The sequence below is a fragment of the Carassius carassius genome, chromosome 46 (genome assembly GCF_963082965.1).
Source record: "Carassius carassius chromosome 46, fCarCar2.1, whole genome shotgun sequence".
Taxonomy (NCBI): Eukaryota; Metazoa; Chordata; class Actinopteri; order Cypriniformes; family Cyprinidae; genus Carassius; species Carassius carassius.
In genome coordinates, this window is record NC_081800.1 from 17,729,976 (window position 1) to 17,781,154 (window position 51,179).

Below are 51,179 nucleotides of genomic sequence, written 5' to 3' on the forward strand. Positions count from 1 at the left end.
GCACGATTTAATGTATTGGTTAAATCGTACTATATCGTACGATTTGTTTTTCACGTTCAATTAGCGTGTCCCAGTCTCACGGCAGTTCGTGATTTGGTCACGTAATTTAATCTATTGATTCGTGGCAGGGACACGTTTATTTCGTCGTTATTTTCGTGATTGCGGCACGTTTTTTTTTTTTAACTAATGCATTTAAATTGGATGCATCTTTTGTGCAACAGCACGATACTTTCTGATTAATTAATTTATTAGTTTTTTTCCACAGGAAAACAGAAAAAACTTTTTTTTTAAATCGGAGCTTAAGTTACTGTAACTTACTTACGGAGCTTAATTTACGGAGCAACATACTGTATTGCTGGTGACAAAATCATATATTCAAACTTTTTTTTAACTTTTTTATTGATTTATATATATATATATATATATATATATATATATATATATATATATATATATATATATATATATATATAAAATTACAGAATTCAATATCAAGTCCTTGACACATTAGCCTACTTTAACGCATTTTCACATTTAGTAACAATAGTTTAAAAAGAACCAAAAAATAAATAAATAAATACAAAAATAAACTATCAGAGATAGGCCTACTGATCTTTTATTTTTATTTTTTTTACTTTAGACTCTAAAGTTAAAAGTTTTTATTAAGGTTATTTTAAAGGCTGATTAAAAATACGATAGCCTATATTGTCGTTGATGAGCCGCTGATCGCTGTCAGATTCTGTGATATGAATGTCCGCGTTGGACTGTGGCTAATGGGCTTAGAATGAGCCCCGCTCGGCACGTGTTCTGGCTTACTGTAATATTTCACCTGTAATAAGACCGAAATAATATAATTAAAATAAAGAAATGAATGAATACAATGATAACATCTAAATAAATGTTGATAGATGTAGCGTTATAGTTTTAAAAATATCAATAAACAGCAAAGCAACCCAGCTTCGAAATAATAACCGAAAAAAACCTAAATAATAATAATACATAATTAATATACAGCGCAGCCACTCCCACCACGCGCATCACATGCTGTGGGCCTTTCAGTGACAGGACGCGGTATGCGTTTTGTTGCTGCGTCGACCAAAGCGCAAGCGCAGCGGTGCGCATCATTTGCGTGCTTGCGCGCACGCCGCGGTCAAAGTTCAAAATAGTTCAACTTTTTCCGCTGCAGCTCTGTGACGATTACCAGCGCGACCAATAGAATCGGGGGATCCAAACAAGCACGGAAATCAAAATGGATGAATGGCTAGTACTGTGTGTGTCAGAATTTCCTGAGCTGTACGATACAAGTTTGAGGTCGTATAGGGACATCGTCAGGAAAGCTGTGTCTTGCTTCTCTCTTAATTCTCATCAGCAGGACTAGCGCTATCGCTCGCTTCTTACAACGGGACAGATACATGTTTGCTGCTGACCGAAAGGAGGAACAACAGACTATGAAAGAGCTCCCGCTAAAAGTTTTTAAAACTCCGCCTACGCCATAGCGCAGCGCAAATCGCGTTGTATTTGAAGGGCAACGCTGAACCCAGCGGCAAGCGGCCAGCGCCGCGCATACCGCGTCCTGTGTGAAAGGCCCACAACTCCCAAAGCGTCAAAAACTGAAGCACGATCAAGCGCCTCTAGCGTCACTGACATGAGATGTTTTTCGCTATGAAATCACGTTCAAGAAGTCTCATTCAGCACACATCGCAATACTTGCCATCAGTTTACAAGAGCCACAGGTTGGGTGAGTAGTAATAAATCATCTCGGTTACGTGTGTAACCACGGTTCCCTGAATAGGGAACGAGATGCTGCGGTGACGTCACCGTATGGGAACACCTCTCGGTGTGACGAATGTCTGAAGGTCGTATAGGGACTGACCGAAAGGAGGAACAAAAGACTATGAAAGAGCTCCCGCTAAAAGTTTTTAAAACTCCGCCTACGCCATAGCGCAGCGCAAATCGCGTTGTATTTGAAGGGCAACGCTGAACCCAGCGGCAAGCGGCCATCGCCGCGCATACCGCGTCCTGTGTGAAAGGCCCACAACTCCCAAAGCGTCAAAAGCTGAAGCACGATCAAGCGCCTCTAGCGTCACTGACATGAGATGTTTATCGCTATATTCAAGAAGTCTCATTCAGCACACATCGCAATACTTGCCATCAGTTTACAAGAGCCACAGGTTGGGTGAGTAGTAATAAATCATCTCGGTTACGTGTGTAACCACGGTTCCCTGAATAGGGAACGAGATGCTGCGGTGACGTCACCGTATGGGAACACCTCTCGGTGTGACGAATGTCTGAAGCCCTATACCATCCCGCTAATCCTATTGGCCAAATAGCGCTTGGCACCGCCCGACGCATGCATACGCATCGTATACCTGGGTGCCGCGCGATATTTCGCTTAGATTTCATGAACTGTAGAAGAATACTATCAAAGTATAGAAATGCCGGGACCGCAACATCTCGTTCCTTATTCAGGGAACCGTGGTTACATACGTAACCGAGATGTTCCCTTTCATAGGTCACTTCGATGCTGCGGTGACGTCACCGTATGGGAACCCCATACAATAACGCCTGACGTACCTGATAGCTGGGATCCATGGAAGCATCTGCTCAAGCGGAGAGACTCAGATCTCCTGACCCCGCCTCTGCAGGGAGTAAAGCCTCCAAGACCACTTGTTGAAAGCGAAAAGGGTTAGAAGCAACCTTAGAGACATAATTAGGCCTCGGTCGCAGCAATACTTTCACAGAGCCTGGTGCAAATTCCATGCACGAGGGTGAAACAGAAAGAGCCTGTAAATCCCCAACTCTCTTGAGGGAGGATAAAGCCACAAGAAGAACTGTCTTTAGAGTCAGGATTTTATCCGGTATAGTTTCCAAGGGCTCAAACGGACGCCCTGATAAACCCTGTAACACAATGGATAAATCCCATGAAGGAACTCGCACAGGGCGGAAAGGCCTCAGCCGTCGCGCACCCTGTATAAAACGAGAAACCAGCGGATGACGGCCCATTGAAGCACCATCTATATATACGTGGTTAGCTGAAATGGCTACCACGTAAACTTTCAGAGTGGCTGGCATTACTCCATCAGAGAAACGGTCCTGAAGGAACTCCAGTACTGAAGCCACTGGGCAGTAAACTGGATCCATATTATGAATTCCACACCAGGCCGTAAACAGTTTCCATTTGAAAGCATATAAGCGTCTCGTAGAAGCTGCTCTAGAATTCATAATAGTCTCGGTGGTTTCAACAGAAAGACCAGGACATATTAATTCACTCAATTAATTCAATTAATTTATATGTATCACGTGACGTGCCACAGACCTGGGATCCGTTTTATATCCATTTCAGGTTCAAAGATGGAAGTTGTATTTGTAGTAAAATCAAGGTAACCATGACACGTACAATAATAGGTAAAACCCAGTAAAGAGGACATTTACCATGTTTTTTTACCACAGTAACTGTAGTTTTACTATGGTATAGTATTTTTTAGTGTTTTAATGTGCTTTTATATGACATATTTCACAGTAATCACATTTACTGTACCATGCTTGTAATACCTTTTTAATGTAAATCCAAAAAAAACTTTTTCCCATCTTGCAGTTCATTCATATTAGTTTATATCTTAAATATTTTGCTCACAGATAACATTCTGTATATAATTCTATTTTATTTTCTCTCCCCTTATTTATTTTTAGCTGAAAAGACGTAAAGGAAGCAGTCACCCCAGTCGTGTTTGTGGAGAGGTATTCCTTCAGAAATGGAGAAGACAGAAAGCTGCAGAGGCAGGTTGGTCTGTGATAGTTTGTCCCTTTTATCAAACATTCCTGCTGTCAGGGCCAGCTCTAGGTTATTTGGTGACCAAGGCGAGAGAGCACCCCCAAACCCCCACCCCCCCCCCCTCCCCGGGAAAAAGAAACTCCACAGTTATTCGATAGTTATTCATTTTTTATTTTACATGTTCACACAACAACTCTTTAAAAGCAACAACCTGAAGGATACAGTAGAAAACAATAGAGAAGCATTAAGATCTCACCTCAAGGAAAAGCAGTTATAGTGTTTTCATTTTATTACGTGTTTTCATTTACCCCATCATTTAAAGCGCTAAAACCAGCTGTCAGATGTTTTCGCGCCACTCCCGGTTGCTGAGCAGCTGATTTTGACAGCTGCCTGTCAGAGTGACACAGTCGTTTTTTAGGATTGTAAATCTAGTAAAAGAAATGGACAAATACAAGCAGGGCCGCTGCTGGCCAAATGGGTGCCCTAAGCAGGATTGTATTTTTGTATTACATGCAACTTATACATTACTATATACTTTAACTTATACATTACATATTTTTTTTAGACCATGAAAGCATCCTCTGCAAAGATGCTCTATAATTAAATGTTAAATGCATCCATTATTAAAAGCAAGTCATTAATAGCAGGCTATATTTATATGAGTTTGTTTAAAAATGAATACATGCTAATAGGACTGTTATCAGTAGTGTAATTGATCTGGTTCTGACAAATTAATCAAAGATTTAATATATATCACGTGACACATTAAACTAGCATTTCTACTCGTGGAGATCACATATAGGGGGAACATGAACTGATGGGGCTTATTTGAAGTAATTTAATGAAAGCCAATGAACAATATGCCAAAGACAAAAGCCAATGAGCTAGCCGGACGCTACACGCTCCGGGCAGATAGAACGGCAGATGACTCCGGCAAGACAAGAGGTGGTGGATTGTGCATTTATGTCAACATAGCTTGGTGTACGAACACTGTAATTGTTGGGAGACACTGCTCAGCTAACCTAGAGTTTCTCATGGTTAAATGTAGACCTTTTTATCTGCCACGGGAGTTCACTTCCACCATAATAACCGCAGTCTATATTCCACCGGATGCTAATGTCAAGCTTCCTTTGAACGAACTTCATGCAGCCATTAGTAAACAACAGACTGCTCACCCGGAGGCTGCTTTTATTGTCGCGGGTGATTTTAATCACTGCAAATTAAAGACAGTGCTCCCCAAATTTCACCAGCATGTTTCCTGCCACACCAGTGGAGACAAAACTTTGGATCAAGGTTACACAAACATTAATGGAGCTTACATCGCGAACCCCCCCCCCCCCTCCCCCACCTCGGACAATCTAATCACCTTTCTTTGTTTCTCACCCCTAAGGCCGGTGACACACTGGCTGCGTGGCGTGAGCGTCGCGTGTCTGAAGCGTCCCAGAAGCGTGGCGGATTCTGTGTCTTTACACACCAGAAGCGTGCCTGGCGCGGTGCTGGCGCGCTGCTGCTGTAGAGGGAGACAGTTGACAGACCAGGCTCTTGTCTTCATGACAACAATATCAACTTTTTTTTACACACCTACACCTACGCCTACTGATAAAGGACACCGTCAAAAGTATTGACGGCTAAATAGATTATGTTTGACAGGTGCAATATTTGAAAATCGATAATTATTTATTTATTTTTTAAATTACATTTATATCTGAATTTATGTCAACCTATAGACTTTCAAATATCAAAATATCATGAATTCATATGTATTTGTGTACAAAATGACATAAAAACACATTTTCCTATTATATTTTGCCTGGAAACGCTTCCAACACGCGCGCGTGTCGCGGTAAAAATAGGCGTCGGTTCTATTTCTAGCATGCAGGCGTTTTCCGCGCCTGAGACGCGCGACCCACGCAGGCAGTCTGCAAGCTCTAACCTGTTAACATGGGAGCCGAATTAAAAACGGACACGCCACGCAGCTGAGACGCTTGCGCCACGCATCCAGTGTGTCGCCGGCCTAAGTATTCACCCCTCATCAACCGTGTGAAGCCATCAGTGAGGACCATCAAAGTGTGGCCAACTGGAGCAGACTCTACTTCAGGTTTCAACACACTGACTGGAGTATGTTTGCTTCTCAGGCTGCCTGTGGCTCTCACACGGACATTGATATCTACACCTCCTCTGTACTGGATCACATCAACACCACCATTGACAGTGTTACAACAGAGAAACAGATAACAACATATCCTAATTAGAAGCCATGGATGAACAAGGAGGTGCGACTTCTGCTGAAAGCCCGCAACACTGCCTTCAGGTCAGATGATGCTCAGGCCTACAATAAATCCAGGGGTAACCTGAAAAGGGGCATCAAAAAGGCCAAGTACTGCTACAAGCTGAAGGTAGAGGAACACTTTTCCAACTCTGACCCCCGACGCATGTGGCAGGGCATCCAGATCATCAGTGACTACAAGTCAAGCAACTACACTCCAACGGTCACGGACGTCTCCTTCCTTAACGAGCTAAATGACTTCTATGCTCGCTTCGACAACGACAGCAAGGAGACGGCCACCAAAATCACACACTCAGCAGACCACCAAACCCTCAAACTCACCTCCACAGATGTCCACACTGCATTGAGCCGGATCAACGCACGCAAGGCTGCTGGCCCAGATGGCATTCCTGGACGTGTGCTTAGGGCTTGTGCAGAGCAGCTTGCAAGGGTCTCTCACCCAAGCAACTGTGCCAAAATGTTTTAAGTCCACATCCATTGTGCCAGTACCGAAACACTCCTCCCCAAAGTGCCTGAATGACTGAATCCTGCCTGAATCGCCCCGTAGCACTCACACCCATCATTATGAAGTGCTTCGAGCGACTGGTCCTAGCACACCTCAAAGACTGCCTTCCACCCACACTGGACCCACACCAATTTGCCTACCATAGGAATAGGAGCACAGAGGATGCAGTATGCACAGTGCTGCACTCTGCACTCACACACCTGGACCATAACAACACGTATGTTAGGATGTTGTTTGTTGACTTCAGTTCAGCATTTAACATCGTCATTCCCTTCACAAAACTTGGAGACCTGGACATTAACACCTCCCTCTGCAACTGGATTATGGACTTTCTGACCAAGAGGCCTCAGCAGGTACAGCACCTGGCCACATGGTGCGCTGACAATAACCTGCTCCTTAACACCAATAAGACTAAGGAGCTCATTGTGGACTTAAGGAAGAAGAAAGGAAGCACGCATGACCCCATCCACATTAACGGGATGGTTGTTGAACGTGTCTCCAGCTTCAATTTCCTGGGAACCACCATCTCGGAGGAACTGTCCTGGGCCACAAACACCTCCAGCCTGGTCAAAAAAAATCACCAGCGCCTTCATCAGCTGTTTTCATCCATCCTGGTGAACTTTTACCGGTGTGCGATCGAGAGCATCCTGACCAGTTGCATCACAGTCTGGTATGGGAACTGCTCAGTGGCTGACCGCAAGGCACTGCAGAGGATGGTGAAAACTGCCCAACGCATCACAGGGACACCACTTCCTGCTCTTGAGGACATCCAGAGGAAACGCTGTCTACGACAAGCTCGCAGCATTCTCAAGGACTCCTCTCACCCTGACCATGGACTGTTTAACCTCCTGCCCTACCGGAGGCGCTTCAGGAGCCTCCGGACAAGGACCACAAGACTCAGGAACAGCTTTTTCCCTAAAGCTGTCTCCTTGCTGAACTCTGCCCTCTGACACCCCTTAACACCCCCCACACCACACACACAGACTCCTCCCCCTCTTCAACACTACATCTGACTGATTTATTTATTTATTTACAACAAGCAAAAAAACAGTAACTTGTTATTACTTGCACTACTGTCTGTTCATCCAGGAACACTGAATAATCCATTTGCACACTGAAATATTTTCTATGCACTTTACTGTCCATTGCAATAGTGTAATTATGTTCATATGTTCATAGTTCTGCCTATAGTGTACATACACTTTTACATAATCCACCTGTATAGTATGTTCATAGCACACCTATCTGTATATCATGCTAATAGTATTTAAAATCTGTAAATTATGTTCATAATACTTATCTGTATAGTTATTGTACATATTGTAGACCTTGTATATTCTGTACTTACTGCTTATTGCACTTCTGGTTAGATGGTAACTGCATTTCGTTGCCTTGTACCTTACATGTGCAGTGACAATAAAGTTGAATCTAATCTAATCTAATATAATCTAATCTAATCTAATATAAACTTTCTGACTGTGTGGGGCAACTGATTTTCCAATATTGTCCAGGGGCTTGTACAATATCATAAAAGTGTTAAATTGAATTACTGAATTATTAAGACTTCGATATGCGACTGTATTTAGGAATCATTTTAAAGACTTTTCCCCTTTCCAAATACCCACACTTGAGGTCTTAGTCACTTGAGAGCATGTGTACGTGACAGCGCATGCACAAGACTGTCCCCATTCTTAATAATGCCAAAGCACAGCATCCTTAACACACACTAAACCTCTCCAATACTGCTCCGGAGCGCTATACAACGCTTAGTGTATCCCATCATGCATCATGTTTTGGAATTAATCGTGAGACTTTTTGCAGAGATCTCACAAGAGGTCACACAAACCTTTCTAATGTATGTGAAATATTAATAATAATAATTAGATATTGAGAATAATTTGGTAGTAAAACAAAGTGTTGCACGTTTTCTTGGTGCACAGAAAAGTATATTAATTTTGTACATCATTTAAAACTGCTTTTTATCACTTAATTAGAAGCACCACAAATTAAATTGTCATCTTTAATAGGGACTATTGAAAAGACATTTAGAAGTTTATTTTAAAATGCAAAGTTGAAACTAACTTTGTCATGTTAAGATCGACACACACTTGTGATCTTCATGCTCACTTGGGCCAAATAAAGGAAATGTGCAAAGATGGCAAGTGTGGGTATTTGGACAGTACAACAGTTTAAGAAACCACAAATGCTGTGCAAATGATAACAGAAGGAATGTTTGATAAAAGGGACAAACTATCACAGACCAACCTGCCTCTGTAGCTTTCTGTCTTCTCCATACGATTTATCCACTTGGTTAATTCGGACTGGTTAAAAAAAATATATTACAGTCTATTGAGATTTTGCTGCAAATTAAACAGGTCTGGCGAGCATTTGTAATAACTAAAATGTGCATTAGCTAATGAATTAATTCAGTGTGCCGTTGGTCGCGCGGTGGGGGTCCTGTGTCACCATTGTTCTGATGATCGAGATACAAACGGTGATTTCAAGGCCCATTGAGCGCAATGAATTGTACGTAAAATCTATTAAAGGAAGGAGAACATTGATTATTCGAAGGCTTCCGTAAAATTACAAAGTGCACTAAACATATCTGGACGTATTAGACATGTAGGCCTTAAATTCAATTTAAAACATATTGTTTACATATTGTATGATGATGTGGGTTATTAGTGGGTTTAAAAAATATTCATTTTTAGTGACGTCCTGACAAAATTATTGAATGGCTCAAAACGGAGTTGCGCCATCAGACATACAGACATGATAAGAAGAACAGGTTTAACTCACTTAGTTTGAACATAAATTAGTAGGCAGCTGGTAATATTCAGTTTAATACAATAGGCCTACGAATAGAGGTGGAACCAAAATAGTCTGATTTAGCCTGTAAATAATTTTCACTACAGAATTATTTTTATGTAGCTACTCACGTGGGGCGTAATTAAGAAGGAAAATTGAAGTTTTATAATAGAGTTTAATAGCCCCATTTATTTCGTTTTGGTTTTATTTTGGGCAATACTGACATCTAGTGGTTATAGCCAAGCACTACTTTGTCTTTGTGCTCTCGCTCGACCTAAGCATGTGCTGGTTGGTTCTGTGCATAGAAAAAAAAGAAATTCCTGCCTTTTAGTGATTTCATTGTGAACACATGACCCAGACACTTCGAAACAAAAGGGTTCAGCACACAGTTCACTGGAAATTATCTGTATTATGAATAGCATAAAGATTTACCTTCACTTGAATATTTTTTCAGAAGTGGGTGTCATTATACTTTTGCCCAGCTACATTTATATAGCTACATTTACCCTTTTAATGTAAAAATCATAAATATTCACTATAAAATACATAAACACTAGACAAATTAAATTGATAGTAATACTTCACAGAATCAGCACAAAGAAGCATTGTGGAAGAATGCAAGTGTGAGGGAAATAAGTCCCAGACATTTAAAGAACTGAATAAAAATAGAAATACCAATAAATAACCGTAGGAGATCAAGCTCTTCTGCAAACACACACACACACAGAGGTTTTGATGCAAATGTAAAATTAGTTTCTTTTATACTGATACTGCTGTCTGTCAGTGACATAAACACCCTAACACCCACATATGAACACGATTCTCACCTACATATAAATACAAGCGAAGAGAGTGAAACAGACTCAGTGAGACTGCACTCCTACGCACATGCTCTTCCACTCTTACTGCATGCACATCCAATGCATGAATTCATCCTAGATTATTCCTGCAACCTGCTTGCTTCTCCTGTTTGTTCTTTTCTCTCTTTCTACTATCAGGGGACACACATGCAATTCATCTGACTGAGCTATTTCCTTGATTTTTTTTTTTTTTGCAAAACAGTGGACCGGGAGGAAGGACACCTTTCAAGGTCTAAAGATGGCACCAAAACGAGAACCGTCAATTAAAAAGTCTCCATCAGGGGGAACGTTACCAAGGCATGGACCACCTTTTCCTTGCCCTGCCACAACACCTTCACCCCCAAAACCAGCTCCTGAGTTGAAACCGCGGATGCTGCGCCCCTCTGATTCCCCCTTTGACCCCAGCATGTTAGAGGTAAGTGATGGTCCTGCAACAGAGCGTTTAAAATTTGACATTTCTCCAGCTTATTCTTCATTACTATGGCAACAGTTCTTCTGCATCACTAAAATAGCAAAGGGAAATGTAGCAGAGATAGAATGTGGATCAAAATGGACCAAAAACCCTTTTGATGTGTGAATTTGATGTGGACTTATTATAGATTAATATTTTCTGTATGGCAACACACAGCAACACAAGTATCAGATCTGAATTTGGTAGTAGTTAGCTATGAATAAAACATCGGTGTAATATTCTATCCAGCTTCTGATTACCTCAGCATAGCACACAGAAAACTGTGTCAACCCATCCCTCAAATCTTAAGAGAATACTAGAGCTATATCAGGATTGAGAAATGGGGCACCAGTGCGGGTCCAGTATAGAGTCCCAGAGCTGCATTGGTGTCACCTTGAATTTTACTTAAATGTGCTAAATAATTTATATTCTTCCTTGTTATATAGGATTCCTTCCTTATTCTCAAATCTAGACTGAAACCAATAGAGCAATGGGTTCATGCCCAATGAACAATGGGTTCATGTAGCCTATATATATATATATATATATATATATATATATATATATCTTTTATTAATTTTCTTTATACATTTTATTCGTTATCTATACGATTCAAAGATATAGCCTACATAAAGCCTACACCTCCATCTGCCTAGGAAGTCAGCATTGAAGTACACAATGGAACCTTGCAAACAAAAGCTTAATCGCAAGGCTTCACAAGTCTACAAATCATCAGCATTGAACATATACACGCTTTGCCAATTGTGTGCAGTCAATCATTATGGTATAGTGATCTGCGCTGGGAGTGTGTCTGTGCACTTATATCATCACTCTTTGTGTAACATGAGACTTCTCCACGACTCCACCCTTCATGGTAGTAAAGGGAATTCAAACTCATTCTCCAGAATCGGTTCCTTCGAACAAGTCTTTTTAAATTATCTTTTTTTATATATATATATAAAAGTGATTCAGCTATTCTTTACGTCATGACGTATCACGCGGTTCCTGACGTCCAATTTCTAGTGAAATGTTCCAGTTTTTTTATTATTAAATATTATGAATACTTTATTATTAATATAATTATTTTATAAATTAATGTTGTAATTTCATGGGTCTTGGTTAATTTGTTGCAGCTATGGTTCAGGCCTAACGTCACTTCTTAGGGGCAGTGTTTCAGTCATGGTAGTGAGCCGGTTTAGCTAATTCTTTGAAAAGATCCGACTCCAAGGAATGATTCATTCACGAATCGGATATCGCACCCCTTCATAATAACTCAGCAGCGCTAGCTCGAGTCATCATCACCACATACTCACGCCGCTACACACACAACCGGAAAACAAACCACTGCAGATATGGTAGGTATCTTGTACACATTTAATTTAAAAATAGGTTTCAGTAGAATGTTTTTCTATATAAACATTACTAAGTTTATGGTTTGGTAACTATATACACGATTAGTGCTAATAATCTGTCGTTAGCCTATTTCATGCTAGCTAACCGAGTTATACGCCTATTAGTACGCTAGAAAGTGACCAAACCTGTGTAAATTGTTCAATGAAATTATTTTACAGAAATCCTAGTGTATGATAGCTAACTTACATTAATTAAAATATTGTGTTTTAGCTTATCTGTCACTCGGTAGAAGGACTGTAAGTTAGCGCACAGTATTAACGTTAGCTGGTTAACGTTAGTTTTAGCCCAGGATAGAAAACTTATCTAACTTTTTCGTGTGGCCTGGAATACTTTCTCTGGCGGATTTTATCGACCCATAGAGGTGTTGCTGTTGTTAGAAATCCCATCTGATTCACAGCTCTGCCGTTGTACATCATTTCATATTCACTGAATGTCGCTCTGTCTCAAAACAGTCTGACTTCAGCGAGGACCAGATTCTTGGTGAGTTTGTGTCTAGTCCAGATGCATGTTACTCTTTATGTACTATTTCCCTGCATTTCTTGCTAGACAACCTGCTTTTCATCCTCCCATCCATGTTATTCTGCTCATCTGTTCCTCTGCCCCTACATTCCTCCTGCTTTCTATCCTTACCTTTGTATTGTTTTCCTCTGCCACTGTTGTATGTCACCTCCAGATTGAGTTTAACTTGGATCAAATACACGGTGAGTCCACTGAAAACTTTTCTGTTCTGATGTCATTTAGTTTGCATGGTGTTAAGGACAACAAGCTGGTGTTTGTGCATCTGATAGCACCTCACCTGCCTCCTTCATTTGAACTGCATTCTGTAATTATTATAAATGAACGGCAAGAATCATAATATTTTTTTTGAAGAGCAGAAATGCATTTTTGAAGTGTAGATCTATCAGCTAATGTGTTTCTTCTCTAGCACGGAGAGTCATATCTGTAGAGGGTGTGTCTGAGTCAGGAAGTGTTGAAACTGCTAACAAAAGAGTGCGAAGTCTTGCTGTGTTAAACCTCTAATTATCAACTCTGAAACTTGACTATTTGAGTTATAATCTGTGATACTATCAGTCGCATTAGCTTTTTTTTTGGTGAATGGCCATTTAAGTTCATATTTGCTCTCGTTTAAGCAAAGGACATTGACATAAAACTCCTCACTCTCCCGTTTTTTCTCTCATACCATATATGGTTAAAAGCTCAATTTAAGGCATGCATGGGAACAGCCACATTCCAGTGAGCAGGAAAAACATTGGAGAGATGGGAGTTTTTTTTTTTTTTTTTTTTTGAAGGGCCTGTCCTAATGGATAACATTCAGTTATTTTGCTGAACTCTGGCTTGGAGTCAAAGGAATAGTTTATTTATAACCACAAGTACTGTAACAGTTTAAACACTCAATAATTGAAGCATAGGCTTTAGGCTTATGTTTAAAGATTAATACATTAAAATTTAATTGTACTGTATTTGTTATATAATTTTTTTAATGGGGTGCTTTTAGGAAATTGTGTGGGTATGTGAATATTCACTATAGAATAATTTTGAAAATGCAGTTAAAATTGTGTATTTAAACATGATTTAATTATGATGTGCATTTAAAATAATCAACTAAATTCAGGAAAATTTAATAAATTCAGTTTTTCAGTACTCTCCTATTTTTGGTCAATTAATATATATATATATGCACTCAAAATACCATAAAAGACCATTCAGAAATCAAGTATTTGTAGATGGTGTGTACTAAATAATAATGGTGTAGTTTGGTGCCAGTAAGTTGCCTAAAGTTCTGCTTAATTAGCTTTTTGGGGATTTTGAATATTTCACTAGCTTTTTAACTTGATCGAAAGGTCTGAGTACTGAGGTATATAATGACTTAATGTGAATGGATAAGATTGGTGTGGTCATTTAGCTTGCCACCTCTAACCTGAATAAAGACAGCAGAAAATAGCCTAGAGTGCCATTAATATTGATGGCTGGTGCAGTATTTCTCTTTGTGCTGATCCATTGAGCTCTTTATATTAAGTCACCCCCTTTAAAGGAATGGCCTGTCATTACATCTCTACAATGAAAGGCATTATATATCTTGTCCTGTTTTTCATGCTGACTAAAATCAGCCATCCTTATTTGTCATCCCTGTTCATTTCAGTTTTTTTCTTTTTTTTTCATGCATGTATTTTGTTCTTCTCTTTTCCTGTTGTCTTTTTGTTTCCCAGCATTTTGTTTCAATAATTTTTTTAATGGATCTCTGCAGAATTTAAAGAAGCCTTCCTTCTGTTTGACCGGACGGGAGATGGGAAGATCACCTATAGCCAGTGTGGGGATGTGATGCGCGCGCTGGGCCAGAATCCTGTTAATGCAGAGGTTCTCAAAGTCTTGGGCAACCCAAAGGCAGAAGGTAGGACAAGACCTGGATAATAGCTGACCTGTATAATCATTGCCTTAATATCATGTCTTATCTTGTCTTTTTCTGTATTTTATAGAATAAGATATTTCAGTTCTCAACCGTATGAATTATCTGCTCAGCTGGTTGTTCAAATTTGTGCTTGCCCTGCCAATATTTTTCTGACCTCACAACAAAAACTTTATTTTTAGTGGCATATATTAATGTATAAAAAAATTATTATATTCATTCATTACCAATGAATCCTCTGCAGTGAATGGGTGCCATCAGAATGAGAGTTCAAAGAGCTGATTAAAAGCATCACAATAATCCATGTGACTCCAGTCTATCAGTTAAGGTTGTGTGAAGTGAAAGGCTATCGAAAAGGGTGTTAAAGGGTTAGTTCGCCCAATTGCAAAATGATGTCATTAATAACTCACCCTCATGTCGTTCCAAACCCGTGAGACCTCCGTTCATCTTCGGAACACAGTTTAAGATATTTTAGATTTAGTCCGAGAGCTCTCAGTCCCTCCATTGAAGCTGTGTGTACGGTATACTGTCCATGTCCAGAAAGGTAAGAAAAACATCATCAAAGTAGTCCATGTGACATCAGAGGGTCAGTTAGAATTTTTTGAAGCATCGAAAATACATTTTGGTTCTAAACTAGCAAAAACTACGACTTTATTCAGCGTTGTCTTCTCTTCCGTGTCTGTTGTAAGAAAGGTTCAAAACAAAGCTCAACAGTACTCAAACAGTACACTGACTGAACTGCTGTGAAGAGAGAACTGAAGATGGACGCCGAGCCAGATAACGAACGAACGATTGACTCGTTCTCGATTCGAGAACCGATGAGCTGATGATACTGCGCATGTGTGATTCAGCGTGAAGCAAACCAACACACAGAGCGTCTGAATCAAACTGATTCTTTTGGTGATTGATTCTGAACTGATTCTGTGCTAATGTAATGAGCCCAGGTAAACCGAAGGCTTGCAATCATCGCCAACGACGCCATTATGTCAAGCGCAAAAGAACCGATGAACCGTTTTCTTCAACCGGTTTATTGAATCGAACTGTCAGAAAGAACTACTGGTGATCCGAAAACCGATGCAACCGGTTCTTGACTCGTGAACGACTCAATGTTTCATTCATTATCTGGCTCGGCTCCGTGTTCATCTCTCTCTTCACAGCAGTTCAGTCAGTGTACTGTTTGAGTACATGAATTACTCCGGGAAATTGGTTTGTTTGACCAATTCAGCCACATTAAAAAAGTTAACATCTTAAGTCATTTGTGGATTAATGCGTATTAGAGATGCGAACCGTTTAAAACGATTCAGTTCGATTTGTTGAACTGGTTCAAAAAGATCCGGTTACATCGAATGATTCATTCGCGAACCGGATATCACCGAACAGACACGGAAGAGAAGACAATGCTGAATAAAGTCGTAGTTTTTGTAAGTTTTCGGCCAAAATGTATTTTCGATGCTTCAAAAAATTCTAACTGACCCTCTGATGTCACATGGACTACTTTGATGATGTTTTTCTTACCTTTCTGAACATGGACAGTATACCGTACACACAGCTTCAATGGAGGGACTAAGAGCTCTCGGACTAAATCTAAAATATCTTAAACTGTGTTCCAAAAATAAACTGAGGTCTTACGGGTTTGGAACAACATGAGGGTGAGTTATTAATGACATAATTCTGCAAATTGGGCGAACTAACCCTTTAAGTTTGTTTAAATGCATAAAAACATGAAGTGACAACATCATTAGGCTGTTATCTCAAACCAACTCTTTCTAGCCCATCATTATTGTTGAGCCCTTTATTTGTGCAAAAAGTAATACTTTGATTAACTATAATAATTACAGGAGTAGTTTTCTCTTACTGGATAATATGGAAATAAATGCTTTTTTGTCTGATTAAAGATTTCTTTGTTTCTTTAGAAATGAACCATAAATTGCTGGACTTTGAACAGTTCTTGCCCATGCTCCAGGCCATCGCCAAGAACAAAGACCAGGGCACGTTTGAGGACTTTGTGGAGGGGCTCAGAGTATTTGACAAGGAGGGCAACGGCACAGTCATGGGTGCTGAGCTCCGCCATGTTCTCACCACACTGGGTAAGCCGACCTGGTCTCCCGAGGAGAGAGAGAGAGAGAGAGAGATATCTCTCTCTAGACATGGTTGAACTGAACATTATGGTGTGTTGGTATGTAGTGCTCTATTTGTGAAACCTTTATAGATGAGTTTATTTATTTTCTTTATAGGAGAGAAGATGACCGAAGAGGAGGTAGAAACGCTTCTAGCCGGACACGAAGATGCTAATGGCTGCATCAATTATGAAGGTTAAACAATCGAATTTGATTATTCATATATGTTCATGATGAGAGCACTCGCTGTTCTACGAGCCTTGTAGTTTGTCTGTACAACTTAAAGGGATAGTTCATTTTCAAATTAAATTTTGGTATGTTTTAACTTACCTCAAGGACATCCAAGATGTAGGTTTCTCTGTTTCCTCAGTATTTCCCATTTTGATATTTTTAGGTCCAACCGTTCTTGTCTGTGACTCACATAATGGATGTCTATGGTCACCACCTCAAAGAGCATGCAAAGAGGAGTCAAAATTAAACAATTCCCCATCGTAAGTACACATTGATGACCTAAGAAACGAAACGAGCGGATTGTGTAAGAAATCAAACAGTATTTATATCGTTTTTACCTCTTGTACACAACCACGTCCAACTGATCTGAGTTCGCGAGTGCTTCCCGATGTGACGTGCACGCGCGCTCTGGCTTTAGTCTGCGCAAGCGCGGAAAGCGCCGGAAGCGATCTCTCGCGCGTGTACATCACTCATTGTTTACACTTACTGCCTATGGTTTACACAGATTTCGGAAGTATTACCTTTCACTGTGAAGATCTAAACATATTTAGACGTACAGGAAATTGCAATGGAAGACGATTTCAATATATCCATAGACGACGTTGAATTTTTTCCACAACCATATTTATTTGAAACCGAATACACAGACCAAGTACTCAGGAGCGATCCGCTGCAGCAGCACGTCTTAAAGCCTCAGAGACAGAGATCTCTTCAAAATTGGTGGTGTTTTAGTAGCAAGTGTTGTGAGATGCCAACAGAAGTAGAGAGCATATGTTGTCACGAATGGAACAACTACAAGATGACGAGAGGACATTAACAGTATCACATCACACTCCTGCCTGACTGAAGATCCTGAGTTTTCTCCGCTGTTGAGCCGCAGCGTTTTGCACGTTGTGTTTAGTTTGCCACGTATAAACTGGAGGCGACGTCCAATGCCAGAGGGACCCAATGGCACGCTGTCAATAGAGTGAGTAATGTTGTATTTTTATTATAAACGCAACGATTATAGGGTGCATTATAAACATTAATTTATTACAATTACTGCATTATATTTCAGACAGTGCAGATTGAAAGCGTAGCGTGTGGTAAACAATGAGTGATGTGCATGCGCGAGACATCACATCCGGGGCTTTCCGCGCTTGCGCAGACTAAAGCCAGAGCGCGCGTGCACGTCATATCAGGAAGCACTCGCGAACTCAGATCAGTTGGACGTGGTTGTGTACAAAAGGTAAAAAATATATAATACTGTTTGTTTTCTTACACAAACCGCTCGTTTCTTGTATTAGGTCATCAATGTGTGCTTATGATGGGGAATTGTTTAATTTTGACTCCTCTTTGCATGCTCTTTGAGGTGGTGACCATAGACATCCATTATGTGAGTCACAGACAAGAACGGTTGGACCTAAAAATATCAAAATGGGAAATACTGAGGAAACAAAGAAACCTACATCTTGGATGTTCTTGAGGTAAGCTAAAACATATCAAAATTTAATTTGAAAGTGAACTATCCCTTTAAGTAACAGTACATTTGAATACAGAATAGATAATTGTGCTGGGAATTACATGATTGTATGAATGTATTATGTTTATGCACCACAATGGAAAAGGAAATATTCTAAGCATATGTAAGTTCCTTTAGCGAGAATCCGATCTTGAAGCATGCCGTAACTGTAACTGATCTTCCACAGCCTTTGTTCGTCACATCATGTCTGGCTGAGAGATGTCTCGGGTGTACGTCTACCTCCTGCCCTCAACATTTAGAACACGTGAAGCAACAATCCATCCAGGCTTTTTCTTTAAAGCTCTCAGATGCGTGTGATTGCATAGCCTTATTATTTTGCTATGTTTACTATAATATATACATTCAGAGAGTAGCTGTGTATCATGCAACATCTAGAGCTAGAAAGCCGGGTTGGATGTAGTTTGAAGGTTTTGACATATGGTTGGACTCTTTCCTATCTCTGCAGCAGCCCTTCCTCTGGCCCCTGGCTGCAGCATGCTCTCTGCATGTGGCTGTCCCTGTGACGGCTCTCAGAGGCGAAAGGGCGACTGCACTGCTTCAGACTTGAGCGCATGTCAAGGGGTGTAGCATAACAGGGGTGTACTGCGTCCTCTTAGATTTGTCTTTTGATATCAGCTCGCTCCCTTCCTGTGCTCACCAAGAAGTGTGGTTGCTTTTATTATTAACTAACCAAACAAATTGCAGTGGTTTGGCTGTTTTTGCTGATCTTTCTCTCCCTTTTCCTGATGGAGGCTGATCCATAGCTCAACTCTACGATCTCTCATTACTGTAGCTGTGCTATAAAACCGTTTCCACTCTAGTCCTGTAGAGGAAAACCAGAAGGAGCTTCTTTAACATTTTCTTGAATCCCAGACCTGGTTAAGTCTTTAAGCTGTGGTTTAGTAGGAGCTAGCCATGATCTTGCTCTCACCCTGTTTCTCACCACTTATGAACGAGAACAACTGGGGAATGGCTTCCAACTACAGCAAAAGTCGCAGGCTAAAGGCAGTTTTTCAAGGCTCGATGAGGTTATGTGAAGGGCATTTGGATGCTATTATTATTAAACATATATATTTTGTAAATATTTGTTAAATTACGTATATTAGTTTTTTAATCATGATAGTTTTAAAGGAATTTTTTCCCAGTTTTATTTATTGACACTGTTTGCTGTAGTTGGGGTCGATCCCCTTTTTGGAACAAATTGGAAACTTAACTTTGTTTTATTTTTCTTTTTTTTCTACAGAGCTCGTCCGCATGGTCATGAGCGGTTGAAGATAAAGACCACAGCTCATTTGTTTTTCTTATTTTCTATGTAATAATTTCTTTATATGCATTTTGTTTTGTTTTTTTCCTATTCATTCCGTCACCTTCATTTGCTTAATGGCTCCAGTCCTTCGCTCGTGTTTGCACTCATTTGGGTATTATTATTAGAAGTGCCTTTATCTTCTTTAAGTTCCCATATGACTCTCCAAGAGGTCCACCTCCTGTCCTGTGGTATTCAAACCATTAAGTGATATGAAAAAGATATCTTGTGTGCCGACTGGTCTGCAATAAAACCTCTCAATGCAGCACATTAGCAGTGTGTATGCAATATCCAGTGTATCCTCAGGCATCTCTGCTGGACTGTGCTGTAGTAGAAATGTTGTGTCCGGCCAGACTTTTGTTCTTGGCCTTTTCAGAATAAATTATGAATCGGAAATGCAATAATATTTGAATTAACTTGGAATGTTCTCACTGTCGAATAAAGTAAATTTTAAACAGAAACTACTTGTATGTCTTAATTTCATATTCGTCAAGAGTCTTGTTTTTTTTAAACCGTGTAATTGTAAATTTAGGGAACATAAGCTTCGAGTCCAGTTGAACTTGCCTCTCTCCTGTTTGCCGATAGATGGCAGTGTTCTTACACTCTGTTGCAAGCTGAACTTGTTTGCATCCCCTCCCCAACCAGTTGCGTTAATTGATTTTAGTTAATTAGAAAAAACAAGCTGTCTGAAGTGAACTTCTTTTGCATTTAGACTAATGCAATTCAAATGATCACTAATTGGTTTGAGGTCAGTGATTTAAATTAAAGGTAAACATTGTTGGCACTAAGATGTTTAGTGTCTTTGGGACTAATTTGTCTCAATTGCTTATGAGAACAAATCACAGGCAGACAGGTATATAGTGGGTTTTAGAACCCATCTTTTTAAGCTCATCTGAATTTAAACCTGCCGTTGTTCCTTTAATTAATTTGAGTAATCTCAATGGTCATTTGAAGATTAACAATTGGTACTGCAAAACAAAGGTTCATTAGGAAATTATATAAAGAAACTACTTTTTGTAATTTTCATTAATACTAATAACATATCTACCAGTCTATATAACAGTACACATCTAATACAGTTTTTTTATGTTTGTGTGTGTGTGTGTGTGTGTGTGTGTGTGTGTGTGTGTGTGTGTGAGAGAGAGAGAATTTATTATTCATACAAACTGATCAAAAGTGATTATTCTTTTTTTTAATAAATCTTGAATTCTTTAAACTGCTGTTCTTTTAAATGTCCTATTCATCAAAGAATCTTGTAAAAAAAAAAAGAGAGATATCACTCCATGAAAATAATAAAAAATTTTATTGTTCAACAAATCAGCATATTAGTATGATTTCTGAAGAATCATGTGAGACTGAAGACTGGACTGTAAACTCAGGAAAAATAAAATATATGAAAATATCAACGGTTTTTTTTTTTTATCAAATTTAGTGGTTTTCGTAATGCTGTCTCTTAATATCCATCTATTTATTTGTATTTTGACATGTATAGTTTTTAAAAGCTTTGCAAGTGTTTGTATTACATGATATATAGCGTATCTCTAAATCTGATTATATTTCTCTATTGAAAAAAAAAGTCAATTTTATTTATAGGTAAAAGAGCATATATATGAGAGTTTGTTTGGGTGTGCTGAAATACCCCATGATGCATTGTGTGCCGAGAGGAGCCCATCAACAGCTCGCTGACCTTTTCTCTCTCTCTCTCTCCGCTCCGCAGCAGTCAGAACTATTCCCCCCTCATTAGACGGCACATACACTCCGAATGAGAGCCAGAGAGCCAAGTATCATACACACCAGTGGTGAATAGGTCCTCTGCTAATTACTGAATTCATTTTGCTCGGATGTGTGTGGATGTGCATGCAGGTCTGTTTCTGTGCATACTTGTGCGAATGTGTTGGAGGCAAGTGAAGTGTATTGATTATTTTAATCTGCCTATTTGTGAGTCTGTGATCCTCGTGGCTCTGCATTCGACAGGGGAATCACTAATGGGCCTCAGCACAGGCCGCCTCAGACCTCTCCCTGTCCAATTAACTTTCAACTGGAATCTGGCAGGAGAGTGCGAGGAGGCTGGCCACGGACATGCTGAGATCCCCCACATATTCCCACAGGTTACAGATTCAGCAAAGCCTTAAGACCGGAATGTCATTACCTCTCGCTTTTAATTAAAGGATTCTCTCTTCGTTTTAGCCCTGACATGCACAGGTAGAATCCTAGTATTGTTCATGTCGTTGTTCCTGTTTTGCTTGTTTTTCTCTCTCTCTCTCTCTCTCTCTCTCTCTCTCTCTCTCTCTCTTTCACTTCAAGACACTGAATTTTCATTAATAGAACTGACTTTTTTCTTCTTAAATGACTGTAGTAGAGAATATGCATGACAGAAATAATCTTTGCCATATTTATTATATACTGTAAAAAAAATACTAAATTATTTTAGTATTCACCTAACATGTTGCAAGGATTTTGTATAGTCAGTTGTATAAATGTGACAAAAAATGAGGCAGAGGTATTTGAATATTATTTATTATTGAATTGCTTAGGGAATGTTTTTGGTGTTTTGACATGTTATTTGTATCAGTGTATTTACACATGGCTTGACTTGGATGGACAACTCCTTCCTGCTGTATTTCTTCGAAAAATGTACCAATACAGGTTATGAATATGTATTAAAATTACAATTTAGAGACACAGTTTTTCAGATTTATCATTCACACCTTTGGCCTTTTTCATTTGATGAGGTTTCTCATGAAATAGCGACCTTACTGGGCTTGATATCACAGAAAAATGTATAGAGCTTGATTTATTTATTTGTAACTTCTATAGAAAACATATTCTAAAATATAATACATACAAACTCATTGATCACTGTGAAAGTGTGATTTAGAAATGCTACATTTGAAATTCTCTTTTAATGGCAAGAAATTAAATGAATTTCTTAGAATTTTGCTTGCCTATTTTCTCTTAAATTGAAAATCAATAAATCTAGAATTTCTGCAACATAATGCTAATATGATATAAAATGTTACACCTCCTTTGTCAAGTGTAACATTTTCATTTTGATTTCAAACCATACAGAGTTTTATATCGTAATATCTTTTATTAGACTTACACAGAAGGGAACAACATCCTCCCCTTTAAAAAGCACTAAATCATTTCATTTATTTGTTTGATTAAAACATTGTATTTTGGTTAATTTTGAATAGTGAAGAGTCTTATTAGCCTTAATCAATACATCAATGTTCTGGTCCAGCCCATATTCTTTAGACAGATTGGAAATCTATATATCTGGTTGTAGTGAGCCATTGTGTGTAATTACACTCCAGTGTGTCCACATGTATTAGCCATATTTCTATCTCCACACAGACAGCATAAGCAGTCACTTTAAGTCAAATGAATTGAACAAGAACACTTAGATTAATCACTAGCCCTACGATGTGTGCGCACACATATGTATATATATATGCGCGCTACGGCTCCGTCTAGTGAGTGAAAATTACATTTACGCACTAATTTTCTTTCAGGTCCAGCCATGTGTAAATGCAGCTCAGTTCACCATTTAAAGCATGTTGACTAGTGAGTTTGAATCTCTGGTTTTGAATGACACACAAAATGGAGACAAGTACACTAACAAGTACACATGAAAATATGAGTGTGTCACTGTCCAGGATAGATATAGACATATATTTATATGCATTTTAATTTAAGTTTGAGAGTAGTGTATCATGGAAGATAGTTATAATTTGCACACATACAAACAGCGTGTCAGAAATTCCCTCGCTTTATGAAAGAAACTGGTTGCGGTTATGTATGTGAAGCCCTTCTGCTCCATATAAACCATGTCCATTTCTTTCAAATCAGTTTGGTGTTTGTACGTAGCTGTTTGAGTGTGTGTGTTCATACACAGTACATCTGAGTGTGTAGAGCAGCATCGTGAGCAGGTCAGTCAGCATAGATGAGGAAACCAGAGAACGTGCTGTATTTGTTGGTGTTTCCTCCGTGGACTTTCCCTCCGTCCAGCTGCACACAGACCTCATCTCCCACGTCTAAATGCAGGATCACACTGTTGGAGGCGTAGTCATAATTCTGATCAGCGTCCTGGGCGATAGCGCTGGCCCTCACCTGTCACACACGAGAGAAATGAAGCCATGGTTAGAGGAAGGACACAGAGCAGATCGCAACAATATTCCTGTACACTTGAATGATACTGAAATGTAGATGAAGCACTAAAAGCATTTATAATCATTTAGTGATGATCATTAGACCAAACAACAAAATACGACTAAAGCCCAACATCATGAAATGTGACATTTGGAGCTTTTAAAATGACACAACAACTTCAGATAGTGAAATATATTATAAATAAGCACAGACTGCATTCAGTGACTTTTTCACTATCATATATGAGAGGAGAAATTAATAAGTATGATTTTTGATGTTTCTAAAATAAATGCAGAAACCACTATAACACCATTTTGAGCTTGGAAAGATTTTGATTTGTTAAACCTTTAGAACTAAAGGGAATAAATGTATAAAATGTAATATTAGCACAAATGAATAATTTAATATAAATGTTTTGTAATATATATATAAATTTTTTTTAATGTAAAAAAAATCAACAGACAAAAATTTAAAGATTTTATTGGAAATATTGTATTATTATTGTTATTATTATTATTTAATTATAGAAGAGAAATAAGAAAAATAATATTATTAACAAATAAACAACAATTACAAATCATTTTAAATATTTTATTATTCAAAATAATAAACATAATATTTTTTATTAAATTAATTGACAAAAAATAGGAATTATAATTGATTTCATGATATTTCCAGTTCCTTCTGAGGGAAAGAAATAATACTTAGATTTTTTGTTTTTACATTACAGATTATATGCTTTTATAAAATATTGGCAGAAACCACTATAAAACCATTTCCAGGTTGGAAAGATTTAGTTTTGTTCTACAGAACTAGATAGATACTTGAGATAAAAAAAGGTTAGAAAATACTGCGCTATAATCATATCTCTTCATACAAATGCTCTCTTGCCTTTTTTATCATCTGTATGGCAGTGGAAAGGAGTCATTATTAAATGATACTCTGACAAGGGCTGGTCAGGTTAAATGGATGCGGCTGCAGATAGCCCGCTGACCTTCACCTCAATTGAGAAGCAGTCACGCTCTCTCCTATTTATCTGCTGACAGAGATCATGTAGCTAGAACTTTATGGGACGGGTGATGCTAAAACTGTACTATATCTCTTCCTCGTATTGACCTGCTGAATTTAATCACAAGCGCACATATCATGCAAACCGCAATGAGACTGTTTGCTGGAGACTTGGACTCATTTAAATTCAGCTTGAGAGATCAGCCGTATTGACTCCCAGCAGTGGATCTGAAACTTGTTTGTTAACATTTTAAATTGAGATTAGTCATGTGGTCAGACAGAAGTACATTCCTGCATAAAGATGCAATTAATAAGAACCAAGACCTGTGGTAAAACAGATCCAAGTTTTGTATCCTTGCAATACAATTCAGACATTAGCGGTGTGATATTTTATAATAATTTTTTTGTATCTGCTCTAAACTCAAGTACTCTAAACAGAAACAAATGGGTCATGTTTTAGCAGACAGGTGTCAGATGACAGACAGTAGTTGTCAGGCATTTTGCTTGGCCGTGTTATAGCCACTCAATCTCTGTCAGGTTTCCTAAATATATGGAGCGAGTCTATCGTAGGAAAAAAATACAATGATATGCACGGTGTCAGTAAACATCCTCATATAACATGTCATCACTCACTCAAATGCCTCTTGTTTTATTGGGTGTGTTATTACACCCACAACCACAGCCCACATAAAACACACTGACCCCAGACAGAGATAAACTCCTTATATCCATAATCTAATAACCCCACTCCATTACCATCATGATACTGTCAACGTCTGCACAATGTCCTGAGTGGAGACTACAGCCATTTAGATGCTTTATTGAATACCAATCTGTATAATGACGTTAGGGAGGTTTACAATGCAGCACTGTAGGACAAATATATCAGTTTTAAATTGATTTTGCATAGCAGTGATAGATATTTGTCATTTGCAATTTAAAACAAAATACCCTTGCATGTTTTCAAAAGCTGTGTAGAGACATGCAGCTTCAAAATAGACTTTATTTGGGGGAAAAAAGAAGAAAAAAAAAGAAATGGATTTACATTGGTTATTTTAAGTTTTCATTAAGAGAACAGTTTTAAAGATGTACTTTATTTTACAACAATAAAAAGCATAACATTAACTGTGAATATTAATAATAATAAAAAATCATAATGAAAGATGTTTTATTAATCAGAATAATAGTAATTATTATTGATCTTAAATAATAAATATATTAATAAAATCAAGATTGTTATAATAATAATAATAATAATAATTTTTGCTATTTATATCGTCACAAATATATTTCACTTTTTTAAAAATGGTAACAGTAATAATAATTACAATTATTATTTATTACTTTAATGATAATAGTTAAATTAAATCTATTAATCTAATCCTTATTAATATACAACTATATATTACTATAATTTTTGCTATTTAAATGATCACAAATATATTTAAATAAATAAATAAGTTACCCAATCTCTGAGTACTGTTGTTGGGTCCTACTTTTAACCGACTCAGCGTATAGTGTCATTTATCTGAGCACAATACAGAGCTGTAGTTAAGTGATATTGTGTCAATATCATTTTAAATATATATCAGTCATGGCAAACTATAATATAGACGTTTAGATGTGTATACAATCATATTATTTCACCTGAAGATATTCATTGTGTTGAAGTGTGTTGTGAAAAAGCATTTTTGGCTTGTCCCTGTTCAGCCTGCATCAAACAGTTGTGTTGAGTTGCTAGTCTCTGGAGAAACCCCTTTTCCAACTATATCTAAAAAAACGACTACAGATATAACTATACGCAATCTTTCACTTGGGTTAATGCAATCATTGGTATGTGTGACTGAATACCTATCAGTGCAACAATATTTTCTTTATATTACACATATCTGAATAATTTGGCTGCGATGCAATTTGAGAAAACTCAAATATCATGAAGATATCATGAAGACCATAAAATTGAGGGGGACAATATGTGCATCATTCCACTTCTTACAGTGACAGTCTGGCCTCTTCTCCCTATCAACGCACAGTGTACGTCATTCTCCTTATTATTTTGGTTAAGTGGGCAAAGGGGCAATTTTTCCCTCTGGCATTCCCTTGTGTTCGATACGACAACATGAGCGGTCACTTTAATAAGCAGACATCTGGCAAAGACCACTTAAGACATTTCTTGGCTTCCATTGATTCTCGTCTTGTATTTTTGGGATCAGTTACACTGAATGTGAGCGCCCGGGGTTTAGACATATCCCGCAAAGCGCGCTTGTTAGATGCTTCCCAGCATTTATCAAATATAAGTGATATGAAAGCTTGTCTTGGAGGGAGCGGGAGAGAGGCATTTTAGGATTACCGTTGACTGCACCGGAGATGGATATTGACATGGGAGCCGACTGCTTGTGAAACGCCACGCTTACTTGATCTCAGCGAGATCCTGGCTGTGAGCAGGGACCCTCGGGCCTGCTGGGGGCTTGTTCTGCCAGGCCTTTTCATTAACAGGGAGGGGAAGGATGGAGGGGGGCACATCTGCAGCAGAATTTTATACATAACCAGAGCCGAGGAGAAAGACAAGGGTTGAAGGTGAAAATAGGAGGGGGAGATTCGGATAACAGTCTGATCAAGCAAAGCTGTTTTGTGAGAGCAGCGAGATGCAAGGGTATATGAAGTCTTGTTTTTATCAGTGATGCCATGCTCCAGCGGTAATAAAACTGACAGTATTCATTCTCTGTGATATACAGACCTCTTAGAGTAGAGACAATGGAAAACTAGCTCTTAAACTTACCTAAGTGATCGAGCACACGGGAGGGGAGGGAAAGACTCAAGCAAAAAATAAAAAAGGAACATTTTTTGAATAGCTCGGTTTTGCCTCAAAGGGAGAATAAAATTTGTTTAGCTTCTTCAGAGAGTTGTGCTTAATTGGAATACTGTAAAAGCGTGGGATTGCATACTAATAGTCCAAGTGTATACTATAACAGTTACAAGTTCAGTGAACATATCTTCAATCACTGTGTAGATATAATCAACTGGTTAAAGGGTTAGTTCACCTAAAATGTAAATTTGGTCATCATTTACTCACTCTCATGTCATTCTAAATCATTATAAGACAAAAAAAGATGCGTTGAAGAATGTCAGGGTTTAAAACGACTTTGGTCCCTATTGACTGCCATTGCCTCAAAATCACCCATTTTTTCTTTTTTTTGCAGAAGAAAGAATCTCATACACGTGTGAATACTGTACATGATGTCAGAATTGTCATTTTTAGTTGAACTATCCCTTTAAAAAGTGACACCATGTAAAATGTAATGAGTATGCACTGTTGGGAACGTTACTTTAAAAAAGTAATTAGTTATAGTTACTCACTACTTGTTCCAAAAAGTAACTGAGTTAGTAACTGAATTACTCTATAATAAAAGTAACTCGTTACCAGTGAAAGTAACTATTTGCGTTACTGTTTAAAAAAAAAAAGTTGCTATATGTCAAAGAATTTGTATTTTTTTCACAAGTCAGTTGAAATGAGTAGAACAGACAGGTTTTTGTACATAACTTTCGATATTTATTGCACGTCAACAGACAGCAAGAGTTTTATCCTGCACTTCAAGTATTATCTTTGTAAGAAAAGTGTTTTTGGCCAAAAGCTTTGTAGATGCGTGTGTCGTTGTGAGATGCTTCATTAAATTAGAGTTGCTTACAACGGATGTCGACAAAGTCTTCGCTCCTGGACATAATGTACACATTACATGTACGTTCTTGCCTTTGACCACAATGAATTTGAAGTAGTGCTTATATCTCCACCTTGAAAATGCCAACTTTCATCGGATTGCTCCTGACTCGCCATCTCTGCTGCTGCTGTGAAGCTGTTGTGTGTGTGGCGCTGCTGGTGCGTGTGCTGGCATGTGTGTGAAAACACTGGCTTTGATTGGCTAGCATGAAACACATGACTCTGCCTTAGCCAATCATAATCGCTTATCTCGTTATTAACCCACCTCCTCACTCGCTGTTTGAGCCAGGGGTGCGTTTGGATTATACAGTTTATTCAATCAATGCATAGTAACGCACCGCATTTAACATCCAGTAATGTTAACGGCGTTGTAACGACGGGAAAAGTATTTAGTTAGATTACCCCGTTACTGAAAAAATAACGTCGTTACCTAACGCCGTTCTTTTAAATGGCGTTATTCCAAACATTGTGAGTATGTCATGAGTTTATACCATTTCCATTAAAATTATTTGGCAAATGACTATAGTCCAATTTCAGTATGTGCAAAAAGTGATTCGGTTTTATTGTGGGCGGAGCCTATCTGGTGGCAGAAAATGACAGTTTTAACGTAGCAGTCTAAGCAAGCCATAGAATAAAATTATAAAAAATGTCATCTTGAGTTTATATTTAAAAATTCTTTATAATTCTTTAAATTCTAAGATTATATCTTACAATTCTGGTAAGAAAAATCAAATTGTCATTTTCTCTTTTTCCCTCAGTTCAGAATCATGAGTTTATAATCCCACACTTCGGCTTTTTTTCCTCAGAATTGACAAACACGCAATTGCTGAGTTGAATGAAGTCAGAATTGTGAGAGAATTGTGAGATAAAATAGGTAAATGGTATGTTTTATAGGTTTAAATAGTATTTCAAACTTTAACTATAGGGCTAATACCATATCACCCCATGTGAATATTATATAGACCTATTTTTCAAATCTAATTCATGCTTTAAAACAGGTTTATTACAGTAGGTTTCGTCCATAGTTTGTCCGTTTAAACGTTCGCGTCTATATATTGTTTATATTTATTTATATATATATATATATATATATATATATATATATATATATATATATATATATATATATATATATATATATATATATATATATATATATATAATTTTTTTTTTTTTTTTTTTTTTTTACCTTTATAAGATATCAAGCATACCTATATAGAATGCGGCACCAAACAAATTCGTAAGGGGAATTCAAATTCGTTTTTTTTTTTAAGGGAATGAGCCCCCGATCTACCTAAATGCATCTATGTTTGCACAAATTAGATTAGATTAGATTAGATTCAACTTTATTGTCATTATGCAGAGTACAAATACAGAGCTAATGAAATGCAGTTATCATCTAACCAGAAGTGCAAGAATATAGTGTTTTATATACATAAAAGTGCAGAGTAAGTGAAGCTATGATATACAGAATGTACAGTGGAGTTGCTATATACAGTATTGAGCAGAGTATATACAGAATATAAATAGGAATGCAATGTAGGGATTGTATGTACATTATGAACAGAGCAATGTAGGATTATATACACATTACGAACAGCAGCAATGTGAGAACAGTGGTAATAAATACAGTTGGATGAGTGTGCAAAAGTATTGTTAAACAATGTATTCTTCTATGCAAAATAACAGTAGTGCAATGATATTTTTATAGAAATATTTTACTGTGTACAAAAATATTATTGCACTACTGTTATTTTGCATAGAATACATTGTTTAACAATACTTTTGCACACTCATCCAACTGTATTTATTACCACAGAGCTAATGAAAAGAAAGTGAAATTAAATGAAAAAAAAACCATTTGTCACACAAACAAATAATTTGTGATCCAGCTTCACCAACAGAAGAAGTGAGTATAAGGTTTTTTTAATGAATCTTTGTAAATCATCTTTCCTAATAATGTGCTTATTAGCAAGTTTCACCATCAATGCAGCTAAAGTAAACAGTTGGCCAGAGAGCGGCTGGGAAGAGAGGGGCGGGGTCAGCAGAGCTCATTTGCATTTAAAGGAAAATGCTACAAAACAGCTTGCTCTGAAAAAAGATGTTTGTGACAGGGTAAACAAGGTGTTGTTTTACATTACCATTTAGAAATTTTAACCAAACTATGTTACAGACTTTTCATTTAGACCATAAAGAATCATATCAACTTCTGGAAAATGTACATCAAATGACCCAGGTGATTTATGCTAAATTCAGAGTAACAAAACTACAGCAGCAGCAAGTCTGTTTGCTGAATATATTTAGCAGCTTCTACGTTTTTTTGTTTAATTTTTTTTTCTTAAAAATGTAACATTTTGTTTTTAAATTAAATCTAAAAATATTTCAAAATATTTTATGGATTATTGTTTAATTGTTAAACCATTAATAATTAACTTATTTAATTTGTAGTTAATAAATTAACTATTTAAATAATTTACCCTCCTAGGCTGTCTGGGCTTATTTATTTATTTTTTAAATGACATGAGTACAGAGCCACGCACATGACATGCAAGAAAAAAAAAAAAAATTGTGCGCACGATTTACTAATTCGTTCCCTCAATTTACTAAAACGTGCACACAATTACTAAAATCATGCGCATGATTTAGCAAATCGAGGGAACAACTTAGTAAATCGTGCGCACTATAAATCGAGTGAATGCCATAGTAAATCGAGGGAATGCTATAGTAATCGTGTGCATGTTTTAGTAAATCAAGGGTACGAATAAGTAAATCGTGCCCACGATTTAGCCTTATATTTTTTCCTGCACGTCATGTGCGGGGCTCCGTACATGAGACTTCTTGCATTTGCTATACTTTATACTTCAGTACAGTAAAAGTACAAAAATTTGTATGGTAATTTCATATCATTTTCATGTTAAAGGGGCATATGATGCGATTTAAAATTTTCTTTCTCTATGGAGTGTTACAAGCTTTTGGTGGATAATGAAGATCTGTAAAGTTGCAAAGACTAAAGTCTCAAATCCAAAGAGATATTCTTTATAAAAGGTAAGACTCTCCCTTTAACCCCCAAAAACGGCTCGTTCTAACACACCCCCGTCATACGTCACTATGTGGAAATATTTGCTTAACGCCGCTCAAATGTTCATGCAATGACTTTGAGAGAGGTGGGGCATAGAGGACCTACAATAATGTACAGCATTTGAAAAATAATGTGTTTTTTTGAATATTAAAGTATGTCAACATATTCTGTTTTACCAAATACACAAAATAATGATTTTTAAAAAAGCATCATATGACCCCTTTAAAAGTATTTGTTTTCCGCCAGGAGAAATTTTTGGCAAATTTTTTCATGCCATCTTTATGAATAAAAAGTGAATCTTTAAAGTGAATTTTACTGCAAAGCTGTAGAATTGAGAAATAATAAAGGCTTTACAACATTATAGCTAAGTGTTTTAAAAATATGTTCAAGACTATGAAAGTAAGTTATTGATTTTCAAGAATATCATCTTGAGTTTATAAGATAGCATCGCTAGCTAGCTAAAGTTAACCTAAAAGGTTATGATAATGTTTAGTTGTCAGCATTTAAATGTACAATTAAGTTTCTAGGTACTCTCCTGGGATTCCCAGGCTCAGCATTTAAAATGATATGTTGTTAAATGCTGTTAAATACCATGAAACTGTATGTTATTGCCGGTATCATTATTTACAGTGGTGCAGTTATTTTGTTTCTCAGTTTCTGGCAGAACGGGGAAGGAGAGGTTTCTGTGAGGGTCTCAAGTGTCTCTACCTATTTATGCCTCTACCTTATTTATGTGGAAGTTCTAAAGAACGCTCCGTGCATATGGTCAATTAAAAGGGTGTGCAATTAGAGATCACCACAATTAGAGATGACCAAAAACATTCATTATATCGCTACCGGACTATGTACATGTCATTGCACTGGGAGACATTTATTAGAGCAGGTATTGGTCATTAACAGACAGGCGATGGCACTTTTAACACTAGCGTGTGAAAGAGCTCGACCTTTTGGAGGTCTATTAAAAGAGCATGTGACAGGTGAAAAAGGGGAAAAAGAAATGGTGGAACGATTAAGCAACAGAAGGGACAGAGTGTAGATTAGTCAAGGTTCAGACAAAGGGTTTGGGAAACTACATTGAAGCTGAGGGACCATAAATTAAAAGATTAACAGCACACAACACGTTAATTATGAGGAAGAAGCATGCAGATGCTAAATCAGAGATGATGTATGACCCTGGTGTCATATTTTGACTTGCATTAGCATTAACACAAACACACCATTATTCTACAAGGACGATAAAAGAACCACCAATAATGCTAGCAGCATCAAATGCTTTTAACAAATATCTTCATATGTTTATAGATCTTTCTGCACTTATTCTATCAGCAGAGGTTATCTGATTATACAGAATAAAAATTAGAAGTTATTATTAAGTGATGTGCGATTTTTGACCCAAACAACACTTTGATGGGATCTGACAAGTAAAAATATTTTCTTGCGTATAGAATTCCCTTCAGCTGTGGCAGATGCTGTGATGAAATTTCATTAGGAATCCCTTTCAGTGGGCAATACACCAAATTAATTACAAGAAAAATGAAGATGACCTCATTAAATATTGATGGGGGCACTATTGATATATGATCACACCACTAATCCTTTCCATCAGATGATCTGTTATGAATTATTGTAACAAAAAATGACATATGCATCTACTCTGATATATTGGTACAGTTTACAGATAAACAAAAAAGCAAAAATCCTAAACTAAAAGGCAGTGAATTATGGGTCACTCTTTAACTAATTAAATGTTCTAATTGTTTTAAGTTTTAAATATCACATATCCTGAAATAAACAACCAATATATATTAAAGTAGGTTTAACATGCAATGGTGTGGAAAAAATTTGCTAAGGATTGGGCTTGCTAACAAAAGAAGTCAGTGAGCAGACAATTAATAAAAAATTCATTTAAAACAGAAATTAATTGTTTCTTAATGAAATTTTCCTGTCACATTTCATTTCCATTATAAACAAATTTGACATTGTTCGAAAGCCTCTTTTTTTTCTAAATTTTTTTTAAATTTAAAGTAAAAAAAATTGGATGTGTGACAAATCCAAAATGGTTGAGTCAAATTCTATATATATATGTATATATATATATATATATATATATATATATATATATATATATATATATATATATATATATATATATATATATATATGTATGTAGGAAAAAAGTTATTAAAGAAACATAATGAAAATTGAATATAATCCATTCTTTCTCTCTCTCTAAAATTTAGAAAATGTCCTATAATTGAATCCTCATGCCTATAAGAAAGATCTAAATGATTTCAAATGTCTCTTTAGTTTTCAGTCCTGCTTACCTGTGAATTTTCTTAATTATCCACCTACATAATTTCCATTTCAAGTGGTACCAAAGGGTGCTAACTCACAGATCATTCAACAGTGACACTCTCACCACACTCCTGGGACACTTTAGCCTCACATGTCTGAGGTCCTACAACAAGCAGGCCATCATAATGGCACCAGTGGGTATCAAGAGACCAGCTTTCACTATCTGTCAAAACCACTGCACAGACAATGATCAGCCAGATGGTCATGCGGGCCTGCAACCAGGTACAGCAACATGCATGACACACTCTAGAGGATACCGGAGATACTTTTTTTCTCTTAATTAGCACCCTAACATTCACAGACAGCCATAATTAGCAAACAAATGCCAATGTCAGGATCCAGTCTTATTAACTTTAAGATGCCTTGTTAACCTGTCAAACCGTGACATGTTTGGTGCTTCTCCATCTGTCTGTGGCTATGTATTCATTTTTGTCCATGCGTATAAGCCTCCCAGAAGTCTCGTCTCTCTGCCCACTGTCTGCAGCTTTCTATTAAGCCATCTATCTTCCTTTCCTACCCTGATCTTTCTGTCAACCAGCCTAGGTGATTCTGCCATACTCTTAACTGTCATGGCTACCCGTGCGTCCTTCTCAGTCTGTCTCACAATTCACTTGTGCACTTGAGCTTGTGGGCCGCCCATGGGGTGCCATACTGAACATGGCCTCCACAATGAAGATGCAAGATGACTGTGTCAAAACTTGATTTTAAGATGAAGGTTAAAAACTATAATTTATTTCACTGCTTATTTTTTTCTGTTTTGGTGTTGTTCCTTTCCCGTTTCTTCTATAAAAATGTTTCTTCAACGATAGTCACTTTTATTGATGTGGGCTTTTAAAAATGAAATTCCCTTAAAACACACTATTCTCACTAGTTCAATTAATTTGTCTACCAACAATGTTCAATATAAAATAAAGGCATTCAAATGATTTAAAGATTAATATATACATAGTTCTAAAAACATAATATTTTTAGGATGGATTTTCATATTTTAATGTTGGAAACATCTGGATCTGGGCCAAGGGTAAAGCAATAAGATCTATACATAAAGGCATTTACATTTTTAAAATACAAAATTAATTGCAATTTTTCAGTTATATAAATTAAATAATTTCTTAATTCTGAATTAAAATATGTACACAAATATGTAAATCAAAATTTACATAAAATATTCTGCATTTTAAGGTAATATACAGACCACTGAAACACTACAAATGTGTATTCATTTGAACTTAAAAATTGTTGAACTTGCTCCTAAAGATTGTTACTTGTTTCATTTCTGAATGGATCAATGTTTTTGAACCAATCAGTTGAAATGAGTGATTCAATGAGTCACTCATAATCACTTGTTGCCACCTACTGTCTGAAAAGACAACTGTCTGTGACACTGTTTTGCAAGAGATTTGAATTGAAATTGTGATCTTTTAATGAATAATCATGAAGCTGCTACATAAGCTATAACACAAAGAAAAAGAGAAAACATGTTTTAATAAAAAATTTGCATTTAGTTGAAGAAACACCCTTATATGTAATGGCGATTCTCCACTCCAAAGCCTTTGAATTTCTGTGAACTCTGTATTTCGGATATTGGCCTATAATATTCAATAGACATGGCTGTTTAAACATCCTTTTGTCAGCATTCAAAAATAACCTTTTACAAATTAACATAAACCTCCTTATCCCAACGGACCACTGTCTGCTTTCAGATGACACTTCTGAGAATTCCAGTCTCTCAGCATCTGTCAAAAAATCTAGCATCCTTTTCACTTTAATATGCTCTGTACTTTCCATAGGTAGCTGCACAAACCAGCATCCTAGGAGCTCTTTAAAATCTTAAAGGCTACAAAAATTGTCATTTGTGTCACAAATGGACTGCTGGCTGTATTTTAGGTGCTTGGGGAAGTGTCATTCCATTTGCAGTTTATTTGGTGTAGTGAGCAGTTAACCCAGACACTTCTCTATTACATTTCAGGTCCTACAGAGGAGTGAAGCAGTGCCACCTAATGTGCTCAAAATGGACGTAATTGAGTGGACCGAAAAGATAATTAATGAGCAATCAATGAACATGCAAAAGAAGGGGGCACGTTTAGCATGCAGTGGATGCAATCTAAGAGTTATGAATGATTTAACAGCGGAAGCAGACTTGCATGACAATACAAAACTGAGCCAGTCCAATTTAATCTACTACGTCTCTAATCAATTTTACAGGTGGGCCACTATATTAAACCAGAGGTTTTTTTTGTGTTTTTTTTACAACATAACACCAGACCTTCATTGCACAGTGAAATACAAATAAACATTTATTGTGTGCTTGGGTAAAACTGTTCATAAAAGAATATGTTACGATTGCCTCTCAAATAAAAAGGTCCAAGAGTGTGTCTTGATCTACAAAGGTCATACAGTCACTTAAAAACACTTCAGATAAACCTTTTCTTGTCTTGCTCATTTCCTGCCTCCAGACTTTAATTCATGTCAATGAATCAACGAATGTCTAAATGTGGATACTTAATTTTTTTGTACATTCATTGTTTAACTGGCAGTAGACCACACCATGACAGCTTTGACTGCTGAGTCGTATGACACATTTTTCGGTGACAAGTGAGATGTAAATATGTTATTATTAAATTGTCAAAACATATAGCAATGCAACTGAGATAGTTTGGACAAACAGATAAGATATTAATGTCACAATTTTCCTTTTAGTCTTCTCCTGGTCAGCCTTGCAAAACAATACATCTGCGTCTAATTTACTTCCATGTTATTTAGTGCAATAATCAATTATATAATTTAATAGGAATTTTAATAAGAAAAAAATCTCATAATCCAACTATTCTGACTCCTCTAAATGAAGTTGACCTTAGTGGTGAAGCTCAATGTAGCGAACTGAGGGAAGAAGAAACTACTTCCTACTTTTCACTGCACACATAATATCTATAATAAAGTCCCCAAAATGAAATTCTTTCATCATTTACTCATACTTATGTCATTATACCCCTGTATAAGATGATATTTTGAAAAATGTCTCAGGTTTTTTGTCTTTACAATGAAAGTCAGTGAAGTTCAGTGTTGTTTTGGAAACATTCTTCAAATATCTTCATTTTGTGCTACAGAAGTATCAAAGTCATACGGGTTTGGATGAAATTATAAATGTTAATGATTATAGTTTTTTTTTTTCATTTTGGGGTGAACTATCCTTGAGCCAAAGATTTCATTTCAACCACAAACAATGATAAATTCTTACCTGTCCATTCTTCTTGAGGTCTGCCCACATACTGGTCCCATCTCCTCCTCTCATCAGGACATGGTATGTGAAGAAGTAGATACCAGGTAGAGGGCATGTAAATTTTCCAGTGCTGGGCTCATAGTAGTTGCCAACATTGGTCACCACATCATCAAACTTGAGCACATCAGTGCCTTCATGCTGCTTGCGCAGGCCTGCGTAAAATGCAATCTTAGGACTGTAGACTGATGGCACATAACCACCAGGCCCAGGACCAGGAGGCCCTTGTGGCCCTGGCTTTCCAGGCTCTCCAGGTGGCCCTCGTGGACCAGGTGGTCCTGGCATTCCCGGAGGTCCCCGATACCCAGATTTCCCTTTCCGGTTTGGAAAATCACCAGGTGCGGGTGAAACAGCCGTTAGCTCCTGGCCATGAGATGTGGTGTAGGGGTCACAAACCATACGACAACTTCCTAGCATTTCATAATGGCTTCCCGCATTGCCGGCTCCTCCTCCTTTAGTGTTGTGAACCAGTAAAGGGATGGTGACCAGGAGAATCAGAACCATGGCCACACCCACTGCCGCTCCTATAACACGCTTGCGACGACTGATCCGGGAGGCAGCAATCGTTAGAAAGTCCTCCTCTCCTTTAGATGGAATGGTGCCCGCCAGCGTGAAAGGTGGAGAAAAACTCACTAAAGTGTGAAAGTAAATGTATGTTTGGGTACAAAAGAACAGCCACAGGTATCTATAGAGCAGTGAGGAGAAGGATAGCAGATGAATTTATGGATGAGACAAGGAGACCAAGAAGAGTGTGGAGCATACAGAAAAAAAAGGGTGCAATGGGACTTGTGGTAGGACAGAGTGGAGAGCCACAGGAAGATCTGAAGGAATGAAAAGGAACAGTGGAGGCTGCAACAGAAAGGTGTGGCACGGTAAAGAATGATTAAGAAAGATGATTACGGAAAAACACAGCTTATGGTCACGTATTATATATTAACAATAGCAATAAAATGCAATATGGTGTTTTTTAAAGTGTTGGAATTTCCTGGTTAATAACAATACAGATCTCTTCATTCATCCCCTTGTTTGTTAACATTAAATATAAAATGAATACTCCAATACACAGAAGATGCTTTGAGGTTTTCCTTTGCATAAGCAAACAAAAATGAACTGTTTTTTTTCCACTTCAAAGTTCCTGTCCACCTGACAAAAGCTGTGCAATTTAGAAACTGCAAAATTCAGTTCATGAGAGGCTAGATGAAATCACAAAGTTATCTGCTTGCAAAACAAAATTAAAATCAAGTCCAACTAAATACCTAAAAGATGTGCCAAAAAAATCTGTCATCCAATGTTCCACGTTTCAAAATAAACTGATCCCACACAATGAAATTTGTCCAACGCCCTGCATCAAAACCTGATGAGCCACAATGAATTGATCCTTCAGATTATTATTATTATTTATTTTTAAGGGATAAATGGAAGACCCCTGTAGTCGCTCTGGCAGGTCAAGGAAAATTCCACAGAAATAGAACTAAAGGAGGAAAGACACAAAAAGACAATAAGAAAAATTTGTGAAGGCTATATATATATTTAAATATATATACATTCAGTGAAGCGCGCGAAATAACACCTCTGAAAGTAGCCTATGACACAAGTGCGCAACATCAAGTACATTTAATAAAAAAAGGCATTAAAGAGACAATTACCTTCACTTCAATGTTTATGGAAGATATTTAGGATTAACAATCTTTCCTCTGATGTCTCTCCTTACATTTGCTGCGCTCAAAAGCAAATTAAAGGTGAATGTAATTCATGCGCATCTTCAGCAGACGAAGACTCCTCTCTTTACTCCAACAAGAGACCGAATCGCAGAATAACGATTTTAAATGCTTTTACCAGTCAAATAAGATGAGTTAACTTAATTAAGTTGCGACTAACAGCACTTCTGACCTTATTTATTCCACGAACTGTGACTGACTGCACGCCTGAGTTAAACTTCCGCTTTTGGAGTTCGTTCTGTCGAGAGAAATAATAAAACAGCAACAGCGCAGGACTTCTGACTCCGACACCTGTGAGATTTTCACACTCCACACACACACACACACACACACACACACACACACACTCACACACACTATCCCCTTCTTCCATCCGGTCGACTCCTCCCACTATCCCTTCATCCCATCTCATCTCGTCCTCGCTCCTCTGTCTCACTGGCTCTGTCTCAAACACCACTGAGCTGTCTACGTAGAACGCGCGTGCGATGCCGATGTCTGACTCGGCAGCACACTTGGTTTTTAGACACAACCGTTGTTTTTTTCCCACTTATTCATCATTTAATGGGGTAAAGTGGTGTAAATGTTAATCGTTTATCATGTCAGCAGTATATGTTGACTAATTCTTTAAAAACAAGCAATATTATTAACAAAAAACTCTTGTGGATGACACAGGGGAAAAAGGCTGGGTGAAGCATCTCAGATGGAGCACTGTGACTTTTCGAGGCCATTGTGTGTGTGGCTCAGTTTCTCTAGCTTTCAGAGCTCATTAGTGAAGGACACTGAGACCATTGTGCTCTCCCTCGCTCTCTATCTATCTATCTATCTATCTATCTATCTATCTATCTATCTATCTATCTATCTATATATCTATCTATCTATCTATCTATCTAACTATCTATCTATCTATCTATCTATCTATCTATCTATCTATCTATCTATCTATCTATCGATCTATCTATCAGCAACAAACTAACAGATGTATTACATAGAACAGCTGACAAATAAGTCTGTTATGATGGTTTTTAAACATTAAAACTGTCTCATCATCCATATAAAATAGGCTAAATGAACATGTTCACACAGAGTTTGCATAGCACCTTGCAGTCAGTTTGAAGGCTAATGCTACTAGTGTTTAAATATTGGGTCTGGTAAGAAACGGATCCATTGAGAATTCATTGTAACTCATCCAATCTGCTGTTCTCTGTTAATCACACATCTGCATTTTTAAAGTTTAATGATGGAGGTTGCACTGGGGGAAATACATATTAACAGCTATCTTTTTTTCTCCATCAGCTCTCTGCACCTCTTCCTCCAATATGACCAGAGCAAGAAGAGAGAAGAACTAAAGAAGTGCACAGAGAAAAGAATGGTCTGGAGAGAAAGGTGCAGAAAATGCTCCTCAAGTAAGAAGTGTATGTGTGTTATGTCACTCCCACCTCGTGTGTCAGTCAGTTTCTTACATTAGAAATACACACACACACACACACACACACACACAGTGGGGTTTAACCACAATTGATGTATAATCATCGCCAGGAGACATAGGCAATATAGTGAGAATTGGATTTTTAGTGGCTGTTAAAATATTACTGAGATGATTAATATTAAAAAATGCACACGTCTCTGAGCTGTCTGTCTGTCAGTCGCTCTTCATTTCAGGTCTCGTTTCACCATTCTGCCGCTCCTTTCTCTTTTTCCTGTAATATAGTTGAGCCAGTAACACAGCCTAACCCCAAAGCATCTGGCACAGTTTACCCCACCGTTACTATTTTGGTAAAAATTCTTCATTTAATAATCAACTGCAGTCTTTGGTCATTCTTTGTTGTCATGCACTAAGCTAGGTTTGAGAATTGTTGCATCTGACTAATTTTTAGCCTTTAGGTAATGTCCCTTCTTCTGTCATTGATGATGACTCAAGCAAACTGTTGATTGTTGTTTCATATCATGCATCTATAGATCGCTGTTTGGCTCTCATCGACTTAACTGTCGAGAGTTGTATTGAATGACACTGGGGTAGCAATATTTGGACAGTTTCCTTGGAAAAAAAAATGTAGTTCTAGTCTTACAACACAGTGTTTTGGAAATATTCTATGTGTCAGATCAAGTAGGCTAGTATGGCACTATATAGAGTACGAGAATGAAGCAGGGACGTGATCCAGTGGATGTTCACCTCCAAGGTCCTTCTTTGTATTCAGTCTGCAAGAGAAACATGTCACAAGTTAACCATTTAGTGCATTACATACAGATAAATGTTCAAAAAAAAAATATATATATATATATATATATATATTTGTTGAAACTTCTGCTACTAGCATTCCAATCAAATATGTCAAAATATTAGTCCTCCTCCTCAAAAAAAAAACAAAATGTCAGGTAGAGCACATTGAATTGTGGGATACATATTCCATACAGTGTGCTCTGATGTGCAGTTTGGCAAGTTTAGAAGGCATTCCATGCATATAGAAAATGTATTAAACACTACACCTAGTAAATGCATTCTGTTATTTAAAAGAAATCTCTTCATTATCTGTATTTTCAGTTCATCTATAATATATCTTGGTTTCCAACACTAAATTGATGGAAAATAACAAGAAAACCACATGCATTCTCCACATGAACACATATAGACTCACTAATCGTTACCAGACACAAGATCCCATGAGTGTTACTGTGACACATATTGAAACATGGATTCTGCGCATAGATCCACTGTCACTGAGTAGGTGTGAAGAATGATTTATACTCCGTTATTTATGTTACATTTTGATGATGCGAATACCACTGGGTAGTAAAAAGAAATTAGGACATGAATTAACACTTGGTTAAACAGGAAATATTGACAGTCTCCCAAATGTTCAAAGGGGAGGTGACCTGTATATAAAATATAACAGCATAGATCAGTGCCTTTGAGGGTTATGGTGTTGGAAAACGATTAATAAAACATCACCAGGTGCGGAAACAAAGGCCTTTTGGACTTTCACATTGTTTCAGGAACAAGGTATAAGTGAAGAAATAGATTCACTTTGGCATTCATACAGAATACACTAAATGAGCATGAAAGGATGTAATTACCAGATGTTGGTTTATGTCAAGGAGGGCTTGCTTTTTGGATATATTCAAGACATATTCTATGAAAACAATTCTAAATATCTTATGCAGCAGTGCTTATAAAGTAAATTTTAAATCTGGAAAAAAATATAAAATCTGAATATCTAAAAAATCGGAATATCTAATGCAATTTAGCTTATTTAAATACAAATGATATAAATAAAAACAATCGTCTAAAGATATGCTAATAAGATAAAATGCCGTTTTTCTTCTAATGTGAATTTGAAAACTTTTAAAATTTAATCTAGTGTTTAGATATTTCCCTGTGAAATAAGATAAAAATTATTTTTGCAGTGTTTGTGTGTTCAAAAAAGAAGAAGAAGCGTAGGTGAGCCTGTATATGTGTGTGTGTGTGTTTCTGTTGTGCTGTTTCATTAGACTCTGATCATGGTGCCTGATGCAGAGTGACAGCGTGTAGATTGAGTTACACAGCCTCTCTAATTCTCTCCATTAATAAGCATGGTTCCACACTGCCGTCCCGGACCACATTTATTAATCACAATTTGTCATCTGCCTTGCACTCCACCCCTTCTGTGTCTTTCTTACCCCCCTTCTCTCCCTCTCTCCCTCTCTCTCTCTCTCTCTCTCTTTCTCCTTCCCTTTGTACCTTCCTCTCTCTGTCTACTTATCCCTTGCTTTCCCTCTCTCAAACAGAAAGACATGGTCAAGCATGCTGAAAGTCTGCGGTGGCACGACTTACTCTCTCATTCATCTTCTTAGAGGACTCAGAGACTAATCCAAAGCATTTTGCACAAATGTTAGTGCTGCTTGTTATTTATTTGCAAAAGTCATTATTCGAATCTCCATTTTAAAGGTGATGAGATTGTTCTAAAGGTCATGAATATAAAAAAAAAAAGAATAATTTCTTGTAGCTTAAAAATATTTATCTTAAACGGACTACTAGCATAAGAACCATCCCTCAACTATGTATATACAGCAGCTGAAACACAAATAACAGCATCTTACTTACATTTCACCCTGTACAAACTGCCTATCGGTTTTATTGGCTCAGAGGATTAACTAATTGGACTTGGTCTCATTACCCTGACACTCTGGATTTGAAGACTTGTCTCAAAGGTAATCAATCCATACATGGGCAAATATCTGTCAGACTGCATAAACCAAAGCCTGAAGAAGGAATATCTACAACACTAAAACCTGACATAAAACAGCTATAAATTCTTGGAGGATTTAGGGGGGACCTCCTGAATCAAAGCTTTAACCCTCGCAAAGGATGCCAAAATAAAATGTTGGGGGGATCTTATGAAGTATTTGATGCTACATTTTACATCAGGAACATTTCAATATGATTTCAAATGATCATAAAAAATAAAAAAAATTGACCAATTAAGGAGGTAACCATAGCAACAGTATGGCACTCGAACGCGTTCTATAAGGATTAGTATTACATTTATAAAATATTTATAATTCATTACTTAACTTATTAAAGATGCACATTATACTCTACAAATAACCAATATCAACCAATATGTTTTTCTAAGACTATGAATACATTAATATTATGAAATATATTTATGAAATATAATGAATAGTTAAAAAAATTTAATTTATTCCTGTGATAGCAAAGTTGAATTTTCAACAGTCATTATTCTAGACGTCAGTGTCACATGATCCTAGAAGCCATTCTAATATGCTGATTTGCTGCTCAGGAAACATTTCTTATTATTATCAATGTTGAAAACAGTTGTTCTGGGTTAGGGTTATTTTTGTGAAAACTGTTATTATTTTGGGGGGTATTTTTTGATTAATAAAAAGTTTAAAAGAACATAATTTAATCTGTAACGTTAAAAAATGTCTTTACTGTCACTTTTAACTGATTTAATGCATTTAATGCATTTTTATTTTTAAAATCATACAGACCCCAAACCTTTGAACGGTAGTATATACATAGTGTATAGCTTAGCTTATCAGCTCAATTTGAATAGTGTTGCATCTTAGTTAAAGTTCTCATATAACATGCAGCTATAAGACAGTGTTTAAAAAGACTTGCAATAAAATATATAAAATGGAACATAACAGACTAAGACCCAAGAATGAAAGATATTCCTTAGAAACATATGTACATAGACAAAGATGTTTTACCAGAATGATCATTATTAAAAGCTGCTATTTGTATGTTTAATAGCTGTTAGGCCTAATCTGTATCAGAGATGATTTTTAAATGATTTTGGCGCTAATCTCACGAGGCTGTTCTCATTGGCAGGCCTCGCACGCCATGTTAGTTGGATGGGGGTGCTGTCATTACAGTACCTTGCCCTCCATCTCCCCACAGAGGCCTTGCGCTGTTTTTCTTAAGCAGCACCAGTGTTCGAAGGGGAAAACCAAGCCGATTTTCATGTGCAAATGTCAGTCAGTCATCTCCCAGCAATCACAGCCTCGACTCCTCCCGAGGCCTTGCGCGAGACGACGGCTGAATAATTTAGCAGCTCGGTGTCACTGCGCTCAGGGGTCACAACCTTCTAAAGTGATGACAGAGAGCGCTCCCCAAGTCCCTCCCATTCACTTCCATTAGCACTTATTTACTGCCCCCGAATCCAGCTAGACAAAGCTCAAAGCCTCATGGGGGATGGAAATCAGACGCACAGTCCAAACAGTGTCAGAACACATAAAAAAATAAATACACAACAACATTTTCACAAGGAATCCCTCCGGAAGCCAGCACACGTCTGTCCATGTTTCACACACACACACACACACACACACAGATATGCAATAGACCCATGCTCCCGTCTTCACAGAACAAAAGGAGACTTTTTGACAATGAGATGAACTTTGCCATAATTGCAGTTAAAAATGATAAGAAGAGCTGATGAAAAAGATTTGATATAATCATGGAGGGAGGGTTCAGCTTGTGCGGCTTGAGAGGGAAGAGAGGCAGACGAAGGGAAGGATTGATTTCTATAGTGCTGCAGACACATTCTACCGTTCTATCAGTCACATTGAGACATTGTGTCATTCTGCGTGAGGATTCATCTTTCTTCTCAACTCCAGATGTGACAGGAACATGACAAGGGTGCGTAGTCTGTTGGTGAAACAACCACACACACACACACAAGTTCTTCTGAGGAAATGCTGAGACCTGAGAAACCTTCTTTACAATAGTATTTTAGTTCTTATTAGGAGAAAATACGTTGAGGTTGTCAATCGACTGCAAATCTGTCAAACAATTACAACATATGCAGATTAATAATATCAATTAATACATTATTATTATTTGCTGAGAAAAGCTACCAAACGGTGATAATTCAAATCACATTAAATCACCGCAGTGTTATTTTATTATTATGTTATTGTAGTATTTCTTAATATTTTGAATTAGCTTTAATTTTTATATTTTTAGTTTTTATTTATTTTGTACTGTTTTAGTAATTTTGTTATGGTCATTTTTCATTTATATTCATTTTTAGTTTTTTTTTTATTATTAATATTACATTTTGATTTTAGTTTTAGTAATTTACGGCCATTTTATTTTATTTCAATTATTTTTTTTTCTCATCTAATAATTTAATTTCAATTAACAAAAAACGAATTTTAATAGTTTTTGTTAGCAATAACAACACTGCATCATTGTGACAGAAGAAATCACTGAAATGATATTACAAAAGTGGTTTTATAGTCAATATACTGTTTCTTTATTTCCATATAAATTGCTTTTATCAATATGTGGTCAGTTGTAGTTTTTTTTACATATCTCTTTTGTATTGTGTTGCCCCATCTTTAAAGTTGATTTTTTTTCCAATTAAAAATGTTATCTATAAATGCAGTCTCCATCCATACAAATATCTAGACTAATTATGTACTTCCACCCAGAGACACAAACAGAATGATCTATTTACCTCTACTTTTTCAAGCATTATACACATTACATTCATATTTTTTTCCACTGTAGTTAACTTGTTTATTCAAACAAATGTTACAAATCACAGGTGTGTGGTTTGTCAGCAGTGCCCTGAGTTGTTCCCATGGAGATATCAATATTGTGTGCCCTCATTAAAACTCTTCTCGGTAAATGAAAGTGAAAGTGAAAAGTGAAAGTGACGTGACATTCAGCCAAGTATGGTGACCCATACTCAGAATTTGTGCTCTGCGTTTAACCCATCCATAATGCACACACACAGAGCAGTGAACACACACACACACTGTGAGCACACACCCGGAGCAGTGGGCAGCCATTTATGCTGCGGCGCCCGGGGAGCAGTTGGGGGTTCGATGCCTTGCTCAAGGGCACCTAAGTCGTGGTATTGAAGGTGGAGAGAGAACTGTACATGCACTCCCCCCACCCACAATTCCTGCCGGCCCGGGACTCGAACTCACAACCTTTCGATTGGGAGTCCGACTCTCTAACCATTAGGCCACGATGATGCATGAGCATTATGGTTCACACTAAAATCCTTTAGTTTCACACCGATAGCCTCAATTCTTCAGATTCTCTTTCACCCTGCACTCTTTACACCTGCTTGTACAAGTGTGAATTTCTCTTGAAAATATTGCAATGTTAAACATTAAAATAAGGACACAAACTGCATGAAAGGCCTTTTGAATATATAACATCACAGTAACCCCTTGTTAAGTGCAGAGATTGTTCCCTTTATGATTTGTTGCCCAGTCAATTCAATGAATTAATCATTTAAGTTACATTTACATGCAATATTTTTCTAAAACACACAAATGACATTTAGGAGCTGATTTTATTTATTGATTTATTAACATTACATTTATGTTTAACCAAGCATGGTCTGCCAAAAGAAAAAAAGACGTAAATAGAAAAGGAACAAAATGGACTAAGTTTATGAATGAACCACGTTTTGACTTCTCTACGCTGATATCTGAGCTAGATAAAGAGAACAAGGCCTAGGAAGGTGAAGGAGACATGAGTGATCTTTTTAAATTACTGAGAGCGATTATTTGGTGACTTATGGTTGCTTGCTGTCAGGGATTTCAGGATAAATTGAGGAAAACAAGAATTACACTTTCTCCCTTACCCTTCATCCATCTACCCTCTTCTCTCCCTCTCTCTGCTCTTGCAAAGTTACATGATTCACTAGCTTGTGATTCACTTTTAATTCATGACCACTTTCAAATCATAGTGTCATAAATATCATTGTGTATTTGTCTGTTGATTTGTTTGAATTGGCTTGTCTGTAGTGACCTCTTATATTTAGAAAAAATATGAGGAAATTCAACTGTAATTATTATATAAATATACTCTGTTTATTTATAGTATGATAATTATTTTAAACATTTGAGAATGAGTGTGCATGTTTCTCTGAAAACTAAATAAAAATAATAAAAAATTATATAATTTTCATGGCAAACTGATAAGCATGGCACACCCAGAAACATTTGTTGAATGATAGAATGGATTAGTTCATCTTTTTATCTATCTAACTCATTGTAGACAGGCTGGATTTATCCAGTCTAATTAATATTCTTTGTTGCATAATATTTCTAATTCAGTAATCTGGCATCCGGATGATGCTTGGTTTTGTGTAAATTGTGTCTGAATTATTCATCCAGTGCCGTCAGTATGAGAATGGTTGAGAGATGGGATGGCAAGGTCTCAGGCTATGAATAATTGATCATATCTGATTAAAGTTTGCCATTGATTAGTCCTTACCTCTGAGTTGATAAAAAGACACACCTGTGTTTGCTTTGCTTTAGCACCCACTGTTCGCCTATGGAAACAATATTAAGCATCTTTTTATTTTAAGCAAAATCTTTTCGACTTTTGTAAGTTTTGATTATGGCAAAAGTTGAAAACATTTTGCTATATATATATATATATATATATATATATATATATATATATATATATATATATATATATATATATATATATATATATATATATATATATAAATAAAAATGTATATTGTTTTTATTCTTTTTGGTAAACTATCCCTTTAAAGGCTCTGTACAGCATCTTACAGTCCTACATTTACTTCATATGGCCCGATCAGTGAACCTTTTAAAGAAAACTTAATTAAAGTAGATCACCATTCGGTTCCCAACTAAGGACCACATGATTTCTATCATTACTAATGCTTGTTTTAGAGATTTAAAGGGACAGGTACACCTCCCCCACTGGTTAACTCCAACTGGTTCTCCTACTGTCACTAACCTGTCAGCTCACCCTAAAATAGTGTCCTGGATGCAAATAGGAGCCTAATGCTAAGTGACACACTGATGGATATCCACATTAATTCGGAGCCACAGAATGACTGTCACATACACCAGAACATTTAGCCACCTCCTGTTCCATCCAGTGTTTCCCTGTCTCTCATCCGACTATGCTGTGAGATCACCCCTATCCGCTTGTAACCTTCAAAGCCCAACTAAGGATGGCACTTTGATCTGTCTTCCAGAGCTTAGGAATGAAATGCATGACAGAGAGGCGGTTGAGGAGTGAGAGAACGAGGGAGGGAGTGAGAGTGACAGGTAATGACAGTGGCTACATTCGCTGACCTTTAGAGCGATCACAGAAGCATGACGGCGAGGCTCAAGGTGACAGTGAGAAGAGGGAATTTGGGGGTGGCCGGGTGTTTGGGGATGAGGTGTGGCACCATATGCCTGGAATCAGTGCATTGTGGGTTAAAGTGGATAAGAGGTGTTTTGCACCAATGTGAAAAGAAAAAAAAAAACATTTTGCACTGTAGCAATATCTTGTGTAAACCATAAGCATAACATAATAATGTCAGAATGTCATAATGTAAGAATCAGTCAAATCTCCCATGCTCTTCATGTGAGGATCATTATTTGTGTGCCTGCCTATGTAAACAACTATTTAAATCGCATCCACTTTAAGTTAGGACACTGCATTAAAGGACAAATTTCTTTTATTTTTATTTTTTCTTTTACCTTTATTTTCCCAGGGAAGAAAATCACATTGAGATTACAATCTCTTTTACAAGTGAGCCCTGGCCAAGAAGGCAGCACATAGAAGATACACTTTAACAGACAACAAGCAACAAAAAGACAGGGATGCACAAAAAATATTAAAATATACAAAAAAAAATCACTATTTAAAGCAATCACAAACATGATGATGAATTTGATTCAGATAAGATGAAAATGAATGCCAATAGAGGTGATGAACAGCAATGCAGCTTATTGAGGTTTGGAAGACTTGGCTAAAGAGTAAAATACACTGCACAGTTTTTTTTTTCAAAATCTGAACAGACTTTAAAACAATTAGGCCACACATTCGCTGACTTTAAAAGATACAAAGCTGTCCCTGTGGTGGTACCCATATGGTACAAAAGCTCATAGGTACATCTTTGTATTTTATTTACCCTAAATGATACATATTAGTACTTTAAAATGACATATTAGTGATTTAGAAGTGTAATATTAGTATTTGAGCATCACACACTAACAGGCCTTCAAGTCAATCTAATCACAACAAACTCAAATGTGTTTCAAATACAGAAACACCTGCCTCATTGCTAGAAGACACGTGATGTATGAAAACAATGTTTGTTTTAAAATCATCTCAAATATATTTGTTATCCTTTGACTGGATGAATTCATACATAGCCTGAAGATTTGGTGCTCATCATACACAATGCAATTTTCTGTGAAATCAGTCAAATCCAGCTGCCTAGGATCTGCAGACTGGCTAGGTCAAATCAAAGCTGTAATGTATCCCGGAATTAAGATATGAGTTTCAATGAGTTTTGAAGAAAATAAACAAAACACCGTCCAAAGCATGATCAGTGGTCACAAGAGGACGATCCACGCAGTGTAATCGTCATTCTGGGACAAGACTTGGACTCACAGGTAAAAGCGAGAGAAAATGACGATACGGAAGAAAAGGCAGCGAGAAGGAGGAGAGGAGACAGGGCTTGTCCAGCTGAAGTCCCAAGTGAGGTTTTAAGTCGCTTGGCCTCCTGTCACTTCTGACAGCCTCGAGCAAACACTCCCCTCCCTTCCCCTCTTCCCTCCAAAAAGCCCACCACCCCGCTGCTCTCCCGCTTGGCCCAGGCCTCAACAGCAGCCCAGTTGTCTGACTGAGCCTATAGAGGCTTCAGAGGAGGACGGCTGGAATACTAAGAGAGCAAGCATAGATTTTCTGCTGAAATGAGGGGGGCGGGGATGAGGGGGAGATTGAGCTCGGCTACCCACATCAAACTCTCCTCTTCTTTTTACTCTCCTTCTTCCTCTGCCTGCACTCTAGAGGGACCCTCTGTTTGTCAGCCAACCAGTCGAGCGTCTCCCCCTAAACCCCCCCCCCCCCCCCCCCCCCCCCGACCTTTTCTCTCTCTCTATATCTCTCTCCACTTTAATCTGCCTTCACTCTTGTTACGGTTAACAGAGGAAACAGCCTGTTGATAAAAGCAGTAATGGAAAGGGAGTGAGAGCCACTGCTTTGTGAGCTGCGATGGAAGCTAAAGGCTCCTTAACGGAGTGAGCGGTGCAAAATAGAAAGAGAAATAGGCACAACAAATTGCACCAAAGAGATGTTCCTAATAAGACAGACAAAGCCGGTGCACTGAATGCCATGAAAGCTGATAGAGAGCGTTTGAGTAAGGGGAGGAGATAACCTGTGATTTGGTGAAAAATAAAGGCACAATATTGGATTGTGCTTTAATGAAAAAACTGTTCTTTTTTAGAACTAAGATCCTTTTTTTTTTTTTTTTTTTTTGCTCAAGGTGTGGTATCAGGTATCTGATTTTGGAGGTTAAACGAGAGAGAACTTCCTTAGAAAATTTGACATCAATGTGAAATAGCATTCACTACCGATTTTCTTCAGTAATGTGACGTATTTCTGAGTGAAACAGGATATTCAATGAAAAAAATTTTTTTGTGAAAAGGCACAGTGAGTTTTATATTTTGGTGGAGATTAGTGACTATTAAGACCATGAGTATTATGAATAAAATTATGTGTTATGAACAGGGTCCAATTTGATTTGATTTTGACTTTAAGGTGTTCATTTCCTGTTCAAACATGATTGGAATTGTCTACACACATTCATTCTCTTCAATCTTTTTCCCTGACTGTTCTTAATTTCAGGTTCTTACTGTGGTTCCTGCACCTGTAGCATCTCTCTACGTCCCCTCCCTCTCATGCTCTGAAGTGAGCATAAATGCAAAT

General features: G+C 37.3%; 2 protein-coding genes across 6 annotated transcripts; one reads left to right on the forward strand and one right to left on the reverse strand.

Moving 5' to 3' along the window:
* The first annotated feature begins 10,455 nt into the window (after positions 1-10,455).
* On the forward strand, positions 10,456-20,091 carry zgc:153867 (uncharacterized protein LOC337226 homolog). Of its 5 annotated transcripts, none has more exons than XR_009428577.1 (6): positions 10,456-10,647; positions 12,770-12,797; positions 14,342-14,485; positions 16,414-16,587; positions 16,735-16,908; positions 18,372-18,576. XR_009428577.1 is itself a non-coding variant. In XM_059541539.1 (6 exons), exons 1-6 carry the CDS (start codon positions 10,471-10,473, stop codon positions 19,619-19,621), a joined length of 630 nt encoding a protein of 209 aa, XP_059397522.1. In that variant the 5' UTR covers positions 10,456-10,470; the 3' UTR covers positions 19,622-20,091. The 5 variants fall into 5 exon arrangements, 4 of the variants coding, with proteins under 4 accessions (XP_059397522.1, XP_059397523.1, XP_059397524.1 ...); XM_059541539.1 differs by lacking the exon at positions 18,372-18,576 and adding an exon at positions 19,593-20,091 and having other exon boundaries at positions 16,735-16,812; XM_059541540.1 differs by having other exon boundaries at positions 16,735-16,812; positions 18,537-18,576.
* A 2,632-nt stretch (positions 20,092-22,723) lies between these two features.
* On the reverse strand, positions 22,724-38,685 carry LOC132129145 (complement C1q-like protein 4). Its single transcript, XM_059540612.1, has 2 exons — positions 37,200-38,685; positions 22,724-23,765 (listed from the first exon to the last, which is right to left on the reverse strand). The coding sequence occupies exons 1-2, from the start codon at positions 37,740-37,742 to the stop codon at positions 23,586-23,588; spliced, it is 723 nt and encodes a 240-aa protein (XP_059396595.1). The 5' UTR covers positions 37,743-38,685; the 3' UTR covers positions 22,724-23,585.
* Positions 38,686-51,179: the final 12,494 nt, after the last annotated feature.

What these genes read in the sequence shown, in the direction of transcription:
- LOC132129145 (XM_059540612.1), bottom strand. Translation starts at nt 37,742, where the DNA reads ATGGTTCTGATTCTCCTGGTCACCATCCCTTTACTGGTTCACAACACT. An exon ending in ACCTCAAGAAGAATGGACAG is followed by an intron (nt 23,766 to 37,199) that starts GTAAGAATTTAT and finishes CGTGTGTGACAG; the next exon opens with GTGAGGGCCAGCGCTATCGC.
- zgc:153867 (XM_059541539.1), top strand. Translation starts at nt 10,471, where the DNA reads ATGGCACCAAAACGAGAACCGTCAATTAAAAAGTCTCCATCAGGGGGA. An exon ending in GGGCAACCCAAAGGCAGAAG is followed by an intron (nt 14,486 to 16,413) that starts GTAGGACAAGAC and finishes TTGTTTCTTTAG; the next exon opens with AAATGAACCATAAATTGCTG. An exon ending in CCATGTTCTCACCACACTGG is followed by an intron (nt 16,588 to 16,734) that starts GTAAGCCGACCT and finishes TTTTCTTTATAG; the next exon opens with GAGAGAAGATGACCGAAGAG.